The sequence below is a fragment of the Triticum urartu genome, chromosome 1A (genome assembly GCF_056163025.1).
Source record: "Triticum urartu cultivar PI428250 chromosome 1A, HENAU_Tu73, whole genome shotgun sequence".
Lineage (NCBI taxonomy): Eukaryota > Viridiplantae > Streptophyta > Magnoliopsida > Poales > Poaceae > Triticum > Triticum urartu.
In genome coordinates, this window is record NC_141873.1 from 53,521,290 (window position 1) to 53,593,378 (window position 72,089).

Sequence of the window (72,089 nt, forward strand, 5' to 3'; positions counted from 1 at the left end):
ATCATACCAAGGTTAGAGAATGATTTGGTGTAATGTCTTGTCAGTTTCGAGTTGGTGTTCCCACCATCCTTCTTCAACATCATGACGCACGTCCTAGTTCACCTATGCAGAGAGATTAATGTTTTGGGTCCTGTATTTCTACACAATATGTTCCCCTTTGAGAGGTTCATGGGAGTCTTAAAGAAATATGTTCATAACCGTGCTAGGCCAGAAGGAAGCATCTCCAAGGGCCATGAAAATGAGGAGGTCATTGAGTTTTGTATTGACTTTATTCCTGACCTTAAGCCGATTGGTGTTCCTGAATCGCGGCATAAGGGCAGACTGGATTGAAAAGGCACGCTAGGAGGGGAACAAATAATATGTATGAACGGACATTCTCTCACTGAAGCACACTACACAGTTCTACAGAATTCCGCCTTGGTGGCTCCGATGGATGAACACAAGAATTTGCTACGCTCCAAACACCCGGAGCGGTCTGATGACTGGATTACACGTGAACAAACCAGGAGTTTCACCAGCTGGTTGCAGACACGTACCATGCATGACACCTCTATTGAAGATGACATGTACTTGCTGTCCCAGTTACCATCTTCGAACATAATGACTTTCAAAGGGTACGAGATAAATGGTAATGCATTTTACACGATCACCCAAGATAAGAAGAGCACCAACCAAAACAGTGGTGTCCTCTTTGATGCAGAAACCAAGACGGGAAAGGAAACATATTATGGTTATATACAGGACATATGGGAACTTGACTATCGACGTGGTTTGAAGGTCCCTTTGTTTCGGTGCAAATGGGTCAATATGACACGAGGCGGGGTAACGGAAGACCCGCAGTACGGAATGACAACAGTGGATCTCAACAATCTTGCGTATGCAGACGAACCATTCGTCCTAGCCAATTATGTGGCACATGTTTTCTATGTGAAGGACATGTCTACCAAGCCACGAAAAAGAAAAGATAATGAAGCGAATGCATCGTACGATGAGCCAAAGCGGCACATAGTTCTTTCTGGGAAGAGAAACATCGTGGGAGTGGATGACAAGACAGACATGTCAGAAGATTATGAAAAGTTTGATTAAATTGCTCCATTCACAGTGAATATTGACCCGAGCATCCCGTTAAATGATGAAGATTTTCCATGGTTACGGCGCAAAGGGACACAGGCGAAGAAAAAGTTTCACACCCAAAGATCTGGGATGTGATCGGCTTCACTATCATCACTTTCTTCTGTGTTTCACACCTAGGAGGGAATCTCTGTAATAGTTAGGGTAGTTATGTGTTTTGGCATTTGAAACGCGAAGAAATTTTATGTGCAAACAAATTCTTTCATGCCTTTACTGATTTTTAAAGTTAAGTTATTCACAAACTAGTGATTAACACTAATTTCAAATAATTCAAAATTTAAACTATTCAAATTTGAAAACTACGGGCACTAACAGAAAGTTTGTAATTTTTTGTACCTAAAGCAAAAATATTCACAAAGAAACTATAAATACACAAAAAACAAATCAAAAATAAATAAAGCAAAAAAAATAAAAAATAGCCCGCCTACTGGGCTAGAGCGGACTGCATACGACTAGAAGCCCAACCTGTTGTTGGGCCAGGATGTAGGCCCGCAAAGGCCCAATAGGCCCACAGGGCAGCACAGAACATGTAGGCCAAGTAGGCCTGCTTTGGAGAGGAGCTCGAGAGAGCTACCGCACGGGGGGTTATAAAGCAGTGCGGGAGCCCCTCGGCTAGCAAGGTGGGACTAAACTTGCTGCACCGCACCTTGCCAGCGCACCCCCTTTAGTACCGGGTGGTGGCACCAACCGGTACTAAAGGGGGGGCCTTTAGTACCGGTTGGAGCCACCACCCGGTACTAAAGGGGGTGCGCTTCCCGCCGCTTGGCCTGGCCAAAACAGGCCTTTAGTACCGGTTGGTGGCTCCAACCGGTACTAAAGGTCCATCCTATATAACTAAACACTTCAAAAATTTCAGTTTCTCATCTGCTTCTTCTCCTCTGCCCCGTCGCCCGCCGCCCCCGTCTCCATATCCCTCGTCGCCGCCCCCGTCGCCGCCCCGTCCCCATCGTCGCCGCCCCGTCGTCCCCGTGCCCGTCGTCCCCGTCGTCACCGCCGCCCCGTCCCGCGTCGTCCCCGTCCCCGTCATCGCCGCCCCGTCCCGTCGCCGCCCCAGCCCGTACGTCCCCGTCCCCGTCGTCGCCGCCCCGTCCCTGTCCTCGTCGTCGCCATCCCCGTCGACGCCGCGCCCGTCGCCGTCCCCGTCGTCGCCCCCCGTCGCCTCTCGCCTCGCCGGTGAGCACACACACACACACATACATTTTTTTAGTTTTTTAGTTATAGAAATAGTTATAAAAATGTTACAAATTTTTCTTTTTTCAGTTATAGAAATAGTTAGTTATATAGCATTGTTACAAATGTTATAGAAATGTTAGAATTGTTAGAAATTTTTCTGTTTTTTAGTTATAGAAATAGTTATAAAAAAGTTAGAAATTTTTCTTTTTTTAGTTATAGAAATATTAGAAATGTTATACAAATGTTAGTTATATATATAGAAATGTTATAATTTTTTCTGTTTTTTAGTTATAGAAATATTACAAATGTTATAGAAATGTTAGTTATATAGAAATGTTAGAAATTTTAGTTATCAAAATCCAATCATTAAAAAATGTTACTTTTTGCAGGCATATAGCTAGTATTTGTTCTTGACGATGCCCGACCCGCATTCTCGCCGTCGACCCGTCCGCGACGACGTCCGGCTGACCCATGTCCGGGACTGGGCTCCACCGGGCTGGCACTGGGAGGTGCTCCCTGGAGGCGCGCCGCTTGATGAGGAACCCGGCCCCGGGTCCCGTCGTCGACCCTGATCTCGTTTGGTGGCGTTCGCATGGGCCAGTTTCGGTGTGGGGGGAGCCGGCCCCGCCGGAGGTGGTACGTCGCCATGTTAGGGAGGAGGACGAGCACGTCCATCGCTACATGGTTGCATTACAGGGCGGCAGGTTCTCCAATACCTGGCAGTTTCTTCAGGGATCTCACTTCAGCTATGATCCTGTGAGGGTTCCTTCTCTTTGGGTGTCTGCCGCCCGCGCCGCAGGAACCGCGAGTGTCCTAGATTCTTCTATAGTATTCGATATTTATTAGCTACCTAGCCAGTGATGTATTCGATATATAATATTCGAGACGTTGTATTCGAGATTATATATTATTCGAGACGATGTATTTGAGATTATATCTATTATTCGAGACGATGTATTTGAGATTATATCTATTATTCGAGACGATGTATTCGAGATTATATCTATTATTCGAGACGATGTATTCGAGATTATATCTATTATTCGAGACGACGTATTCGAGATTATATTCGATGATGCTTATTATGTACTATGATTGATTCAGTTTTTCCTTATTAATTGATTGCATCCATGGATTGTAATTTGAATATATTTCTTTTGGATTAGCTAAACAAAACCTATGGTGGACAATACCAACAGAGAGGGAGAAGAGGCCCTGTTCAATATCATACGCAATCCTCCCGGGCCAGATGATGATCTGAATGAAGAAGATTATGATGGCTCTGAATATCTAAACAACACCGGGGAGGGTGATATGATATTCGATCGCGATGACCGAATTGATGAAGTCATGAACTATGAACATGACGAAGAAAATGTTGATCTTGAAACAACAAAGACCGGCAAGGTATATATATTTATATAAGCAGGCATCTGGTGATCATCACATGTTTTAAATGACTTGAAGATATATTAACGAATCGATCTTTCTTCTTTCAGCCATCCGGATCGAGCAAATCTTCAGGCAACAGGACAAAACGAGGCCCGAACAAAAAGTTGAAGGAGGGCGTAAAGTACAATATCGAGGCAATCAGACCTAATGGTGAACCATTAGCGCCTAAGAAGATTGCGGACAAGTTCATTCGTCAGTGCGGAGTTCTTGTGAAGGACCAACTCCCGATCTCCCTTCAAGAATGGAGAGAGCCAGCAAAGCCACGTCCAGGAGTTACTTTTGTTGACGACAGACAAAAACATTTGCTTGGGGAACGCTCATGGAACATTTCACCCTACTAGATCATTTCATAGATGCAGATGTGGAGAAAGTCAAGGATGCCGCTCTTAGGAAGATGGCGGTTGCATTCAAGAACCACAAGATTCGTGAATGGGCCAAGTACGTCAAGGGAGGAAGGAAGACTCCAGTATTCGAGGGAACACTAGAGAAGCAAAGTGCTCATTAGGATGATTCGTGAAATTCAAGGATTCAGAATTATCTAAGGAACGGTCCAGAATAGACAAGGCCAATGCCGCAAAAAAGGATAAGTTCCATAAGCTGGGGCCAGGTGGCTATGCGGTAGGAATGCCTAAGTGGGATAAGTCTGAGAAAGAGATGCTGGATGCAGGTGTCACTCCTGAAACATTGAGCTGGCCCCTAGGTGCAGGACTTGGTTCTATGCGCATGGGGGGGAGTTGGACCCGAAGACAGGCAAAGTTTCGAAGAAGGCATGTCTGGATGGAGCCGAAGATAAGCTACTTGTTGCAATAGAAGAGGCTCGATCGGGGTTGTTCGAGCCCAAGAGAGAGAACGACGGGCTTACGCGTGCCCTAGGAAATCCTGAACACCCGGGAAGAACACGAGGCATGGGCGCTATTCCGTGGTATGAGGGGTTTTCGGACTGGAACACCGACTACAGAACCCGTGCGAGAAAGAAGATTGCGGAGGAGAAGAAGAGGAAGATGGAGGAGGAGCAGAGGAAGCTATACTATGAACGCCTTCAAGGCCTAGAATCAGCGCACGCGGACTTGGCTGTCAAATTCCAGCGGCAGCAGGAGCAGATCGACTCACTTAGCCAGCAAAGGGGGTCTCGGTAGCTAGCGGATGATCCACCAATGGATAGCACCATCCCATCCATGCCGAGAAGCAGCGTGGGTTCCGCCCTGGGCGACGCATTGCTGGATAGTTACCCAGTGGATGACATCATGGAGAACACTAACTGCGAGCTACACTTCAAAATGAAGAACATATCCATGAAGGTGGCGGACGCCCTTGCTTTTACAAATCCCCCCGAGTCAACCTTCCATTGCAACCCGATTCTAGCGGGCTATGCTCGTGTCTTGGTTGATGAGGTGGTGGACCAATATTCGGGGCTAGAGCTTGACATTCCTGGAGGTGATGATGAGCAAACACTAGGAGAGGCCAACCATCGTATCATCATATGGAGAAAGGATTGCATCATCTTTCCAAGGCCACCGACACCGCGTCATCCGACTCCTCGTCGCAGTCCGCCACCGAGTCAGCAGACACCCGCTCCTCCAAGTCCACTAACGCGTCAGGCCACTCCTCCTCCAAGTCCGGCACAGCTTCAAACCACTCCTCCTCCTCCAAGTCCGGCATAGCTTCAAACCACTCCTCCTCCTCCATGTCCGGCAAAGCGTCAGGCCACTCCTCCTCCAAGTCCGGCACAGCTTTAGGCCACTCCTCCTCCAAGTCCGGCACAGCTTCAGGCCACTCCTCCTCCTCCAACTCAGCCACGTCAGCCGTCTTCGCCACCTCAGCAATCACGGAAGAGAGCCGCCTCAGCTATGGTGCGTAGCGGTACAAGTCGAGGTAGTAATGGAGGTACAGGCGGAGGCAAGCGATTTCAATATGGTCCAAGCCTCACGCCTCTTCCGCAGAGGCCTTACGACAAGTCCGAGGAGGAAAACGTAGCCATATCGAAGGCCGAGGTGGAAGCCCATTTTGCACCCAAACCACCACCACCGCCATGGGAGAAAGTGCCTGTGGAAAAGATTGACCACTTCATTTTTATGGCTAGACCACCAGCTCCCAAGCCTATTGACACAAACTATGAGCGCCACATCAAGAAGTTAAATCGAGCACGTCTACAGAAAGAGGCGAGCTCGAGCTCGAGCAAATCAGCTGGCAAAAGGAGCGGTAAAACCGTTCCCCAGTTGGGAGAACAGGCGGCGCAATCAATCCCCCCGCTTGTTGTGCAAACAACACATGAGAGTAGGTGCGCCCAATATTATTGTGGGCAAACCGTTAACGTTCCCGGGGTGGGCGATGTGGTAATAACCGAGGAGCATATTGCGCAGGCCGAATCGATCGGGATCACTGTTGGACAACTCCTCGATATCGAGCCCATGTCTCGGACTAGAGAGGAGGAAATAAAACGGAAATATGCGCGGGGCCAACCTTTGGTCGAGCCAGAGGAGGTCAATAAGCTCCCTACGAGAATGTATGAATTGCATTAATGGTACATGGACATTACCAAGATTTCCAATCGAGAGTCCCTCATGGTGAATGTCAACAAGGAGCATTACTACCATAAGAAAGCTGTGACCGTTGAGTATTCAGAACTATTTCAGATATACAATAAAGACGCACTCGACAAATCTATTGTCAGTTGCTATTGTTTGTAAGTGATTTCTTTCTGTAATTTAAGTCTCAAGCTAGCTGTAGTGATCATTTTGGTCAATCATTACATGTAATTATCCTCACTCTATTCTTTTCTATGGTGTTATGCACGATGAAGATTTATGAAATGAAAAAAGGTGGACGCTATGGCATTGGGTTCATTGACCCAAATACCATTAATGAATACACATGGAAAATAGATCCATATCACGAAAAATGTGTAGAGGAAAGCATGCTACAGTTCTTCAAGGAACTCAAATACAATGAAGATATACTACTTCCTTACAACTTCCAGTGAGTCACACTATCTTGTACTACAAATTCTGTTTTTCCCTACTAGCTATAGCTACATGTTTTTGCTTACATATGCCCGCTTAATTAAGACATGCCAACGTGCGTGCATGCAGATTTCACTGGATGTTGTTAATCGTTAAAGTTGATGAAGGAACAGTTGAAGTACTGGACTCACTACTTAAGAAAGCAAGTGACTACACCATCGTGAAGGGGATAGTCAACAGGTAATTTCAATCATTATTAACTATATCTCGGCCTATTTAATTAGTTCGTCATTTCCTGATAACAACTATTTAATAACCCATTTATTCATTTTCTTTGTCAGTGGGCAGGGCTTGGGTAAAGTTCATCAGGGCCACTCCAGGCCCATGGAAACAAAATCTGAAATGGTATCGACCCAAGGTAAGTAATTAAGTAGTACTAGCTAGCTGCCATCTCTTTAATTACCATGCTTGATTAATTATTATCTGATCAAATTCCATTCTCGTAAAGGCCCTGAAGCAGGCGCCGGGGAATGATCTATGTGCATACTATGTTTGCGAGAACATTCGCATGATGGCGTCCGAAAGGAGCAAATCTCAAAGACAGGAGTGGGTACGATATCGATTTTCAGAACACTATTCACAATTTTTACACCATTATCGATATCTAGTCACACAACTAATACACATGCATATTGATCTCCTTCTTAACAGTTCAAAGAGGTGCGGGACAAGCTCCTAGCACAGGACCGCATAGAAGAAATTCAAGAGGAAATAGCGGGATTTTTGCTCGACCAGGTCATAGATCCCAAAGGAGAATACTATTACCCGCTACCGCCCCCATGAACCACTTCCAATTATCGTGCTCCGAAGGCACCAATTAGCTAGGCTAATGCCACTGGCTCCAAAGGCACCAATTAGGAGAAATTGTATATATATATATATACATGTGTGTATATATGTGTGAATTAATTAATGGTGGTTGTGTGAGACATTCGATGATATATATATATATATATTATGATCGGTTCTACTAGAAATTCTATTTATATATATGCATAACGTGTACAATATGTAGTATCGTAAAATACCAGAAAACGAAAAATAATTAAATGGAAAACACAAAATTAAATGAAAAAGAAATCATAAACCCAACCCCCCCCCAACATTTTAATACCGGTTGGTGACACCAACTGGTACTAAAGGGCTCCCTGCCCCCGAAGCTGGCTCGTGCCACGTGGTTGCCCTTTAGCACCGGTTCGTGCTGAACCGGTACTAAGGGGGGGGGGGCTTTAGTGCCTACATTTTAGCGCCGGTTACCAAACCGGCACTAAAGGGCCTTACGAACCGGTGCTATTGCCCGGTTCTGCACTAGTGCAGCTAGATGCTCCCGGTACACACGATAGACTGGGTCGTCTCCGAGAGGGTACAGCCGACGCCACACGTTGCGAAGGATGTGCAGTGACATGTACGGCATCAGCTGCAACTGGCACGAATACGGCACCGGAGCCATCTACACCCATTACCATTAGCAGGTTAGCATAAAAGAAATATATAAACCGAAGGCACGCAACACAACAATCAGCATAAATTACTACTGGCACTCAACTTAAACTCGTATCTAACGTCCAGTTAATGCGTCGCAGTCTAGCGTGGCCTACAGTCAGCGCGGCTCTGATACCAAGCATTGTGGCACCCCGGCTCAGAGCGACCGGTTTACCATGCATTGCCAGCCCAGAGACCATGTCTTCTGGCAACACACAACATCTTGGTACAGAAAAAAAACCGTTTTATAGATGCTAGCGGAACAGAGTTTACATTACAACAGCTGTCGAGGCCAAGCGGCACACTCGGTGCGGTTGAACAATATGTACATTTTTAGTAAACATAAAGGGGCCACGATCCGAACAACTACGTGGCAGCGGAATAACATCGTGGTAACAGGGACACCGATGTGGACACGATCTAGACTCGAATAGCGCTCCTCTCCAATGATACTTTGCTGAAATCTGGCATGACACGCCGGGTCAGTACATTGAATGTACTTACAAGCTCACAATAGGCATAATCATAATGACAAACAATATCATGAAATTTAACCAATTATTAATAATGCAACACTATATGTCAACATGCTGTGATCATGCTCGAACGTCCCTTGGGACAACTTACCAACTATGATCATCTCTGGATCAAAAACACACCACCAAAGTGGTCTTTCTCAAGAACAACTTGTGATCCTTACGGCGATCACAACCATGACCATCATTTGGCCCCAAATGCCTCGATGGCCTTTCTGCCATCCATCAACAATGCAAAGTTCATAGCTTAGTATGCATTTTTTTATTAAACGTTGACTCATGGTGGGACCTACTACGAGGTGCCCGTGACCGTGAACTCGGCTATCGATAGATTACACACTCTGCAGACGTAGCACACTGTACCCACACCACGGAACCCATGGCCTCGCACTACCATTCGGGTGGACCAACGACATTCCGACAAAACACTTCCATTGCCACATCACTCTCCCGGCCACTCCGACCCAAATCCCAAACGGGCTGGTCCTGGGTGGCCCCGTGTCTACCAAAGACACCCCGACCACCGTCGTGGTCAAAACACTCCCACTCGGGGACTCGGTACCATAATCTCATCAACTAGCACACAAGATTATGCCTGCTTACCGGGCCAGGGCAAGCACGGCATAACCTTCCCTAGTTGGAGGCACCGACCAGAGGCCATGTCATTGGACCAAATCAAGGCCTTCCCACAAAGGCAAATGTGGTTGCACTTGAACGAAACTTGATTCAGCGGCACCATGACCCAGTCAACAATATATTCAAGTTGAGTTATATTCAGGTTCAACTTTAAACTAAAAATGACTGGTGTCATAACATGCCATGGAATGCAAAACAACACATGCATCATATAATGATAAAAATGACTGATGTCATCCATATACACACCAAGCATAAACGTCAACAACTCATATTACCCTACTGCTAAAAATGACTCACAACTTAACCAAAATATTTTTCAACAAGTTTTATTATCTTCTTACGCAAGAAAGTAACTCCGATAAATTTCTCATATGCTTGACAAAAATATTCCACTAAGTCGGGTTCAAACATTCTGTAAGACAAGTAATATGATTAAACAAGTATTAACAGAATATTTTCTAACAAATTTTTATCAATTTATGAAGACAAAAACAAAGCTTTAAATAATCACTAACATGCATAACAAAATTATTTCTAACATCACCAAATAAATATTAACTTGCTTAATCCACTAAACTAGTTTCAATCATTCTGTAAATCAAGCATAACAACTAACCAATATTTAACACAATAGAAATAACTCAATAATTATTTAAATGCATGGATTAATCATTTCATTCAAGTAAGAAAATCACAAATATTGAAATGACACCATGAAAATGTTGTTGTGGCTTGCCTTAGTGCAGATGAGGTTCACAAGCCTTCTGGTGATCCTCAAGACAAGACTCACCCTCAGAAAATAAATTTAAACACAAAAAGGAAATATCAAGAACACTTCTGAAAATCACTAGAAATTCTAAACAGCTCATAAAAATCTCATCTTTGGTGAGCTGCTAGATTTCTTATCAAAGAACACAATGCAAAAAGAATCAATTCATTTGGACTTATGGTTGAAGAGTTATAACTGTTTGAAGTGTTCTCTAAATTCAAATGAATTTGAATAAAAAGAAACAGACCGGGGGGTAACGTCGAAGGCGTAAAGCCCAGGGGAGCCACCACTCGTACCGCTTCGCACGCGTACAGAGTGGCTGACTAGCAGGCCCCGCTAGTCAGGTGGGGGAAGGGGGAGAAAGAAACAGAGAAGGCCGCGGCTTCGCCAGAGCAATCACCAGCGACGAGGGCTCCTTGGCCCAAACGAGACGGAGGGATTGAGAGAGGGGACGATGGCGCACCTTCCCATACCCGTAGCGTGGCTAGGGGTGGTCGGATGGCGTCGGAAACAAGCTCGCAAGCGGAGGCAGAACGCGGAGGTTGCTAGAGTTGAGGAAGACGACAAATGGAGGCCACTCCAGGGGCTCCAAGCGGGCAAGACGGCCTCACCGGAGAGAGGCGGAAGCCCTGGAGGGGTTGCCCTGGCCTGGGAGGGGCTAGAGCTCCCGTGGCGTCCAGAGGGGATCGCTTGCAAGCTCGACCTCGGGGGCGGCGGCCCGAGGCCTGCCCGGATGGGCTACGTCTTCCTACGCAGTCGTGGAGTGTGTGGGAGTGCTGGATGGGGCTCGAGGAGACTGGGGGTGGCCTTATTTATAGGCGAGCGACGAGGGGGCTTCGGGCTCCGCCGGTGGACAACTGTCCACGGCGCCTGGCGACGAGCGGCATCAGTGAGAGGGGGAGAAGGTGACGGGGTCACGCGGCCACTGTGGGCGGACGGAGACGAGCACAGGATCATGAGGAAAGCCAAGAGCACAGTGCAGAGCGCACTGTGGCGTTGGCCAGACCGTTCCCGTGCTCGCTGCGGTGAGCTCCGGCGTCGGCGAGCACCAGGGAGGAGTTAAAGACGTCGAGACGATGATGGTGGCGTGATTTGGCACGCTTGGGCAGGCGAGGTAAGCGAGCACGCGCGAACAGGGCGTTCGGCGGCACCTAGAGCGCGTCGACACGCATGCCTGGCATCGTGGACATGCGTGGTCGCCGCGCGAACTCTCTCCTCAGGCCAACCTTCATCCAAAAATCATGTCTGGCATGTTGCTCGTGGTGGTTTTGAAGTTTACCACGGTTTGGTTTGGATCCAGGTGCAGTAGAGAGGATTTTACATGCGAGTAAGTTTCTGACCAGTAACTTTGAACAGTTACTATGGTCAAACGGCTGGCAGATTGAGGCTGTGCTTTGGAGGCTACTTATAAGTTACTAAGGTGAAGATGCACAAGAAAGTTTAGGTCAAATGGAGAAAGTAAAATGGTAGTTGCTATAGAAACCACCATTTTTGTCCAGAATAGAAAAAATTTTCTGTAGCAAAAATATTCCAAAAAGTGATGAAATATTTTTGCTCAGGAAGGTGCCCTAGGGTTCACAGAATATTTGTGAATTATCTCAGATTTTTCTGAGCCATAAAACTTGGGGTTCCTTTGAAGCAAATAGATCTGGCATAGGGTTTTTGAGAGAAAATGAATAATTTTCATTTAAGAAAAATATTCCAAACATTATTTTGGGTTGGACCAGAATTGAAATGATGATTTAGGAGGGAAGTGAAGCACTTGGGTGAAAGCCAAGGATGCCCAAGTGTTTAAGTCCATATGAAAAGATTCAAGAATTCCATGTTTCAGAAAATTTTCACACCGGCCTCCACATAGTCGGCCCAGTTGCGGGCTCTCTGCTCGCGACTCATAGCGTCGGTGCACTGCTGCTCCATGTCCCACTGGCGGTGCAAATCGGCGACACGCTGCTCCTCCGCAAGGCGGTCGTGCTCCAACAACTCCTCATACTCCGCATTGCCATCTAAAGACTGATAGAATACCTCCTCCCTCCGTCGTCCTTTCGGTGAAAAACAGAACACTAGTTTTGGTGGTGACCACCTCCGGCGTCGCCTCTCGCAGACGGGTGGGGGCATGGCGGACGTGGCGAGAGCGAGGATAAGTGGCGAGCGACGTCGGGCCGGTGGGGGCTTATGAGGATAGGGCGAGTTGGGTGATGGTGCCACTGGAGAAGCCCGGGAAATAGTAATTATAGGCGGAAGGTAGGAGAACTAGCGTGTCGCGTGAAATGCGACGGTCATCGCGGTCATCGGAATTCAATGCATAAGCAGGCATGGCTTAGCGCACCAGCTTGCCGTGGAAACTAGAAAAACTAAAATTATGACTGTGCCATCTCGTCCCGTCAGTGGCGCGTCCCGTACGTGTTGGGTCGCACGCTGGCATGACGGTCAAATCAGTGCACTCGAATCATCTAGATGAGGTACTCCCTACTTGTCAAAAAGATTCCACCACTCATCATCTACCTTGGTTGGTGAGATTTTTGAATTAAGCCCTGCAAACCGGAAAGGAGGTAGTACGTGCATGATCCGCTATTTATTCGTATAGGATCGAGTAGGTCATTTTTTGAATGGAGCCCTACAAACCGGAAAGGAGGTAGTACATGTGTGATCCACTATTTATCCGTGTAGGATCGAGTAGGTCGGATAGTGTACGTGTAGGATCGAGTAGGTCAGATGGTGTACGTGTAGGATCGCATTAGCTGATGAACGTTCACGGGGAGATAAGGCATTTGCGAACGTTTTTGCTGGCAGTTTCTTCAGATTCGCATGCCATTTTCTTCACAGTAGCTTGTCAGTTTCTTCAGAGGTAGGCATTTTTATTAAAAAACTGCCACTTTGGATCTTGCATCGCAACTAAAACTGCCAGGAGCGCATTAGTAGGCTAGCTAGTGATCGATCAGTAACTTGTAAACACTGAGCGAACAGAAATAAGGAATTGTTAGTAACTTGTAAACACTCAGACCACAGAAATAAGGATCATGCTATGCACAGTAGTAAGAGCCGATCCGTTCGAAATGTTCACACGAGACTCACAGGCCTGGCATAGTAATATGTTCACATTAGTAGCCCAAATTCAAAACCAACTAGTACGATTCCCATACATAACATCAACGTGTTAATGCATCTCAATGATTCACATATCATATACAAATATGTAGCTCCAAAAGCAAAGATCTAGAAAAAACATCTGTTCTTCCTACTAACATGGATCCTTCTCTTGGACAACATTCAGTACAGACTGAAAGACAAATTTGTTTGTGAAGTCTACAATTCCTCTTGCAAACGTAAGTGGTTTCACCAACAGCTGGAACCATGAGAATGAACCACACATGATGGAGTAACATCCACTGCAATATGATTTGGTCTTCTCTCGATCACACGGCGAGACTATTTTCGGAATACAAACTTTAACTTAGGCAAAATGATGCCCATTGTGTAATCAGACCAAAGCAATGAAGCACCTAGTGTTGGCCAATGAATAGTACATTACTACTTTTCTGCAGTCCATGAAGTGACCATCCAATCTTTCTGTGTCTATTTTCAAATGGCACTGCATGCAGTGACTATACTATTCTCTTGTACAGTTCAACCAAAATTGCGGTCAGCTTGTTTGTTTGCCAAATAGCAATGGGCAGACATCTCTGTCTACACAACTATCAAGCAGCTAGTAAACATATACCCCACCTTGTATTTTCGGTTTAAACACATCTCTTCTACTTAGCATTTGTCATGTTTTGCACTGGACAATTTGATACAGTCATGTTTTGCCCTAGACAATTTCATACTGAATTGATTTGATGGTTCAGAGCAGAAATATATCGCCTATTCTTCATCATACCAAGGATATCCATGTTCGTAGTGATGGAAGAGGTGAAATCGATACAACCAAAATTGAGCATCCAATCATTGAATCATTTCCTGCACCTCCAATGTAGGTCCACCCTGCCAATAAATTCACATGCAAACCACTAGTATTACCATCTAATGACAGTACAAAAAGAGGAGCAAGATAGTAGCAAAACATGTACCTTCATAATGAACAACTCATAGTGCCACCAATTGAATACAAAGGTTTGGAAGAAAACATGCTCCTAATGTTGAACCATTTGGACTTTTTGTGTAGTTCCACTAAAATCTAGCATCCTTGTTTGCATAGATATTGAAAGTGTGATTACTATAAAAGTGGCAGTAGTTGAAGCATAGACTCACAAATATAAGCATTCCAATTTCTGAATGGGAAAAGGTAGCAACAGTGTTTCTAACCACCTGTTTGAAGGAATAAATAAGGCAACATCGGCTGATGTCAGGAAGGCATATATAGTTCTTTTTGGAAGAATGATCGATTCCTGACCTTTCCTCTTCTTTTAAGCATATTTTGTGTAGTTCAACTAAAATAAAATGCCATCATCGCCTTGACAATTCAGTGACACCGTACAAAAGGAAATGACTTAACATTACATCATGATGTCAGGTATGTAGTCAACAGGCATTAGAGACAAACATACACACCTCCTTCGATAACATAATGAACATTAATTTTAACAAAGGTCTGACTAGCTTTACTGGGATAATTTGAGTGAACTCTCCACCCTCTGTTCCTTAATATAAGACGTTTTCGCAGTTCAATTTAAAGTACCCAAACATCTAGTATTTAGAAAAAGCAGGTAGTAGATTTCTTGAGCACATATCTGGGAAAGCTTGCCACACTTTATTTATGTCCATACGCTAATGCAACACCATCCGAATAGTACAAATATACACTAATGCAGTGGCTAGTGCAATAGTAGGGTAGTTATTTTATTACAGGGTACAATACAATGGTTTTACTTAATAGATTTCAACAAACTCTAGCACTGGGAGATTTCTGTAAGAATTAACAATACAAAATGTAAAGATAACAAGTTTCAGCATTGGTATACTGATACATCTCCACGTATCTATAATTTTTGATTGCTCCATGCTATATTATCTTCTATTTTGGACATTATTGGGCTTTATTATTCACTTTTATATTATTTTTGGGACTAACCTATTAACCGGAAGCTCAGCCCAGAATTGTTGTTTTTTGCCTATTTCAGAGTTTCGCAGAAAAAGAATATCAAACGGAGTCCAAACGGAATGAAACCTTCGGGAACGTGATTCTCGGAACGAACATGATCTAGGAGACTTGGACCCTACGTCAAGCAACCAACAGGGAAGCCACGAGGTAAGGGGCGCGCCTACCCCCCAGGCGTGCCTTCCACCCTCATGGCCCCTGTTTGTCCACCGACGTACTCCTTCCTCCTATATATACCTACGTACCCCCCAAACGATCAGAAATGGTGCCAAAACCCTAATTCCACCATCATAACTTTCTGTATCCACGAGATCCCATCTTGGGGCCTGTTCCAGAGCTCCGCCGGAGGGGGCATCGATTAGGGAGTGCGTCTACATCAACACCATAGCCTCTCCGATGATGTGTGAGTAGTTTACCTTAGACCTTCAGGTCCATAGTTATTAGCTAGATGGCTTCTTCTCTCTTTTTGGATCTCAATACAATGTTCTCCCCCTCTCTCGTGGAGATCTATTCGATGTAATCTTCTTTTGCGGTGTCTTTGTTGAGACCGATGAATTGTGGGTTTATGATCAAGTTTATCTATGAACAATATTTGGATTTTCTGAATTCTTTTATGTATGATTGGTTATCTTTACAAGTCTCTTCGAATTATCAGTTTGGTTTGGCCTACCAGATTGATCTTTCTTGCCATGGGAGAAGTGCTTATCTTTGGGTTCAATCTTGTGGTGTCCTTTCCCAGTGATAGTAGGGGCAGCAAGGCACGTATTGTATTGTTGCCGTCGAGGATAACAAGATGAGGTTTTTATCATATTGCATGAATTTATCCCTCTACATCATGTCATCTTGCTTAAAGTGTTACTATGTTCTTATGAACTTAATACTCTAGATGCATGCTGGATAACGGTCGATGTGTGGTGTAATAGTAGTAGATGCAGGCAGGAGTCGGTCTACTTGTCTCGGACATGATGCCTATATACATGATCATACCTAGATATTCTCATACTATGCTCAATTCTGTCAATTGCTCAACAGTAATTTGTTCACCCACCGTAAAATACTTATGCTCTTGAGAGAAGCCACTAGTGAAACCTATGGCCCCGGGTCTATCTTCCATCATATTAATCTTCCAACACTTAGTTATTTTCCTTGCCTTTTATTTTACTTTGCTTCTTTATCATAAAAATACCAAAAATATTATCTTACCATATCTATCAGATCTCACTCTCGTAAGTCACCGTGTAGGGATTGACAACCCCTTATCGCGTAGGTTGCGAGGATTTATTTGTTTTGTGTAGGTGCGAGGGACTCGCGCGTAGCCTCCTACTGGATTGATACCTTGGTTCTCAAAAACTGAGGGAAATACTTAAGCTACTTTGTTGCATCACCCTTTCCTCTTCAAGGGAAAACCAACGTAGTGCTCAAGATGTAGCAAGAAGGATTTCGGGCGCCGTTGCCGGGGAGGTCTATGCAAAATTCGATATACCAAGTACCCATCACAAACCCTTATCTCCCGCATTACATTATTTTCCATTTGCCTCTCGTTTTCCTCTCCCCCACTTCACCCTTGCCGTTTTATTCACCCTCTCTCTCTATCCTTCCTCTCTTTCTCTATTTGCCTCTTTTTTTGCCCATTCCTCGTTTGCTTGTGTGTTGGATTGCTTGTTTGTTATGATGGCTCTTCCCTGATTTGGTGATCTTGACCTTAAATGGTTAGAAGAAACCAAAAGCAACGTTAGGAGTTTTATGGTCTTACAATTTGAGCATAATAATTTCTTTAGAAACGAGCTTAAGGAACAAAAAAGCTTTATGAGTTATATGAATAAAGAGCTCGATTATATGTCTAAAGAATTTGATGGTTTGATATCCCAAATTGCTTGTCTTGAGAAGTTAATAGCTGAAATTTCGGATAAGCAGGCTACCTTAGTTAATAAGATGGCCGCTAAGCCGGAAAACTATGAAAATAAATATGTAGATCTAAAAGTTATTGATGTGACCCCTATTAAATCTTTGTTTTGCAATATGAATCTTGATAATGATGGGACTGAATATGATCCACCTTTACCTAGAAGGCATTCCAAAAATTCGGAGTTTTTAGATCTAGATGCTAAATTTGATAAAAGTGGGATTGAAGATATCAAAACTCTAGATGTTAATGAACCTACTATTTTGGATTTCAAGGAAATTAACTATGAAAATTGCTCTTTTATTGATTGTATTTCCTTTTTGCAATCCGTGCTAAATTCTCCTCATGCTTATAGTCAAAATAAAGCATTTACTAAACATATCGTTGATGCCTTGATGCAATCTTATGAAGAAAAACTTGAATTTGAAGTTTCTATCCCTAGAAAGCTTTATGATGGGTGGGAACCAAATATTAAAATTAAAATTAAAGATCATGAATGTTATGCTTTATGTGATTTGGGTGCTAGTGTTTCCACGATTCCAAAGACTTTGTGTGATTTGTTAGGTTTCCGTGATTTTGATGATTGCTCTTTAAACTTGCACCTCACGGATTCCACTATTAAGAAACCTATGGGAAGAATAAATGATGTTCTTATTGTTGCAAATAGGATTTATGTGCCCGTAGATTTTATTTTTTTTGACATAGATTGCAATCCTTCATGTTCTATTATTCTTGGTAGACCTTTCCTTAGAACGATTGGCGCAATTATTGATATGAAGGAAGGAAATATTAGATTCCAATTTCCGTTAAGGAAAGGCATGTAACACTTTCCTGGAAAGTAAATTAAATTACCTTATGAATCTATTATGAGAGCCACTTATGGATTGCCTACCAAAGATGGCAATACCTAGATCTATCCTTGCTTTTTATGCCTAGCTAGGGGCGTTAAACGATAGCGCTTGTTGGGAGGAAACCCAATTTTATTTGTATTCCTTGATTTTTGCTCCTGTTTAGTACTAAATAAGTTATCTTGCCTCTGTTTTGTTTGTTTTTTTTGTTTTTAATTAGTGTTTGTGCCAAGTAGAACCGTTGGGAAGACTTGGGGAAAGTCTTGTTAATCTTGCTGTAAGAAACAGAAACTTTAGAGCTCACGAGAACTGCTGCCATTTTTATTTGGAAAGTTCTATTTAGTTAATTAGTTTTGAAGATGATTAGTAGATAAATTCCTCACTTCCAGCAATTTATTTTAGAATTTTTGGGGTTCCAGATCTTGCGCTAGCTACAGATTACTACAGACTGTTCTGTTTTTGACAGATTCTGTTTTTCGTGTGTTGTTTGCTTATTTTGATGAATCTATGGCTAGTAAAATAGTTTATAAACCATAGAGAAGTTGGAATACAGTAGGTTTAACACCAATATAAATAAAGAATGAGTTCATTACAGTACCTTGAAGTGGTGTTTTGTTTCTTTTGCTAACGGAGCTCATGAGATTTTCTACTTTAAGTTTTGTGTTGTGAAGTTTTCAAGTTTTGGGTAAGGATTTGATGGATTATGGAACAAGGAGTGGCAAGAGAGTAAGCTTGGGGATGCCAATGGCCCCCCCAAGATGATATAAGGACACAAAAAAGCCAAAGCTTGGGGATGCCCCGGAAGGCATCCCCTCTTTCATCTACTTCCATCGGTAACTCTACTTGGAGCTATATTTTTATTCACCACATGATATGTGTTTTCCTTGGAGCGTCTTGTATGATTTGAGTCTCTGCTTTTTAGTTTACCACAATCATCTTTCCTGTACACACCTTTTGAGAGAGACACACATGATTCAGAAATTATTAGAATACTCTATGTGCTTCACTTATATCTTTTGAGCTATATAGTTTTGCTCTAGTACTTCACTTATATCTTTTAGAGCACGGTGGTGTATTTGTTTTATAGAAACTATTGATCTTTCATGATTCACTTAGATTATTTTGAGAGTATTAAATAGCATGGTAATTTTCTTAAATAATCCTAATATGCTAGGTATTCAAGATTAGTAAAAACTTTCTTATGAGTTTTTTCAATACTAATAGAAGTTTGATGCTTGCTGACTGTTTTGAGATATGGAGGTAGTGATATTAAAGTTGTGCTAGTTGAGTAGTTGTGAATTTGAGAAATTCTTGTGTTGAAGTTTGCAAGTCCTATAGCATGCACATATGGTAACATTATGTAACAAATTTGAAACATGAGGTGTTCTTTGATTGTCCTCCTTATGAGTGGCGGTCCGAGACGAGCGATGGTCTTTTCCTACCAATCTATCCCCCTAAGAGCATGCACGTAGTGCTTGGTTTTTGATGACTTGTAGAGTTTTGCAATAAGTATTTGAGTTCTCTATGACTAACGTTGAGTCCATGGATGATACGCACTCTCACCTTTCCATCATTGCTAGCCTCTTCGGTACCGTGCATTGCCCTTTCTCACATTGAGAGTTGGTGCAAACTTCGCCGGTGCATCCAAACCCCGTGATATGATACACTCTTTCACACATAAACCTCCTTATATCTTCCTCAAAACAGCCAACATACCTACCTATTATGGCATTTCCATAGCCATTCCAAGATATATTGCCATGCAAATTTCCACCATCCCGTTTGTCATGACACGTTCATCATTGTCATATTGTTTAGCATGATCATGTAGTTGACATAGTATTTGTGGCAAAGCCACCTTCATAATTCTTTCATACATGTCACTCTTGGTTCATTGCATATCCCGGTACACCACCGGAGGCACTCATATAGAGTCATACCTTGTTCTAGTATCGAGTTGTAATCATTGAGTTGTAAATAAATAGAAGTGTGATGATCGTCATTTAATAAAGCATTGTCCCAATAAAAAAAGAGAAAGGCCAAATAAAAAAAGGAAGAAGGCCAAATAAGAAATGAAAAGGGACAATGCTACTATCCTTTCTTCCACACTTGTGCTTCCAAGTAGCCCCATGATCTTCATGATAGAGAGTCTCTTGTTTTGTCACTTTCATATACTAGTGGGAATTTTTCATTATAGAAATTGGCTTGTATATTCCAATAATGGGCCTCCTCAAGTGCCCTAGGTATTCATGAGCAAGCAAGTTGGATGCACACTGACTAGTTTCTTTTGTTGAGCTTTCATACATTTATAGCTCTAGTGCATCCGTTGCATGGCAATCCCTACTCCTTGCATTAACATCAATCGATTGGCATATCCATAGCTCATTGATTAGCCTCGTCGATGTGAGACTTTCTCCTTTTTTGTCTTCTCCACATAACCCCCATCATTATACTCCATTCCACTCATAGTGCTATATCCATGGCTCACGCTCATGTATTGGGTGAAGGTTTATAAAGTTTGAGATTACTAAAGTATGAAACAATTGGTTGGCCTTTCATCGGGGTTGTGCATGATGAGAGCATTGTTGTGTGACGAAAATGGAGCATGACTAAACTATATGATTTTGTAGGGATAAACTTTCTTTGGCCATGTTATTTTGAGAAGATATAATTGCTTAGTTAGTATGCTTGAAGTATTATTATTTCTATGTCAATATTAAACTTTTATCTTGAATCTTTCGGATCTGAATATTCATGCCACAATTAATAAGAATTACATTGAAATTATACCTAGTTGCATTCCACATCAAAAATTCTGTTTTTATCATTTACCTACTCGAGGATGAGCAGGAATTAAGCTTGGGGATGCTTGATACGTCTCCAACGTATCTATAATTTTTGATTGCTCCATGCTATATTATATTCTGTTTTGGACATTATTGGGCTTTATTATTCACTTTTATATTATTTTTGGGACTAACCTACTAACCGGAGGCCCAACCCAGAATTGCTGTTTTTTTGCCTATTTCAGAGTTTCGCAGAAAAAATATCAAATAGAGTCCAAACGGAATGAAACCTTCGGGAACATGATTTTAGGAACGAACATGATACGGGAGACTTGGACTCTACGTCAAGCAACCAACAGGGAAGCCACGAGGTAGGGGGGCGCGCCTACCCCCCAAGGTGCGCCCTCCACCCTCGTGGCCCCCCTGTTGCTCCACCGACGTACTCCTTCCTCCCATATATACCTACGTACCCCCAAATGACTAGAAACAGAGCCAAAACCCTAATTCCACCGTCATAACTTTTTGTATCCACGAGATCCCATCTTGTGGCCAGTTCCGGAGCTCCGCCGAAGGGGGCATCGATCACGGAGGGCTTCTACATCAACACCATAGCCTCTCCGATGATGTGTGAGTAGTTTACCTCAGACCTTCGGGTCCATATTTATTAGCTAGATGGCTTCTTCTCTCTTTTTGGATCTCAATACAATGTTCTCCCCCTCTCTTGTGGAGATCTATTCGATGTAATCTTCTTTTGCGGTGTGTTTGTTGAGACCGATGAATTGTGGGTTTATGATCAAGTTTATCTATGAACAATCTTTGGATTTTCTGAATACTTTTATGTATTATTGGTTATCTTTGCAAGTTTCTTAGAATTATTAGTTTGGTTTGGCCTACTAGATTGATCTTTCTTGAAATGGGAGAAGTGCTTAGCTTTGGGTTCAATCTTGCGGTGTCCTTTCCCAGTGACAGTAGGGGCAGCAAGGCACGTATTGTATTGTTGCCATCGAGGATAACAAGATGGTTTTTTTATCATATTGCATGAATTTATCCCTCTACATCATGTTTTCTTGCTTAAAGCATTACTCTGTTCTTATGAACTTAATACTCTAGATGCATGCTGGATAGCGGTCGATGTGTGGAGTAATAGTAGTAGATGCAGGCAGGAGTCGGTCTACTTGTCTCGGACTTGATGCCTATATACATGATCATACCTAGATATTCTCATAACTATGCTCAATTCTGTCAATTGCTCAACACTAATTTGTTCACCCACCGTAAAATAATTATGCACTTGAGAGAATCCACTAGTGAAACCTATGGCCCCCGGGTCTATATTCTATCATATTAATCTTCCGACACTTAGTTATTTTCATTGCCTTTTATTTTACTTTGCATCTTGATCATAAAAATACCAAAAATATTATCTTATCATATCTATCAGATCTCACTCTTGTAAGTGACTGTGTAGGGATTGACAACCCCTTTTCACGGTGGTTGCAAGGATTTATTGGTTTTGTGTAGGTGCGAGGGACTCGCGCGTAGCCTACTACTGGATTGATGCCTTGGTTCTCAAAAACTGAGGGAAATACTTACGCTACTATGCCGCATCACCCTTTGTTCTTCAAGGGAAAACCAACGCAGTGCTTAAGAGGTAGCATGTACTAGATGTGCATGAGCATTAAACCAAATACAAAAGTCTAAAGGTAACTAGAATTATTAACTAATGACAGTATAAAAAAATTGCAAACCATGTACCTTCAAGGTAAATATCATTTCGAACTCGAGGGGACCTAAAAATTGCTATCCCAATCTTGATAATCGGTCAAACATAAAAACTTGATCGAATGAATCAATAGAACAACTAGAGCAGGAGGTGCCAACTCTTGACCTTTCCTCTTGACACTGTACAAAAAAATTTGACTTATCTCATGAAAGTGAGGTATGTAATCTATAAGCATTAACAGTGCAAAAATCTGAAGGTAGTAACAAGATTCATTGTTGGTATACTGGCTGTGCAATGGCATTAGAATGCCTTAGCTGAATAATCTTGAATACATCCACAATCAACAGCTAACCGTGAAATAATCTAGTGACATTAAATGGCATTGCTTAAATTTATGAGTGGCATTAGACTAACTGCGGCATTAGTTAAATGTGGCATAACTTTAGTAGTAGCATTGCTTGACTTGACTGCTGGTGTTATACTAACAGCAAAAAAGTGGCAATAAGAGCATGGGAGGCCCATTCAAATAGTGTGCGCACCAGTACAATGTATCTCCACGGACGCATAGAGTGGTGAGGGAGGTATGGTTCCCCAGAGCAACAAATATCCAGGCAGCATATGTGGATTACGCCCCATTTTTTTCTGTTTAGCCACTTTTTTCCTATGCGAGAACAACAAACCGATCGACCTGGTCATTCTCTATTGCATTGCATGCCTTTCTACCCTTCTTCAACCAAGAGACACGAGACTCGTTCCTTAGCTACTGATTTTCCCCTTTTCAACCTAGATGCGGGTTCGATGCCTACTCTCTTGGATAGTACAGTATCCCTTCCTTTCCTTATTGAACCCAGACATGGATTAGTTTGCAAGAAGTAGGGTTTCCTCTAATAGTGCAAATTAAGGTTTTCGTCTGCGTGACCAGTAGAGCAGAGGATGGAAAATTGGGAAGATGGTGGAGTGGAAAAAGATCCACATGCAGCGACGTGGCAGATGGGGCAATAGAACAAGGGTATGGTCCGAAAAGAGGTAGCATTCCTGAGGGTTGGCGGGAAGTGACTTCGCTCGTGGTTGTCGTCCTCCGCACACACTACATCAGCGAGCTTGGGGACGGAGGCCATCCCACGCGGGCGCTAGGTCTGAGAGGACGGCCTTGTCGTCACTGCTTGACCTCGCTCGACGACAAGTAGTGCGTCAACACTGCATGTCCTTTTCTTCCCCGGCGGATCTGTGACCACCGGTGAGGAGGGAGAGAGAGGCCGTCTTTTCTAGATCTGGAGAGAATGTGATAGTGTGAGAAGCAAGTGGGTATCCCTTAGCAAGAAAGCGCTGAAGCTCCAGTCTATATATCTTTTTTATACTACTAGTACTAGAGGTGGAGTAGTGGTAGAGTAGTTTATATTTTCTTTGTATACAGTACTAGTTAGTCATGCTTCAAAACTGAACGACACGCCATTAAAAAACTAAAGTTGAGAAATAAAGCGGCACTTCGGGCCAACGCGGCTAGATTGCATTTTGCACGAGAAATGACACACCATGTTTGGTTGACATGTGGTCCCGTTCCAACATGTCAGTGAGACGACGGTGAGTCCTTTTTTACAATTTCCGAACAGACGTCTATGTAGGCCGGGGTGCCTCTTCATGTACTGTGGCCACCGTCCACCGCCTCTTCGCCTTCCCCTCCCGATTTGGAACTGCTGTCGCACACTCTTCCTCCCTCCTCCATTTGCCTTTACCCTTCCTTCTGCCATTGTTCGATCGTCTTCTCCATGGAGGGAACAAGCCAAAAATGACCCTGTTATTCTTGCCCCGATCTGTAAGATGACATGGTGGAGGAACTCATTGATCAGTGCGACATCATCACCTCGGCTAGCATGGCAGGTTCGTTCAAGACCATTCTCGACTCAACTAATAACATCATTACAAGGAACCCAAGGGTCCATGAGCGGTTTGATCTCCCTTATCTTCTTCACAATAAGCCTGTTCGCGTGGGTGCGGACGACGGAGGCCTCGCCTTGTGCGAGTTGATGCCGCTTGATAATGATATGTGTGATGTCAAGATGCCATCGCTTAAGGGTAAGGCCCGGGCTGACGCAAATGGAGATTGGGTTGTTTATATTGGGTACAATTGCGAGAGGGAACTTGTGAATGTGTACACTCGTCAGCGGATTCCACTTCCATAAATCTCAGAGTGCCCTAAGGTTGAGCACACAAATGATCTACATGCGTTCAAATACGATCATGGTCGCTGTCGTCTACGGAAGATAGCAATTTGTCGAGTTCCCAGCCTCTCTTGGAATTACAAGAACTATGAGGTTGTTGCTATCTTCGACAAGCTTGTTGCCGTCATTACTGATTCCATGGTTCTTCCATGGATATTGCTCAAAAATTAGTTTCTGTACATAGTTGAGTACTGTCATGCAATTGAATACGAGGATCTTGTGTTTGTTGCCACCACTCGTGGCACTATTTTTGCATGGGATCCTCGTAGTTTCGGTACGTTTGTCTTCCACCGTAATTATAATTTTTTCATCCACATGCATGCGGGTTAGCAAGTTTCCCTTTACTAATTAACCTTCTTCTTGTGTTTCTGAGGTCCTGTGAACATTCCACCACCTATACTTGAAATTTTATATAACCAAGGTGGAAATGACGATGGTGATGATCGCGAGCATGAGGATGAGCAGAACTTATATACTCAGTGGTGCCTGGCAACTAATTCTGATGGATCACCTCTTCTTGTCTGTATACAGTGCAATGAGATTGTTACTATTGAGGGAGCACGTGCTGTCTCCCATGGTCGCCCTCTCCGGACCTATTCCAACACCCGTTGCAGGGTATTCGGGATGGATACTAGTGTGCTAGAGCCAACACCTTCTCCCTAGTACAGTATTGATAGTCTTGGAGAAAACTCGCTCTTCCTTGGACAAAACTATCCAATGATGGTGAAAGGCGAACCAGCTGTTGTTGACACAATGTTACTACCATTTATGAGAAGCAACTGTATCTATACCTCGGACATTGTGGTGGTTCCCTACCCTGGTCCTGATATATCCCGCTTCAGCCTGGATGATCAGTCCTGCGTTGCTCCCAATATTGACAATAGCTGGCCCTTCCCAGAGCACCTATGGTTCAAAGCAAGTGTTTCCAACGTCGAGGATTAGTTGAGTTGAAGTTCATTTTATTGCTTGTTATTTGATGAAAACTTCAGTATTTACTAGAATGTTTTGTTGGAAATAATGTATAATCAAACATGTATCCTCATTGTCGTTTGTATTGATGACTTGTTGTATTTAATGAATCGTACATTTGCAAATGCATGTCATAAACTCAATTTATGAATGGTTTTCAAGTCACTTCTTGGAGTGTGAGTACCATAGTAGTATAGCCAGCATCCGGTTAGTATATGAAGTTGGCACATCACATAGAGGGAACCTAATATTGGAGTATGCTAGCCCTCCACCGGCGCGCCGCTTCAAATGCCGGACAAAGTGAGAGGTCGCGTCACCTTGTGTCCAGATCTGAGATGCAACATGTACCAAATGAATGGCTCCAAGTTCTACCACCAAGATGCTAGGTGCGAGCCGAGGAACACTGTTGGAGAGACCCCCCTCATAATTTTCCTACATTGGCCGTTTGATTCATAGGATGGAATGCTATAGGATTTTTTTCCCTATGTAATCATGTTTCAATTGGGAATCTAGCATCCACTCCAAGTTTTGTTTCACCTCCTTTGTTCCTACCAAATAAGTACTTGCTCTAAATGATGTGCCGCTGCAAGAGCCGCCTATATTAATTAACCATGCTCTAAAAAGGTGGACCAACTTTGGCTATAGTAGTACTGTACTATGTTAGTAAGTAACCTTGCGCTCGGCTCTTCTCCTCTTCCGGAAGTCGAACAATAATGATGGTACTATAGTAGTACTTCTAGCAATCTAACACCAAATGAACTGCTCCACGTCCACCGCTTGTAAGCAAAAGTTTCTCCTCGTGCTGCGAGCCACCATGCACGCGTTGGCGAGGGAGAAGCCGTAGTAAGCAAGCTTCTCGTCGTTCTGTGAGTTGACGGGACACATCAAAGTTATTTATTATTACTCTCTTCAAAAAGGGCCGACCATGTCCATGGCTACTATCACGTGCTCTGTCATTGAGTACGTGCACTATTCACGTGCCATCGAGGAGAAAAAATATTGCGTAGTAGGTGCCATCGAAGTGCACGACTCACTTACGCACTGCATATCTCCATTTTCTTGCATGACACGCCACCTTGATGCTAGATGTCCCGCGTGTCATGGAGGCATATAGATGTCTCGCGTGTTGGCAAAAGGATGAACAAATCTCATGTCTTAAACGAAAGAGTGGAAGAACATAGATTCCCGACGGCCGAGAAGCAGCAACAAACCTCGCGGTGGAGCGTCTGCACTCATAATATTTTATATTATCCAGCGATATAAAATGAACCAAATCTCTCCATGTTCCTATACCATTCTATAGTATGAGAATTACTTTGAACGTAAGCCATTGATTCAGTCTATCCAATGGTCATAGTTGGAAAATCCAAACAAAACCAAGCATTGGATCAACTCTTTTAGCACTTAGATTGTTGCCGCCTGCCCACCTAGCCCACCTATATATCCGCTCACATGTGATGACCACATGAGCTATCCACTCAGATTGTATGTTACAAAAATAAAGGTCGATAACTAATGCGGCACCTCAGGCCAACGCGACCAGATCACGTTTTGCACGAGAAATTACACAACATGCTTCATTGATATGTGGTCCTGTTCCAACATGTCAGTGAGACGACGGCGAGACCTTTTGAACAATTTCCAAATGGACGTGTAGGCCGGGGCGCCTCTTCGTGTACCGTGGCAAACTAGCAACTATCCACCAACTGTTCGCCTTTCCCTCTCGATTTGGAACTGCTGTCGCATGCTCTTCCTCCCTCCTCCATTTTCCTTCATCCCTCCTTTTGCCATTGTTCGATCGTCTTCTCCATGGAGGGAACAGGCCGGAAACGACCCGTTATTCTTGTCCCGATGTGAAAGATGACGTGGTCGAGGAACTCATTGATCAGTGCGACGTCATCACCTCGGCTAGCATGGCAGGTTCGTTCAAGACCATTCTTGAATCAACTAATAACATCATTACAAGGAACCCAAGGGTCCAGGAGCAGTTTGATCTCCCCTATCTTCTTCGCCGTGACCCTGCTGACTGGCGCGGGGACGAGGGAAACCTCGCCTTGTGCAAGTTGGTGCCGCTTGATAATGATACGTATGATGTTAAGATGCCATCGCTTGAGGGTAAAGCTTGGGCAGGCACAAATGGAGATTGGGTTGTTTATATTGGGTACAACTGCGAGTGGGAACTTGTGAATGTGTACACTTGTCATCGGGTTCCATGATACGTCTCCAACGTATCTATAATTTTTTTGATAGAAAACATATCTATAATTTTTGATTGCTCCATGCTATATTATCTACTACTTTGGGCTTTATTTTCCACTTTTATATTATTTTTGGGACTAACCTATTAACCGGAGGCCCAGCCCAGAATTGTTTTTTTGCCTATTTCAGTGTTTCGAAGAAACAAAATATCAAATGGAGTCCAAACGGAATAAAACCTTCGGGAACATGATTTTCTCACCGAACGTGATCCAGGAGACTTGGACCCTGCTCCAAGGAACAAAAGAGGCGGTCACGAGGGCGGGGCGCCCCCCCTAGGGCATGCCCCCTGCCTCGTGGGCCCCTCGGAGCTCCACCGACGTACTCCTTCCTCCTATATATACCTACGTACCCCCAAACGAACAGAGGAGGAGCCAAAAACCTAATTCCACCGCCGCAACTTTCTGTATCCACGAGATCCCATCTTGGGGCCTGTTCTGGAGCTCCGCCGGAAGAGGGCCGTCATCACGGAGGGCTTCTACATCATCATAGCCTCTCCGATGAAGTGTGAGTAGTTTACCTCATACCTTCGGGTCCATAGTTAGTAGCTAGATGGCTTCTTCTCTCTCTTTGAATCTCAATACAAAGTTCACCCCCTCTCTCGTGGAGATCTATTTGATGTAATCTTCTTTTTGCGGTGTGTTTGTTGAGACCGATGAATTGTGGGTTTATGATCAAGTCTATCTATGAATAATATTTGAATCTTCTCTGAATTCTTTTATCTATGATTGGTTATCTTTGCAAGTCTGTTTGAATTATCCGTTTGGTTTGGCCAACTAGATTGGTAGTTCTTGCCATGGGAGAAGTGCTTAGCTTTGGGTTCGATCTTGCATTGTCCTTTCCAAGTGACAGAAGGGGCAGCAAGGCACGTATTGTATCATTGCCATCGAGGATAACAAGATGGGGTTTATTTCATATTGCATGAATTTATCTCTCTACATCATGTCATCTTGCTTAAAGCGTTACTCTGTTTTTAACTTAATACTCTAGATGCATGCTGGATAGCGGTCGATGAGTGGAGTAATAGTAGTAGATGCAGAATCGTTTCGGTCTACTTGTCACGGACGTGATGCCTATGTACATGATCATGCCTAGATATTCTCATAACTATGCTCAATTCTGTCAATTGCTCAATAGTAATTTGTTCACCCACCGTAGAATACTTATGCTCTTGAGAGAAGCCACTAGGGAAACCTATGGCCCCTGGGTCTATTCTCATCATATCAATTTCCATTACTTTAATCTTGCTTTGCTTTTTTACTTTGCCTTTACTTTTCACTTTGCATCTTTATACCAAAAATACCAAAAATATTATATCTATCAGATCTCACTCTCGTAAGTGACCGTGAAGGGATTGACAACCCTAATTGCGTTGGTTGCGAGTAGCTATCGTTTTGTGCAGGTAGAAGGGACTTGAGCATGGCCTCCTACTGGATTGATACCTTGGTTCTCAAAAACTGTGACGCCCCCGATTCAATCATACACTAATCATACACGCAAACGTGTACGATCAAGATCAGGGACTCACGGGAAGATATCACAACACAACTCTACAAATAAAATAAGTCATACAAGCATCATATTACAAGACAGGGGCCTCGAGGGCTCGAATACAAGAGCTCGATCATAGACGAGTCAGCGGAAGCAACAATATCTGAGTATAGACATAAGTTAAACAAGTTTGCCTTAAGAAGGCTAGCACAAACTGGATACAGATCGAAAGAGGCGCAGACCTCCTGCCTGGGATCCTCCTAACTACTCCTGGTCGTCGTCAGCGGGCATCACGTAGTAGTAGGCACCTCCGGTGTAGTAGGGGTCATCGTCGACGGTGGCGTCTGGCTCCTGGGCTCCAACATCTGGTTGCGACAACCAGGAAGAAGGAAAAGGGGGAAAAGGGGGAGAAAGCAACCATGAGTACTCATCCAAAGTACTTGCAAGCAAGGAGCTACACTACATATGGATGGGTATCAAGTGGAGTAAGGGTATCATATGAGGACTGAACTGCAGAATGCCAGAATAAGAGGGGGATAACTAATCCTTTCGAAGACTACGCTTCTGGCAGCCTCCGTCTTGCAGCATGTAGAAGAGAGTAGACTGAATACCTCCAAGTAGCATCGCATAGCATAACCCTAACCGATGATCCTCCCCTCGTCGCCCTGTGAGAGAGCGACCACCGGTTGTATCTGGCACTTGGAAGGGTGTGTTTTATTATGTATCCGGTTCTAGTTGTCATAAGGTCAAGGTACAACTCCAAATCGTCCTGTTACCGAAGATCACGGCTATTCGAATAGATTAACTTCCCTGCAGGGGTGCACCACATTCCCCAAAATGCTCGATCCCATTTGACCGGACACACTTTCCTGGGTCATGCCCGGCCTCGGAAGATCAACACGTCGCAGCCCCACCTAGGCCAACAGAGAGGTCAGCACACCGGTCTAAACCTAAGCGCAAGGGGTCTGGGCCCATCGCCCTTAGCACACCTGCACGTTGCGAACGCGGCCGAAAGCAGACCTAGCCTAGTGGCCTTCCAGTCCAATCGGCGCGCGCCACTCAGTCACTGACGTCACGAAGGCTTCGGCTGATACCACGACGCCGGGATACCCATAACTACTCCCGCGTAGATGGTTAGTGCGTATAGACCAAATGGCCTGACTCAGATCAAATACCCAGATCTCGTTAAGCGTGTTAAGTATCCACGAACGCCGACCAGGGCCAGGCCCACCTCTCTCCTAGGTGGTCGGAACCTGCCCTGCCGCTCCACCTCAAAACTCCACTCGCGGGTGCTCCTCAAGCCGACCCGTCTTTAGTCACCACATGTATCATGTATAAAGTATATAGTATATACCCGTGATCAACTCCCGAGTGATCACGGCCCGATAGTATAGCATGGCAGACGGACAAGGATGTAGGGCCACTGATGATAAACTAGCATCCTATACTAAGCATTAGGATTGCAGGTAAAGGTAACAACAGTAGTAGCAAGGATAGGCTATGCATCAGTATAGGATTAACGGGAAGCAGTAACATGCTACGCTACTCTAATGCAAGTAGTATAGAGAAGAGTAGGCGATATCTGGTGATCAAAGGGGGGCTTGCCTGGTTGCTCTGGCAAGAGAGAGGGATCGTCAACTCCGTAGTCGTACTGGGTAGCAGCGGCGTCGGTCTCGGTGTCTAGCGAGAGAAGAGGGGGGAGAAACAATAAATATTTAAGCAAACAGATGCATAGCGATGCATGACATGACAAGTAGCGGTGCTAGGGGTGCCCTATCGCGGTATGAGGTGATACCGGTGAAGGGGGGGAAACATCCGGGAAAGTATCCCCGGTGTTTCGCGTTTTCGCACAAATGAAACAGAGGGGGAAAGTTGCGTGTTCGCTATGCTAGGGATGCGTGGCGGATAAACGGGCTGCGTATTCAAATTCGTCTCGTCGTTCTGAGCAACTTTCATGTACAAAGTTTTTCCATCTGAGTTGCGGTTTATTTTCTATTAATTTTAAAAGATTTAAATCATTTTTAGGATTTATTTAATTATTTTAATACAACATTATCCAGAACAGTGCTTGCTGACGTCATCATGACGTCAGCATGACGTCAGCAGTCAACAGAGGTGTTGACTGGTCAACTGACGTGTGGGACCCACTGGTCATTGACTGTTTAGCCTAATAAGTGTTTAACTAAACTAACTACTGTTTAATTAAACTAATTAGTTAGTTAGGTTAATCTAATTATGATTAATTAACTTAATTAATTCCTTAATTAGTTAATTAATTAAATTATTATTATCTATTTATTTATTTTATTTATTTTACATATTATTTTTAATTCCTTTTTTTTAACAAAACGTTCTGGTGCGGGGCCCCCTTGTCATAGGCCCCTGGGGGCCTAGCGGGTCGGGCGTGCGGGCGCAGGGGCACTAGCCCCCAGTCCGAATGGGTGCCGATGCGGGAGCGAGCGCCGGCAGCAGGAACCGACGCAGCCGGCCGGCGCGGACGTTGACGGTGCCGTGGACGCGGGCGGTGGACGGCGCGGCGCAACGGAGCACCGGCGCACTAGGCAGAGCGGTGGAGGCGGGACGGTGCGGCGAGTGCAGCAGGAGCAGTGCGGCATCGGGGCGGTGCGCGGATGTGGGCACGGGCTGGGCGTGGCGAAGGTCGGCGCCGGTGCGCGCACGGAACAGGGGAGAGCGGGGAGGGCATGGCCATGGGCAGTGCGGCGCACGCAAGCATTGCGTGCGGCCGGCGGGGCGAGCACGCAGGACGAAGGTAGCAGCAGCGGGGAGACGCGGGCGAGGTGGATCTGAGGGGCTCACCTGGCCCTGCAGATGTGCGAACGCGGGCTCAGGGGAGGCTTGGTGGAGCGAGACGGGGAGGCGACGGCGTCGATGTAGAAGAGGCAGACCGGCGAGGGAGCGCCGGCGACGGGCGGCGGGGCGGCGTCGGGGTCGCGTCCGGCAAACGGCGGCGAGGTGCTGTAGGGCGGAGGCGCGGTCCTCGGGCGCGGGCTCGCCGGCGAGGTGGGGCTCCAGCGCGGCAAGGGATCGGGCGCAGGGTGCTCGGTGTCGCTGGAGAACGAGAGGGAGTGGGGGTCTCGATCGGGAGGAGTGGGGGGGGTTCGTGCGGGAGGAGTGGGGGGGTCGTGCGAGGCGACGGAATGGGCGCCGCCCAGATCCAGGGGGCGAGGGGGAGTGAGGGGGGGATCGGGGACGGGAGTGGTGGACTGTGGGTTAGGGTTTGGGGGGGGGGAATGGATAAGGGGAGGGGGGAGGCCGGTTGGGCCTGCGCCCGAATGGGCCGGCCAACTGGGCCAGTAGGACGAGGGGAGGGGGTTCCCTCTTTCTTCTTTTTTTTTGTTTTGTTAGTTTCTTTCTTTTATTTATTTTCCCTTTTCTGTCTTTATTTATTTTAAAATACTTAGGCAGTTTATAAAATTGTGTTTATTACACCATATTGACCTATGTAAAATATGGCATCTCCCGAACACTTTTGTTTTAAATTTTGAAAAACTTTTGTTGTTTGTTTTTCTTTTGAATTTGAATTTGAATCGGTTTCGAACTAACGCGAGATTAGCAACGGTAACCGCGGTGACGCGGCATCATTAACGGAGGTTTACTGTAGCTTAATTATCCGGGCATCACAAAAACTGAGGGAAATACTTATGCTACTCTGCTGCATCATCCTTTCCTCTTTGGGGAAATCCAACGCAAGCTCAAGACGTAGCAAGAAGAATTTTTGGCGCCGTTGTCGGGGAGTCTACGCAAAAAGTCAACATAACAAGTACCCATCACAATCCCTATCTCTCGCATTACATTATTTGCCATTTGCCTCTCGTTTTGCTCTCCCCCACTTCACCCTTGCCGTTTTATTCGCCCTCTCTCTCTCTATCTATCCTCCCTCTCTATTTGCCTCTTTTCCCTCGTCATGTCAGAACCAAAAAGAGTTGGGAGTTCTCTCCCAAGTTCTAGTGCTTTAGACAATCCTGCTATCTTATCTAAACTCATGAATCGGAATGCTATAGAACAACTTGCCAGAGTTATCAATGAGAACCTTAGTAATTTTGATGAAGATGATTCTGGAATTTTTCGCTATTTACTTGATGAATCCTTGAGAGATGCTTGGGATAGGCTGTTAAGTATCCGGGCTAGCTATGTACCCCAATATCAAATTGAGGTTTACTTAAAAAGCTTTTATGTTGGACTACCCGCTTCATTCAAACAAGTTTTAGATTCTATTTTCGAGGGGAATTTTCTTGAAGGGGACCCCATAGATACCTATGAGAGGATGAAAACTATATTTGGGCACCCCATTAATGAGAAAACTGAAATCACATCTCTCTTGCTTTCTTACCAAAACGAATCTATTAAAGAGATAAAGGATAGCTTAGATACAAACTTCCGTAACATACTTAATCTTTCTTCTACCATTAATGGCCATGTGCTTTATCAAAATAGAAAGATTAATTCTATAGATAGCAAGCTTGCTCTTTCCTTTTCTAATACCAAAGATGGCAATACCTAGATCTATATTCTCTTTTATGCCTAGCTAGGGGCGTTAAACGATAGCGCTTGTTGGGAGGCAACCCAATTTTATTTTTATTCCTTGCTTTTTGCTCCTATTTAGTAATAAATAAATTATTTAGCCTCTGTTTTGGTTGTGTTTTTTGTGTTTAATTAGTGTTTGTGCCAAGTAGAACCGTTGGGAAGACATGGGGAAAGTCTTGTTGAACTTGCTGTAAAAAACAGAAACTTAAGCGCTCACAAGAACTGCTGTCATTTTTATTTGGAGATTGATATTTAGTTAATTAATTTTGCAGATGATTAGTAGATAAATTCCTCACGCCCAGCAATTTATTTTAGAATTTTTGGGATTCCAGATATTGCGCTAGCTACAGATTACTACAGACTGTTCTGTTTTTGACAGATTCTATTTTTCGTGTGTTGTTTGCTTATTTTGATGAATCTATGGTTATTAAAATAGTTTATAATCCATAGAGAAGTTGGAATACATTAGGTTTAACACCAATATAAATAAATAATGAGTTCATTACAGTAACTTGAAGTGGTCTTTTGTTTTCTTTCGCTAACGGAGCTCACAAGTTTTCTACTTTAAGTTTTGTGTTGTGAAGTTTTCAAGTTATGGGTGAATTCTTGTGATGGATTATGGAACAAGGAGTGGCAAGATCCTAAGCTTGGGGATGCCCATGGCACCTCCAAGATAATCCAAGGACACCGAAAAGTCAAAGCTTGGGGATGCCCCGGAAGGCATCCCCTCTTTCGTCCACTTCCATCGGTAATTTACTTGGAGCTATATTTTTATTCACCAACATGATATGTGTTTTGCTTGGAGCGTCTTGTATTATCTGTGTATTTTATTGTTAGTGTGCCACAATCATCCTTGCTGTACACACCTTTTTAGAGAGCCATACATGAATTTGAATTTGATGGAATACTCTATGTGCTTCACTTATATCTTTTGAGCTAAGTAATTTTGCTCTATGTGCTTCACTTGGAATTTTTAGAGCACGGTGGTGGATTTGTTTTAAAGAAACTATTGATATCTCATGCTTCACTTAAATTATTTTGAGAGTCTTAATAGCATGGTAATTTGCTTAATAATAACATCCTTGGTATTCAAGATTTGTGAAACTTTCTTTTGAGTGTGTTGAATACTAAGAAAAGCTGGATGCTTGATAATTGTTTTGAGATGTGGAGGTAGTAATATCAAAGTCATGCTAGTAGAGTAATTGTGAATTTGAGAAGTGCTTGATTTAAAGTTTGCAAGTCCCGTAGCATGCACGTATGGTAAACATTACGCAACAAATTTGAAACATGAGGTGTTATTTGATTGTCCTCCTTATGAGTGGCGGTCAGGGACGAGCGATGGTCTTTTCCTACCAATCTATCCCCCTAGGAGCATGCGCATAATACTTTCGTTTTTGATGGCTTGTAGATTTTTTCAATAAGTATATGAGTTCTTTATGACTAATGTTGAGTCCATGGATTATACGCACTCTCACCCTTCCATCCTTGCTAGCCTCTTTGGTACCGTGCATTGCCCTTTCTCACATCGAGAGTTGGTGCAAACTTCGCCGGTGCATCCAAACCCCGTGATATGATACGCTCCGTCACACATAAACCTCCTTATATCTTCCTCAAAACAGCCACCATACCTACCTATTATGGCATTTCCATAGCCATTCCGAGATATATTGCCATGCAACTTTCCACCATCCAGTTTATCATGACACATTCATCATTGTCATATTGCCTAGCATGATCATGTAGTTGACATAGTATTTGTGGCAAAGCCACCGTTCATAATTTTCATACTTGTCACTCTTGATTCATTGCATATCCCGGTACACCGCCGGAGGCATTCATATAGAGTCATACTTTATTCTAGTATCGATTTGTAATCATTGAGTTGTAAATAAATAGAAGTGTGATGATCATCATTAATAGAGCATTGTCCCAAAAAAAGGGCAAATGAAAAAAAAGAGAAAGGCCAAATAAAAAAAAGAAGGCCCAAAAAAAGAAAATAAATAAAAAGGGGCATTGCTACTATTCCTTTTTTCCACATGTGTGCTTCAAAATAGCACCATGTTCTCACTTTCATATACTAGTGGGAATTTTCATTATATAACTTGGCTTGTATATTCCAACAATGGGCCTCCTCAAGTGCCCTAGGTCTTCATGAGAAAGCAAGTTGGATGCACACCCACTTAATTAGTTTCTTTTGTTGAGCTTTCATACATTTATAGCTCTAGTGCATCCGTTGCATGGCAATCCCTACTCCTTGCATTAACATCAATCGATGAGCATATCCATAGCCCATTGATTATCCTCGTTGATGTGAGACTTTCTCCTTTTTTGTCTTCTCCACATAACCCCCATCATTATTCTATTCCACCTATAGTGCTATATCCATGGCTCACGCTCATGTATTGCGTGAAAGTTTATGAGTTTGAAATTATTAAGGTATGAAACAATTGCTTGGCTTGTCATCGGGGTTGTGCATGATGAGAGCATTCTTGTGTGACGAAAATGGAGCATGACTAAACTATATGATTTTGTAGGGATGAACTTTCTTTCGCCATGTTACTTTAAGAAAACATAATTGCTTTGTTGGTTTGCTTGAAGTATTATTATTTTTATTTCAATATGAACTTTTGTCTTGCATATCCCTAATGTGAATATTCATACCACAATTAAGAAGATTTGCATTGAAATTATGCCAAGTAGCACTCTGCATCAAAAATTCTCTTTTTATCATTTACCTACTCGAGGACGAGCAGGAATTAAGCTTGGGGATGCCTGATATGTCTCCAACGTATCTATAATTTTTGATTGCTCCATGCTATATTATATACTGTTTTGGACTATATTGGGCTTTATTTTCCACTTTTATATTGTTTTAGGGACTAACCTATTAACCGGAGGCCCAGCCTAGAATTGTTGTTTTTTTTGCCTATTTTAGTGTTTTGAAGAAACGGAATATCAAACGGAGTCCAAACGGAATAAAACCTTCGGGAACGTGATTTTCTCACCGAACGTGATCGAGGAGACTTGCAGCCTGCTCCAAGGAACAAAAGAGGCGGTCACGAGGGTGGGGGGCGCGCCCCCTGCCTCGTGGGCCCCTCGGAGCTCCACCGATGTACTCCTTCCTCCTATATATACCTACGTACCCCCAAACAAACAGAGGAGGAGCCAAAAACCTAATTCCACCACCGCAACTTTATGTATCCATGAGATCCCATCTTGGGGCCTGTTCCGGAGCTCCGCCGGAACAGGGCCATCATCACGGAGGGCTTCTACATCATCATAGCCTCTCCGATGAAGTGTGAGTAGTTTACCTCAGACCTTCGGGTCCATATTTAGTAGCTAGATGGCTTCTTCTCTCTCTTTGAATCTCAATAAAAAGTTCTCCCCCTCTCTCGTGGAGATCTATTTGATGTAATCTTCTTTTTATGGTGTGTTTGTTGAGATCGATGAATTGTGGGTTTATGATCAAGTCTATCTATGAATAATATTTGAATCTTCTCTGAATTCTTTTATGTATGATTGGTTATCTTTGCAAGTCTCTTCGAATTATCCGTTTGGTTTGGCCAACTAGATTGGTAGTTCTTGCCATGGGAGAAGTGCTTAGCTTTGGGTTCGATCTTGCGGTGTCCTTTCCCAGTGACAGAAGAGGCAGCAAGGCACGTATTGTATCGTTGCCATCGAGGATAACAAGATGGGGTTTATTTCATATTGCATGAATTTATCTCTCTACATCTTGTCATCTTGCTTAAAGCGTTACTCTGTTTTTAACTTAATACTCTAGATGCATGCTGGATAGCGGTCGATGAGTGGAGTAATAGTAGTAGATGCAGAATCGTTTCGGTCTACTTGTCACGGATGTGATGCCTATATACATGATCATGCCTAGATATTCTCATAACTATGCTTAATTCTATCAATTGCTCAACAGTAATTTGTTTACCCACCGTAGAATACTTATGCTCTTGAGGGAAGCCACTAGTGAAACCTATGGCCCCCGGTCTATTCTCATCATATCAATTTCCATTACTTTAATCTTGCTTTGCTTTTTTACTTTGCCTTTACTTTTCACTTTGCATCTTTATACCAAAAAAACCAAAAATATTATATCTATCAGATCTCACTCTCGTAAGTGACCGTGAAGGGATTGACAAGCCCTAATCGCGTTGGTTGCGAGTAGCTATCGTTTTGTGCAGGTACGAGGGACTTGAGCGTGGCCTCCTACTGGATTGATACCTTGGATCTCAAAATCTGAGGGAAATACTTACGCTACCCTGCTGCATCATCCTTTCCTCTTCGAGGAAATCCAACGCAAGCTCAAGAGGTAGCATTCCACTTCCCAAAATCTCAGACTACCCAGAGGTTGAGCACAACGATATTCTACGCACGTTCAAATATGATCATGGTGATAGTTTGAAGGAAATATGCCCTTGAGGCAATAATAAAGTTGTTATTTATATTTCCATATATCATGATAAATGTTTACTATTCATGCTATTAACCGGAAACTTAGTACATGTGTGAATACATAGACAAACAAAGTGTCACTAGTATGCCTCTACTTGACTAGCTCATTGAATCAAAGATGGTTAAGTTTCCTAACCATAGACATGATTTGTCATTTGATTAGCGGGATCACATCATTAGAGAATGATGTGATCGACTTGACCCATTCCGTTAGCTCAACATTTGATCGTTTAGTATATTGCTATTGCTTTCTTCATGACTTATACATTTTCCTATGACTATGAGATTATGCAACTCCCGAATACCGGAGGAACACTTTGTGTCTACCAAACATCACAATGTAATTGGGTGATTATAAAGGTGCTCTACAGGTGTCTCCGATGGTACTTGTTGAGTTGTCATAGATCGAGATTAGGATTTGTCACTCCGATTGTCGGAGAGGTATCTCTGGGCCCTCTTAGTAATGCACATCACTATAAGCCTTGCAAGCAATGCAACTAATGAGTTAGTTGTAGGATGATGTATTACGGAACGAGTAAAGAGACTTGCCGGTAACGAGATTGAACTAGGTATTTAGATACCGACGATCGAATCTCGGGCAAGTAACATACCGATGACAAAGGGAACAACGTATGTTGTTATGCGGTTTTGACCGATAAAGATCTTCGTAGAATATGTAGGAACCAATATGAGCATCTAGGTTCTGCTATTGGTTATTGACCGGAGATGAGTCTCGGTCATGTCTACATAGTTCTCAAACCCGTAGGGTCCGCATGCTTAACGTTCGGTGACGATCGGTATTATGAGTTTATGTGTTTTGATGTACCAAAGGTAGTTCGGAGTCCCGGATGTGATCGCGGACATGACGAGGAGTCTTGAAATGGTAGAGACATAAAGACTGATATATTTGATGGCTATATTTGGACACTGGAAGGGTTTCGGGTGATCTCGGAGAAACTGGAGTGCCGGAGGGGTTACCGGAACCCCCCGGGGACTAATGGGCCTTGATGGGCCCTACTGGAGAGAGAGAGAGATGGGCCGACGAGGGCAGGCCGCACACCCCCTCCGCTTGAGTCCGAATAGGACAAGGAAAGGGGGTGGGGGCGGTGCCCCCCTTGCCTTTCCCCTCTCCCACTCCTTCCTTCCCCCTCCTATTGGGAATAGGATAGGGGAGTCCTACTCCCACTAGGAGGAGGAGGACTCCTCTTGGCGCACCCTGCTAGGGCCGGCCGGCCTCACCCCTTGCTCCTTTATATACGGGGGCAGGGGGCACCCCATGGACACACAAGTTGATCTTTGATCTTTTAGCCGTGTGCGGTGTCCCCCTGCACCATAATCCACCTCGGTCATATCGTAGCGATGCTTAGGTGAATCCCTGCGTCGGTAGCTTCATCAACACCATCATCACGCCGTCGTGCTGATGGAACTCTCCCTCGAAGCTGTACTGAATCATGAGTTCAAGGGACGTCACCGAGCTGAACATGTGCAGATCACGGAGGTGCCATACGTTCGGTACTAGGATCGCTCGATCGTGAAGACATACGACTACATCAACCACGTTGTCATAACACTTCCGCTTACGGTCTATGAGGGTACATAGACAACACTGTCCTCTCTCGTTGTTATGCATCACCATGATCTTGCGTGTGCGTAGGATTTTTTTTTAAATTACTACGTCCCCAACAGTGGTACCAGAGCCAGGTTTATGCATAGATGTTATATGCACGAGTAGAACACAAAGGAGTTGTGGGCGTGGGTATATACATATTGCTTGCCGTCACTAGTTGATTCTTGATTCAGCGGCATTGTTGGATGAAGCTGCCCAGACCGACATTACACGTACGCTTACGCGACACTGGTTCTACTGACGTGCTTTGCACACAGGTGGCTAGTGGGTGTCTGTTTCTCCAGCTTTAGTTGAATCGGATTCAATGAACATGGTTCTTTTTGAAGATCAAAAAGAAATCACTATATCTCGTTGTGGTTTTTGATGCGTAGGTAAGAACGGTTCTTGCTCAGCCCGTAGTAGCCACGTAAAACTTGCAACAACAAAGTAGGGGATGCCTAACTTGTTTTTGCAGGGCATGTTGTGATGTGATATGGTCAAGACATGATGCTAAATCTTATTGTATGTGATGATCATGTTTTGTAACACAGTTTTCGGCAACTGGCAGGAGCCATATGGTTGTCACTTTATTGTATGAAATGTAATCGCCACGTAATTGCTTTACTTTATCACTAAGCGGTAGCGATAGTCGTAGAAGCAATAGTTTGCGAGATGACAACGATGCTTCGATGGAGACCAAGGTGTCAAGCCAGTGACGATGGTGATTATGATGATGCTTTGGAGATGGAGATCAAAGGCATGAGATGATATGGCCATATCATATCACTTATATTGATTGCATGTGATGTTTATCTTTTATGCATCTTATTTTGTTTAGATCGATGGTAGCATTATAAGATGATCTCTCACTAAATTTCAAGGTATAAGTGTTCTCCCTGAGTATGTGCCGTTGCGAAAGTTTTTCGTTCTGAGACACCACGTGATGATCGGGTGTCATAAGCTCTACGTTCACATACGACGGGTGCAAGCCAGTTTTGCACACGCAGAATACTCGCGTTAAACTTGACGAGCCTAACATATGCAGATATGACGTCGGAACACTGAGACCGAAAGGTCGAGCATGAATCATATAGTAGATATGATCAACATAGTGATGTTCACCATTGAAAATTACTCCATCTCACGTGATGATCGGACATGGTTTAGTTGATATGGATCACATGATCACTTAGATGATTAGAGGGATGTCTGTCTAAGTGGGAGTTCTTAAGTAATTTGATTAATTGAACTTTTATTTATCATGAACTTAGTACCTGATAGTATTTTGCATATCTATGTTGTTGTAGATAGATGGCCCGTGCTGTTGTTCCGTTGAATTTTAATGCGTTCCTTGAGAAAGCAAAGTTGAAAGATGATGGTAGCAATTACACGGACTGGGTCCATAACTTGAGGATTATCCTCATTGCTGCACAGAAGAATTACGTCCTGCAAGCACCGCTAGGTGCGAAACCCGCTGCAGGAGCAACGCCAGATGTTATGAACGTCTGGCAGAGCAAAGCTGATGACTACTCGATAGTTCAGTGTGCCATGCTTTACGGCTTAGAACCGGGAGTTCAATGATGTGTTGAACGTCATGGAGCATATGAGATGTTCCAGGAGTTGAAGTTAATATTTCAAGCAAATGACCGGACTGACAGATATGAAGTCTCCAATAAGTTCTACAGCTGCAAGATGGAAGAGAATAGTTCTGTTAGTGAACATATACTCAAAATGTTTGGGTATAATAATCACTTGATTCAACTGGGAGTTAATCTTCCGGATGATAGTGTCATTGATAAAATTCTTCAATCACTGCCACCAAGCTACAAGAGGTTCGTGATGAACTATAATATGCAATGGATGGATAAGACTATTTCCGAGATCTTCGCGATGCTAAAGGCTGTGGAGGTAGAAATCAAGAAGGAGCATCAAGTGTTGATGGTCAACAAGACCACCAGTTTCAAGAAAAAAGGGCAAAAGGGAAGAAGGGAACTTCAATAAGAACGTCAAGCAAGTTGCTACTCAAGTGAAGAAGCCCAGGTCTGGACCTAAGCCTAAGACTGAGTGCTTCTACTGCAAAGGGATTGGTCACTGGAAGCGGAACTGCCCCAAGTATTTGGCGTATAAGAAGGATGGCAAGGTGAACAAAGGTATATGTCATATACATGTTATTGATGTGTACCTTACTAATGCTCGCAGTAGCACCTGGGTATTTGATACTGGTTCTATTGCTAATATCTGCAACTCAAAACAGGGACTACGGATTAAGCGAAGATTGGCTAAGGACGAGGTGACTATGCGCGTGGGAAATGGTTCCAAAGTCGATGCGATCGCGGTCGGCACACTACCTCTACATCTACCTTCGGAATTAGTTTTAGACCTGAATAATTGTTATTTGGTGCCAGCGTTGAGCATGAACATTATATCTGGATCTTGTTTGATGCGAGACGGTTATTCATTTAAATCTGAGAATGATGGTTCTTCTATTTATATGGGTAATATCTTTTATGGTCATGCACCTTTGAAGAGTGGTCTATTTTTGATGAATCTCGATAGTAGTGATACACATATTCATAATATTGAAGCCAAAAGATGCAGAGTTGATACTGATAGTGCAACTTATTTGTGGCACTGCCGTTTATGTCATATTGGTGTAAAATGCATGAAGAAAGTCCATTCTGATGGACTTTTGGAATCACTTGATTATGAATCACTTGGTACTTGCGAACCATGCCTCATGGGCATGATGACTAAAGCGCCGTTCTCCAAAACAATAGAGCGAGCAACATATTTGTTGTAAATCATACATACTGATGTATGTGGTCCGATGAATATAGAGGCTCGTGGCGGGTATCATTATTTTCTCACCTTCACAGATGATTTAAGCAGATCTGGGTATATCTACTTAATGAAACACAAGTCTGAAACATTTGAAAGGTTCAAAGAATTTCAGAGGGAAGTGGAAAATCATCATAACAAGAAAATAAAGTTTCTACGATCTAATCGTGGAGGAGAATATTTGAGTTACGAGTTTGGTCTTGATTTGAAATAATGCGGAATAGTTTCGCAACTCACGCCACCCGGAACACCATAGTGTAATGGTGTGTCCGAACGTCGTAATCGTACTTTACTAGATATGGTGCGATCTATGATGTCTCTTACACCTTGTTTGGAAGTTGATATTGGGCCTTAGAATTAGACATTGCCATTGGTCTGGCCCGAATGTCGTTGTTTGGATGGCTATGGCATTCGACATTGGGAACGGGCTCGAATATTGGCCCAACCGCGGCAAACCGTGCGCCTTCCCTTCTCCAATTCGGAGCCCCAGCTGTGGATATTGCCTTTAATTCGCTAGCGAGAGAACCTCCCCGCCAAAGATAACGCTTCGTTCCTGCTCGACCAAAGGAAAGAGGCGCGAGCGACGGTATGATTCAGGAACTCGAACGGTGGCGCAGGTGAGATCCCTCCCCATCCTCCTCCCCCTCGTCCTGCCCATCCCCGGCGAGGGTCCGGTCATCCCCATCCTGCTCCCTCCCCGTGCCAATCCTGTACCCGCCCTCTCTCACACCGTCTCAGCAGCGATGCCGACCGAGGTGCTCTGTCTCCATGGCGGCGGTGGCTGTCTTTTGCCTACCATGGCAAGAGCCCCCCTCGCTCCCCTACCTAGTAGTGCTTGAAACCACATCTGGACCGCCCCTGGTCTCCTCCCACTTCCTCATCCAGAACCCTAGAAATCTTCTCTGATGCCAATTTCTCTGCCCCTTGCATGTCACTTGGTGGGTGTATGGATCCTTCTCAGCAGCCCAATTCAAGGTATGTAATGTTCATAGGTGTTTGTGATGTCGATCCAAATCTGGCTATAGATGTTTGTGTTCTGGTAATGGCATTAGGAATTGTAGGTGTTTTAGATCTGTAATGTTGTTGCAATCAACAATTATGTTTGTGGTGCTTATTTTACTATCTTGTATTACGTCTTCATAGTTGCAACTTGCTGTGCAATTTTACTGTTTGATGTTTGCTTGCTTAAATGGTCCAGTTTTATTGATTGATGGCAAATAACTAAATTATTATGTAGTTCCATCACAATAGATCAAGTAGAGATGATTTCATACATAGCTGAAGAGAACAAAAGGAGAAAGAGGAAAAGGATAATCTTGACAGAACTTTACTTCGAATCGGTACTTCTTGGAATGGCATACCTTATTTCACAAAGAGCACCACGTGGATTAGGTAGTTTTAGTGATGATGAGCAGAAGCACACACTTAGGAAGTATTTGTTGAAAGAAATGTATGATGGCTCAGAAGTGGCATGCTATGATCAGCTACGTTTAACAAAAAGAAATTTTCATGATTTGTGCACCATGTTGCGTGAGAGGTGTGGTATAATTGATAGTGTGTATGTGGCTGTGGAAGAAAAGGTTGCCATGTTCTTGCTAGTAGTGGGTCATGTTCTGAAAATGAGGTTGCTTCGAGGCACATACAAGCGGTCTTTGGGGACTATAAGTACTCACTTTTCCAAAGTGTTAAGAGCCATTCTATCTATGCACGGGGAGTACATTAAGCTTCCGGATGCTAATGTTCAATCTCCTGATGATTACAAACGGAAGTGGTTTGGTGCTGCACTAGGAGTATTAGATGGCTATCATGTAGATGTTTCCGTTCCTGTGGCTTTGCAAGGGAGGTACATGAATAGAAAGCAAGATGTCACTACTAACATGCTGGGTGTGGTGGACTAGAACATGAAATTTCTCTATGTCTTACCTGGCTGGGAGGGTTCCGCTTCAGACTCTTGAGTCCTACGCGACTCTATGAGAACTAATCGCCAAGATGCATTTGTTGTACCTCATGGTATGGTTTTTCTCTTGGCATTTTGTTCTCTTAAATTTCGTATGCTACAACCAACCTAACCGACCTGTCTAAAAATAGGAAGATATTACTTGGCTGATGCTGGTTACACGAATGCACCTGGATTTCTAACTCCATTCAGATCCACTCGGTATCACTTGAAAGAGTGGGCAGCAAGCCAGCAATGACCCCAAAACGCTAAAGAGCTATATAACTTGCGCCACTCTCGTGCTGGAAATGTAGTAGAGAGAACTTTTGGGTTGTGGAAGAAGAAGTGGGCTATTCTTCGCACTCAAAGTTTCTTTGACATAAAGGACCAGGTACATGTGTCCATTTGGTTTTCAATAAGAGGCATAACAGAGGGGAAAATATTTACTTAAATAAAACATTCTTGCAGATCCGAATCATTAATGATTGTTGTGTGTTACACAACTTTGCGAGGGATAGGCAACATATGATGGATGACTTATTGCTGCAGGAAGTGGATAATGAAATAGCTTCTCAGCCAATTGAGGCTGATGATGCAAATTCAATTACAAGTGTTCAAGTCAGTAATGCATGGACGAACTTCAGGAACCAACTATCCAATGACATGTTTGCTGAATATGTAGTGCCGCATGCAAATTTACAGAAGTAGTATGGAATAGCAAGATGATGTCTTTTGTTTGGTGCTAGCTAGATGATGGATTAGCAACATGATGTCCTTTATTTTGTGCTAGCTAGATGATTGATTAGCAACATGAAGTCTTTTCTTTTGTGCTAGCTAGATGTTATGTTCTCTTTTGTGCATAGCTATTGGATGGTGACTTTTGGATATTTTGTACATCATCATCATTAGAAAGCAATTAATATATGTTCTCTTTTGTTTGTCAATTTTTATTCAAATTTTTTACTTGTAGCACCATGGTTGAAGAAACAAAGAAGTTTAGTAGATATTGCTTGACATGGAATGATGAGATGGATAAAGTTTTGTTGGATGTCTTCGTTGGACATCACAACAGAGGTGATCAGGCCCAAAATGGATGGAAGCCACATGTCTACACTGCTGCTATAAAGGCAATACATGACAAGTGTGGATTGCATGTCACAAAGGACAAAATATGTGCAAGGATGAAGACTTTGGACAAGCATTATGCTACAATTAGCAAGATTCTTTATTAGAATGGATTTGGTTGGGATTGGGTCAATAACAAGCTACTCATGGATAGTGATGATGTATGGAACAAATATGTTGAGGTAAAAAAATGATGTTTAATTTATTTAGCCTATGTCTTATATATAAATGCAAGTGATTTACTTTTATGCGTGTACAGGCTAATGCGAAGGCAGCTTGTTACAAGAACAAAGAAGTGAAGAATTGGGAGGCAATCTGCACAATATACTCCAAAGATCATGCAACCGGTGAAGGTGCAATGACAGGTGCCGAAAGTGAAGCACAACCAACAGATCCAGATGTAGTAGACATCGAAGCCTCTCCAGAATTGCCACAAAAAAGGGAGCGAACGGGCGATGCTATCTTGTGCATGCTTGGAGACATGAAGGGTTCTTTCCAAGATGCTTTGAAGTCACTTGAGCCATTAGAACTGCCTAAGGTTACTGTCGGTGTCAAAACCGGCGGATCTCGGGTAGGGGGTCCTGAACTGTGCGTCTAAGGTGGATGGTAACAGGAGGCAGGGGACACGATGTTTTACCCAGGTTCGGGCCCTCTTGATGGAGGTAAAACCCTACGTCCTGCTCGATTAATATTGATGATATGGGTAGTACAAGAGTAGATCTACCACAAGATCGGAGAGGCTAAACCCTAGAAGCTAGCCTATGGTATGATTGTTTGTATATATCTATCGACTAGCCTGGCCTCGGTTTATATAATGCACCAGAGGCCTAGGATAACAAGAGTCCTAGCCGAATACGCCGGTGGGGAGGAGTCTTTGTCTTGATCGCCAAGTCTTGTGGAATCTTCCTTGTATGCGGCAGCTGTCCGAACTGGCCCATGAGTATATGGCCATGGGGGTCCTCGGCCCAATCCAACTGATCGGGAGACAATGTGATGAGTACCCCCTAGTCCAAGACACCGTCAGTAGCCCCCTGAACCGGTCTTCAAGTTAGGGACGCTCCTCGATTCTTCCGAACTGTTCTTCATCTTCGGTTGACGGTCTTGAAAACTTGTTCAACAAATCTTCTCATCTTCGATCTTGAGGATCGCCGAAATGCATTTGGTGAGTTTACACGTCGGGTATCCGAGGAGCCCCTTTAAGTTTACGGCCGTTATCAATGCCTTGTTATTTTTATGCCACACCTCGGGTTTGAAGTTATTCCCGGGAGGTAGTGTCCTCTTTCGTCCAAGCTCTAACGCCGGACTGCATTCGTGGTATCTTTCGCATCCAAGCACCAATGCCAGACCGCTTCCGAGCTCCAACGCCGGAATGTATCCGAGCTCCAACGCCGGACTATGTCCAAGCTCCAACGCCGGACTGTATCCGAGCTCCAACACCGGACTATATCCGAGCTCCAACGCCGGACAGTGTCCCAGCTCCAACGTCGGACTATATCCGAGGTGTCATATCACCTTGGTTCAAAAAAGTTGAAGGAGTTTAGCCGAGCTTAATGCCGGAAATGCCCTCTATGGAGCCAGCCACTAGCGCCCGAGCTTTATGCTGGACTGCTTCCGAGGTGGTGCACCACCCCGACTGTGGGTCGATTTTTTGTCAATATTTTTTATTATTGCAATTTATTCTCTGCTGAGATATATAGCCAGTAGCCCTCAAGGTGTGTATCGGTCTAAAACCCAAGATGCACCTGAAGGATGACGTAAGACCGCTGATCCTAGTAGCCGCTGAGACTCAGGTTGATTTGCAAAATCGGCCTGAGGATCAAGTCCAAGCTCGGCAGAATACTTCGGGACACTAAAAGCGGCATGCTCAGTCCTCGAGACTCAGGTTGGGTGCGGCCGACCAACCTGAGGATCAAAATCTCCTCAGAAACTATATTGCACATAAAATTTTCTGCATTGGAAAAGCAATGCAGTAGCCCCCGAGACACTGGTCGGGTGGCAACACCAGATCAGGGGATCGATGTGCCCCTTTAATATTTGTAAATAATAAGCCCGAAGCCCAGTAGCCCCCGAGCCTTAATGAGGGCACGGGTGGCCGAATTAAGGATCAATATCCATAGTAAAATCACAAATTATGTGTAATGACTCTATGTATCCAAGTGCTTTACGTCATTAATGCTCAGATCCGCATTGTACAAAACTTTGTTAACCGACCATCGGCTTCCACCTCCTCGGCCAGTAGCCGAGGAGTGTTTGTCCTACTTTATAAAACCTTTATGAGGGCAAAGATTTACAACAAACAAGGCAATCTGGCCATACGGTTTTATAAACAAAGGTACGCAGAGAGTTATATTACTGTTTAACAGAAGAAATGTCTTCCAAAGAAAATAGTCCCGCTATCGGTTCCTTTGTTTGGGTTGTCATGCTAAGCATGATCATTAAACCTCAGCTCTAATGTAAGAGCAAAATATCGAGGATTTAGTTTGGGAGGCCAGTTAATAGCCCCCGGTAGTGTTTGGCGACAGTTGGGGTCAAGCCGTAAACACTTCGGCCAATGTTATGAACGGCCCGTCATTTAACAAAACGGAACGTAGGAAGCAAGTGCAGGAGCCGGGCAACCCAACTATTGACCGAAGACACAATTCGAAACCGATGCATATATAGCAATATCTGAGAATGTTTTTGCCGAATCCCTCAAGGTGTCCGGCGTTGCACTGCGAGACTAATGCTGGAAAAGCACAAATAGTTTAAAAGTGCCAAAAAGCTTGGAAAACCAAGAAACGTCAGTAAAAACATGACGTCCGAACAATATCAAGTGTTCGGTGCCAATCTGAAAGTTGGTCTTAGAAAAAAGAAGTGCTTCTGTCGTGCTTTAACATGATATATCCTATCTCAAGACTTCGAGCGGGTCAGCCTACGGCTTCAACCTCCTATCCCGAGGGCGGTGTACTTCTCATCAGGCCAGTTTAGCAAACTAAACTATAGCGGCTTTGAGAGAGAAATTAGGCTCCCCGGCTAGTGACCGCACACTCGTGTCAAAAAAAGGAGTGATAAATAATAATAATAAAACTTTTCAACGACTAAGAAGAAGAACACTTATTATAAAATGGCTCAAATAAACTTAAGGGCCCGCAAGTGACTTGAGTAAAAGAATGATTCCATGTACCGAAGTACTTATATCATATCTATGTTCAACCGAACTTCAAACGCGTCTTAACCGACCGTCAACTTCTCCCTCTTCGGTCAAGGACCGAAGAGTGTTATGTACTCCATCTGTCGAGAATATCGATGGTGTTTCCAATAACCAAGCAATCAGGCCATAAGGCTAAAACAGACAAAGCGCGCTCAAGGAACTTATGCTATATTACTGCAAAGTGTAAGAAGCATCTTCGAAGAAAATAGTACCCCCACCGATACCTTTCTTCGGCACTCGTTGTTATTATGAGAATTGTGCAATAGATTTTTTGTACTCATGAGTTCCATTGTGTGCCGACCATGATTGAAAACAAAAAGAGCGCTAGCTTTCGGCTTCACCCAGTCTGAGGTCAGAGCTCGGAGGACCCGGTCGTGACAATCGCAGAGGTGCTCCCTTTACTCCCTAGCCGAACAATCGGGAACGTAGGGGTAAGCACAGGAGCCAGGCAACCCAGCTTGCAAATCGCTCAAGTCAATATGGTGCATATTGTGGCGTAATACATGAACAAGGAATGAAGCCGTACAAGTATAATCATATGCAAGAGGAAAAGCTTCATAAAGGAAGCCCACAAATAAACGGGGTATTTGAATATGTGTGTCACAAACAAAGTTTGGACAAGAAAATTTTTTTACAAGCAACTTTTTCCCAAAAAAGTATAATGCTTGGTCGAACCGAACACAAGTTAAAAATTAAAACTTTGAGCATGAAAGCGACTTAGCTGGTTAATGTGTTCGGCAGTGATGACATGGTCCGAGCTTGATGCGGGACAAGGTTCCATCCCCCAAGCCGGTCCCGAGGTGGCGGAGCGGAGAGCTCGACATGCCGAAGTGGTGACATAGCACGGTCAATGCAGACCGGCAGAGTGATGCAGAAGTCCCCAGATCATTTTCCTCTTCACAAAAAGTAGTGCAAATCGGAGATAATAGTAATAATAATAATTAAAAAAAATCGTTGCATAATAAATAATTTATGCAATGTGAGTAATAAAAGAAATATGGCCTGGCGCCGAAGTCATTGTCGATGCAGGGCGTCGGCGTGATGCGGTAAAGGCGTGGCAAAGCCTGAATTCACAGGTCGGTCCGAGTTCCGGATGCGGCGTTCGCCGGACTATGTACGGAAATTGACCGAACCACCACGCGACCGTCGTTAATGCGGCCATTATTTGATAGACCTGTATACAGATGATGGACAAACCAGAGTAATAATTCCTTGTGAAAAATAAACCCAAACAAGCAAAAAATACTAGGATTAATAGCACCTGGTTTATTTGTTGTAGCAATCGGAAGAAAGGTGACTCCCAAAATTGGGACTCGATCCGCACACCCATTGCCTGAATGGCGATAAAGCGGCGGTATGGCGATGCTGACAAAGGTTGGCTCGCCGAGGCAAAGCCCTTGATCCAGCTAACATGACGGAGCTGGTCGGCTAGAGACGCCGAAGTCTCCAGAGTAGGTTGATGAAGAGATGGCAAAGCCCCCGGGCCAGCCGAGATGTCAAAGCCTCGATGTCAGCCAATGAGTCGAAATGGGTCGGCGTGATGGACACCAGCTTGAAGAAGCAATAGTGCGGCCCTGCCGATGCAGGTTGTGACGTGGTCGATGCCGGCTTGATGAAGTGACCGTGCGGCGATGCCGGTATGCCCGCTCCGTGTAATCCATGGAGCGGCGATGTTGGTGATGATTTATCCTTCGTAATGCCGGACTCTTGTTCGGCTTGCCGAGATGATGATCCGAAGAAGTTGAGCTCGGCTAAAGTGACAACGTGTCTGGCGCGGGTCGGCAGCCGTGGAGTAATATTGCCGGACTGGTTTGACACCAGCATGATGTTGAAGATCATGTTCAAAAGATCTTAAAGTTAGTGGGGTGTGTTCGGGAACAAAACACAATACCCCATACAAAACTTCTTTCAAATGGGATGTCCGAAATCCCGTTCATAAAACAGATGAACTCGGGTCGGATTCGTTTTAGCGCAGAAAATAGATCCGAAAAGTGATGCACTAATTGGAAGGTTCCCAGAGTTTGGACGGTCGGATCGAGCTGAAATTTTGAGAGGTGGTAGATATAGGAATTCCGCAGCCGGTCAATGGTTGGATCTTCCAAAGGACGTCCGAGCTACAAGCTGGACACCACGCCCTAAAATCATCCAAATTCCCATCCAGATTTGACAGGGCTCCGGTATATCGTGGATTGACAGAGATTCCTCCATCCGAACTCGACGAAATTTTCCAGGGTTGTTATAGACCCAATTCCGCACAATTCCACCAAAGCGATCGTCAAAGCGGTACTCGAGGTGGTGGTGGCGGCAGATACGAGTTCGCTGTCCAAAAAAACAGCACGGTCGCTTGAGGGCAATGTTGACGTTGAGCCCCCGATCTCCATAGATAATTCCTCCGTGATCTTGATAGAGATCGGAGTTGATGTTTGATGAAGGCCCTCATCCGAACATGGTGATCCGAACACGGGGCGCAATTCTTGGTCGAACCAAGGTGACCAGTCAAACTGGTGACGAAGATCTGCAGGCGAGCCATCGATTCTTTTGTCGATCACACAGCGGAACTCTCAATGAAAGCACCAATGTCGGTGTCAAAACCGGCGGATCTCGGGTAGGGGGTCCCGAACTGTGCGTCTAAGGTGGATGGTAACAGGAGTTAGGGGACACGATGTTTTACCCAGGTTCGGGCCCTCTTGATGGAGGTAAAACCCTACGTCCTGCTTGATTAATATTGATGATATGGGTAGTACAAGAGTAGATCTACCACGAGACCGGAGAGGCTAAACCCTAGAAGCTAGCCTATGGTATGATTGTATGTATATATCTATCGACTAGCCTGGCCTCGGTTTATATAATGCACCAGAGGCCTAGGATAACAAGAGTCCTAGCCGAATACGCCGGTGGGGAGGAGTCTTTGTCTTGATCGCCAAGTCTTGTGGAATCTTCCTTGTATGCGGTAGCTGTCCGAACTGGCCCATGAGTATACGGCCATGGGGGTCCTCGGCCCAATCCAACTGATCGGGAGACGATGTGATGAGTACCCCCTAGTCCAGGACACCGTCAGTTACTCCTCCTCTTGAAATCATTGCTGCACTTGAAAAGATCCCGGACTTGGCTCGTTCAGACATGTTGCGAGCATATGGTAAACTCATCCTTAGTGAATGCTTATTCCAAGCGCTTATGGAGTTGCCCATGGAGTTTAGGAAGGAATGTCTGTTGATGCTCATTGAGAAGAACAACGTTTGACTAGCTTCAAGTGCTTATGTGTGGTTGCTTTGTTCCATGTAATGGCTATGAACTTGCTGGACTAGTTACTATGTTATTGTAATGATGAAAAACACATGTACTATGTGCTTCATTTCATCACACTTGAATTTCCTATGCTATTGTATGAGACTTGAGTTTCTTATGTTATGTGTTGTTGCTAGCTACGTGCTGCTGATCTTTAAGTGTTGCTGCTGTTGTATTAGTGCTGTTTTGGAAGTGCTGCTGTAGAAGTGCTGCTTCTGTTGTATATGTGTTGCTGCTGCTGCTTGATAAGTGTTGCTGTATATGTGCTGCTGCCATTGAATAAGTGCTGCTGTCAAATAAGTGTTGTATAATTGTTGTTTTTGGGTAAGTGTATCTAGTTTATAATTGCTGAATTTATTCTTCATATATATAGTTTCAAACATTACATGAAAGTTCAATTATCATGATATGATAAATGAGCAATTCCAATGTGGAGAATGACCATCCAAACAAGCTTCAGAATTGAGCCTCTCATCCAAATTCCAATTGGCAATTCTATGCACCACTACTAGGGAAAACCTTATACATAGAATCTTAGCAGCAGCGTGGCATAAAAACAGGCGCTGCTGCTAAGTAGTAGCAGCGCGGCTACGGAAAGCTCGCTACTGGTGCAAACTAGTGCGGAGACCGGCCGAGAGCACACCAATAACCACACATCGACAAGCATGTGCGGAGACCACCACCCTGCCTACGCAATTACCAGCTCCTGTAGTGCAGGGTGAGAGTGGCAGACGACATGATGATGGGGGTGCAATACTGCTGGCTGATGTAATTTGTCCTGTAGAACAGAGAATGGATGATGAGACGGAGGTCGACCCTATGGATTTCCTCAATACAAACGCGTATGACTGTGACATAGAATTGATGAGTCAACCATATGACGAATCGGGCTATCAGCTTGCTAATGAGGATATAGATGATATGCCCGGGCAGGAAGGTCGTAGTAGGGATTGCAAAAAGTCTCTCTTCATGAAATCCTCACAGGACACGCCTGAAGATGCCGCCTCAACACAGGCTCAACTATCCTAGCGCGAGGGTCGTACAGTACTTAGCCCGGGAACACTGGGGCAGGGGTTAAGGAAGGGTCTAGAAGGTGTGCCCAAGAAAAAGGAGAGAAAGAGATCGGGGAAGATAGCTTCCTCCAAATAAGCCAGAGCACATAGCAGCCAAACGATGCATTCTGAAGAGCGTGTACCCGTGAAAGGTGCGGCCATGTTCCATCTCACGGGCGAGCCGATGCTACCGCCGAAACCGTTGGAGGCACTATCAGGAGATCTCAGGAGACTGCACGACCATGTGCTGTCGACTGAGAAAAGCCTACTAGCCTCAAAGGATCCAGGATATCCAACATACGTGGCTCGTGTGCCTGAGGGGAAGTTCTACGTTGAGACACGGCCCACGGAGGTGTTCTTCCTGCGGTTTGACCATATCTTTGAGATGTTTCTGACAAGGCGGCTCGATTTTACAATCGTCCGCCTTTTTGCGCTACATATGAGCTCTGTCATGAACAATGAAGAAGTCTCGCAAATCTGTGTGGCGGATCCGTACTACATGCACGAGTCTTTCTTGAGTCTCGGCGACTTTGAGCGTGAAACTGCTAGGGACTACCTCCAAAACTTCATGGTACAAAATAAGGACCGGGAAATTGTCCTCGTGCCTTATCATCCAAAGTAAGTTTGTTTCGAACAACCCTTTCATACATTTCAATCATTCCATCTCTCTCTATGGGGAATAATTTGAGGTGTCTTTTCCCCGCAGCAACGGGCGCGCCGTCCTTATCGTTCTTTATCCGCAAGTCTCCCACGCCGTGTATTTTGACCCTTCCAGAGACTACGAGAAAAAAGACTACACCCACATAATGAATATTCTAGATGATGCTCTCCAAGGCTTCAGCTTTAGAGGTGGCCACATGCAGATCAGGAAACAAAGGAACAAGAAGATGGGTTTCGCGCCTAAAACTAACTTCTCCTGCATCCAAGTCCCAAAACCAAGCAAGAAGGATGGATTGTACATCCTCCATCTCATGATTCAGTTCAACACGGATCACCAAAAGCTTCGCATGAGAAGCAGAAATGATGATCATATCCACAAGTGGCTAGAATCTCCTGGAGAAGCGGATTATAAACTTAGAGATGACTTCCTTCGCATCCAAAGCGACATTGCGACGATCATCATGAAAGAAGTCGTCGATGAGAAGGGGATGTTCCACCATGGCCCTATATCGCGAGCTGACGTCCAAACTCGCATAGGCATGCAACGTCTAGAACTCACGCCGTTCAAGAAGCTAGGGTCCATGCTTGATGATATGGAAGGATGGAACTTCTAGTGATTTATGATGCTGATGATGATGATATGTGTCGGTTGAACTTGTATACTATTTGTAGCGATGCAACTTTGTGATGTCCATGATCCCTGCCGAACTTGCGTAACGCTAGTTTGTTAGTTTGCGTACGATGACCTGCGTACCTCTAGTTAATTAATTTGCGTACTGTATGTTGCATCTAGTTGCTAACCCTTTCTTTTTCGGTGTTCTCTAGTATATTTTGTTGCATATATATGATTGTACATCCTCTTCATGAACATGCATCTCTAACAGGTACCTAGTTTCTTAATGGTGAGATGGAACTGCTATGTCGTGTACAAAGGGAAGGTTCCGGGGGTGTACAACGAGTGGCATGAGTGTCAGGCGCATGTGAATGGGTTCTCGGATGCCAGCCATAAAGGCTTCAAAAGCAGACAAGAAGGAGAAGCTAGTTACTTGAGGTTCACGCTAGCGCGAGAGAGGACTCGTAACCGCCATCTCATGTACTGCATAGTTCCGCTCTCACTCATAGTGATAGCTCTTCTCGGGTATACCTTTGTTTAGATGGATGACGTTGTAGTTGCAAGTATTCGAGACTTGCATGTATCGCTATTTTCGACATGATGGCAAGATACCACTTTGTGTTGGATGATGATTATGACGAGACTATTTGTATGTATATGCTATGATTACATTTGTGGTCTCGCAGGCATTTGTATGTGTATCATGATGACATTTGTATGTGCTAAAGATTCTTCTATAAAGCCTGTTCAAATACAAAACAAATATGCCGAAAAAAACAAAAAACTACTAAAATTAGCAGTAGGGACTGGAGAAAAGTTAGCAGCAGCGTGGTTGTAGCAGTAGCGCGCACAGGGGAAGCGCGCTATAGCTATTAACAGCAGTGAGGTTCCTTTAAGCGCGCTGCTGCAACACTTGTGTAGCAGTAGCACGGGTGGACCAGCGCTACTGCTATACGTTAGCTGTAGCGCCTTATTAGTAGCGCCAGCCCCCGCGCTACTAAAAGGCCGAAAACCCGTGCTGCTGCTAGGCTTTTCCCTAGTAGTGCACATCCAAACAAGAGAATTCAGGTTCAATGTCAATATCAAAGTCAAGGAGATTTCATATTGGGCCCAATTCAATTCCATGGCCCTGAATATCAACATCCAAACAGAGTGTTACTGATTTATCGCTATCGTTTTAGGGTTATGCTTTAGAGACGGCTGCATTCACGTTAAATAGGGCACCATCTATATCCGTTGAGATGACGCCTTACGAACTGTGGTTTGGCAAGAAACCAAAGTTGTCGTTTCTAAATGTTTGGGGCTGCGATGCTTATGTGAAAAAGTTTCAACCTAATAAGCTCGAACCGAAATCGGAGAAATGTTTCTTCATAGGATACCCAAAGGAGACTGTTGGGTACACCTTCTATCACAGATCCGAAGGCAAGACATTCGTTGCTAAGAATGGATCCTTTCTAGAGAAGGAGTTTCTCTCAAAAGAAGTGAGTGGGAGGAAAGTAGAACTTGATGAGGTAACTGTACCTGCTCCCTTATTGGAAAGTAGTTCATCACAGAAATCTGTTCCTGTGACTCCTACACCAATTAGTGAGGAAGCTAATGATGATGATCATGTAACTTCATATCAAGTTACTACCGAACCTCGTAGGTCAACCCGAGTAAGATCCGCACCAGAGTGGTACGGTAATCCTGTTCTGGAGGTCATGTTACTTGACCATGACGAACCTACGAACTATGAGGAAGCAATGATGAGCCCAAATTCCGCAAAATGGCTTGAGGCCATGAAATAAGAGATGGGATCCATGTATGAGAACAAAGTGTGGACTTTTGTTGACTTGCCTGATGATCGGCAAGCCATCGAGAATACATAGATCTTCAAGAAGAAGACTCACGCTGACGGTAATGTTACTGTCTACAAAGCTCGACTTGTTGTGAAAGGTTTTTTACAAGTTCAATGAGTTGACTACGATGAGACTTTCTCACCTGTAGCGATGCTTACGTCCATCCGAATCATGTTAGCAATTGCCGCATTTTATGATTATGAAATTTGGCAAATGGATGTAAAGACTACATTCCTGAATGGATTTCTGGAAGAGGAGTTGTATATGATGCAACTTGAAGGTTTTATTGATCCAAAGGATGCTAACAAAGTGTGTAAACTCCAGCGATCCATCTATGGACTGGTGCAAGCATCTCGGAGTTGGAATAAACATTTTGATAGTGTGATCAAAGCACATGGTTTTGTACAGACTTTTGGAGAAGCCTGTATTTACAGGAAAGTGAGTGGGAGCTCTGTTGCATTTCTAATATTATATGTGGATGACATATTGTTGATTGGAAATGATATAGAATGTCTGGATAGCATAAAAGGATATTTGAATAAGAGTTTTTCAATGAAAGACCTCGGTGAAGCTGCTTATATATTAGGCATCAAGATCTATAGAGATAGATCAAGACACTTAATTGGACTTTCACAAAGCACAAACCTTGATAAAGTTTTGAAGAAGTTCAAATGGATCAAGCAAACAAAGGGTTCTTTCCTGTGTTACAAGGTGTGAATTTGAGTCAGACTCAATGCCCGGCCACTACAGAAGATAGAGAGAAAATGAACGGTGTTCACTATGCTTTAGCCATAGGCTCTATCATGTATGCAATGCTGTGTAGTGATACGTCTCCAACGTATCTATAATTTTTGATTGTTCCATGCTATTATATTATCTGTTTTGGATGTTAATGGGCTTATTTATACACTTTTATATTATTTTTGGGACTAACCTACTAACCCAAGGCCCAGTGCAAATTGCTGTTATTTTTGCCTATTTCAGTGTTTCTCAGAAAAGGGATATCAAACGGAATCCAAATGCAATGAAACCTTCGGGAGAGTTATTTTTGGAACAAACGTGATCCAGAGGACTTGGAGTGGATGTCAAGAAATCAACGAGGAGGCCACGAGGCAAGGACGTGATGCAGAATATTTATCTTGCACTGTTTATTTTGCAATCTTTACTTTAAATATATATCATAAAAATACCAAAATTATTTATCTTATTATTATTATTATTTCCATCAGATCTCACTCTCGTAAGTGTCCATGAAGGGATTGGCAACCCCTTTATCACATTGGTTGCGAGGTTCTTATTTGTTTGTGTAGGTACGAGGGACTTGCATGTAGTCTCCTACTGGATTGATACCTTGGTTCTCAAAAACTAAGGGAAATACTTATGCTACTTTGCTGCATCACCCTTTCCTCTTCAAGGGAAAACCAACACAGTGCTCAAGAGGTATCAAGAAGGATTTATGGCGCCGTTGTCGGGGAGATCTACGCACAAGTCAAGACATACCAAGTACCCACCACAAACTCTTATCCCTCGCATTACATTATTTTCCATTTGCCTCTCGTTTTCCTCTCCCTCACTTCACCCTTGCCGTTTTCGTTCGCCTCTTTTCCTCTCGCCTTCTTTTCGTTCGCCTCTTTTTATTCGCCATCTAAACAGCTTTGTTGATTTGTGTGATATGCAAAAGAAGAAAGATGTGGATAATGATATTTTTAAATTGAAGCTATTCCCATTTTCGCTTAGAGATCGTGCTAAAACTTGGTTTTAGTCTTTGCCTAAAAATAGTATCGATTCATGGAATAAGTGCAAAGATGCTTTTATCTCTAAGTATTTTCCTCCCGCTAAGATCATCTCTCTTAGAAATGATATTATGAATTTTAAGAAACTTGATCACGAACATGTTGCACAAGCTTGGGAGAGGATGAAATAATGATACGTAATTTCCCTACACATGGTTTGAATCTTTGGATGATTATACAAAAATTTTATGCCGGATTGAATTTTTCTTCTTGAAATCTTTTAGATTCGGCCGCGGGTGGCACTTTTATGGAAATCACTTTAGGAGAAGCTACTAAACTCCTAGATAATATGATGATTAATTATTCTCAATGGCAGACTGAAATATCTATTAGTAAAAAGGTGCATGCAATGGAAGAAATTAATGTTTTGAGTGGAAAGATGGATGAACTTATGAAATTGTTTGCTAATAAGAGTGTTTCTTATGATCCTAATGATATGCCTTTGTCTACTTTGATTGAGAATAATAATGAATCTATGGATGTGAATTTTGTTGTTAGGAACAATTTTGGTAATAACGCGTATAGAGGTAATTTTAATCCTAGGCCCTTTCCTAGTAATTCCTCTAGTAATTATGGTAATTCCTACAATAATTCTTATGGAAATTATAATAATATGCCCTCTGATTTTTAATCTAATATTAAAGAATTTATTAGTTCGCAAAAGAGTTTCAATGCTTTGATTGAAGAAAAACTGTCTAAGATTGATGAGTTGGCTAGGAACGTGGATAGAATTTCTCTTGATGTTGATTCTTTGAAACTTAGATATATTCCACCTAAGCATGATATCAATGAGTCCCTCAAAGCCATAAGAATTTCCATTGATGATTGCAAGGAAAGAACCGCTAGGATGCGTGCTAAAAAAGATTGCTTTGTGAAAGCGTATGCTTCTAGTTTTCATGATAATAAGGACAAAGATCTAAAAGTGATTGATGTGTCCCCTATTAAATCTTTGTTTTTCAATATGAATCTTCATAATTATGGGACTGGAGATGAGTCAACTTTAGTTAAAAGGCGTTCCAATGATTCAAAGCTTTTAGATCTTAATGCAAAAATTAATAAAAGTGGGATTGGAGAGGTCAAAACTTTACATAGCAATGAACCCACTATTTTGGATTTCAAGGATTTTTAATTATGAAAATTCTTCTTTAATAGATTGTATTTCCTTGTTGCAATCCGTGCTAAATTCTCAGCATGCTTTAAAACAAAATAAAGCTTTTACTAAACATATCATTGATGCTTTAATGCAATCTTATGAAGAAAAGCTTGAATTGGAAGTTTCTATCCCTAGAAAAATTTATGATGAGTGGGAACCCACTATTAAAATAAAAAATAAAGATCATGAATACTATGCTTTATGTGATTTGGGTGCTAGTATTTCCATGATTCCAAAAACTTTGTGTGATGTGTTAGGTTTCCGTGAATTTGATGATTGTTCTTTAAATTTGCACCTCATGGATTCCACTATTAAGAAAGCTATGGGAAGAATTAATCATGTTCTTATTGTTGCAAATAGGAATTATGTGCCCGTAGATTTCATTGTTCTTGACATTGATTGCAATCCTACATCTCCTATTATTCTTGGTAGACCTTTCCTTAGAACTATTGGTGCAATTATTGATATGAAAGAAGGAAATATTAGATTCCAATTTCTGTTAAGGAAAGGCATGGAGCACTTTCCAAGAAATAAAATTTAATTAAATTATGAATCTATTATGAGAGCCACTTATGGATTGCATACCAAAGATGATAATACCTAGATCAATTCTTGCTTTTGTGGCTAGCTAGGGGAGTTAAACGATAGCGCTTGTTGGGAGTCAACCCAATTTTATTTTTGTTCCTTGCTTTTTGGTTATGTTTAGTAATAAATAATACATCTAGGCTATGTTTAGATGTGGTTCTATGCTTTTAATTAGTGTTTTTGCCAAGTAGAACCTTTGGGAAGACTTGGGGAAAGTCTTTGCGATCTTGCTGTAAAAATCAGAAACTTTAGCGCTCACGAAATTTGCTGCCATTGTTTACTGGAGAGTGCGATTAGGTTGATTATTTTTGCAGATGATTAATAGATAAATTCCTCACGACCAGAAATTTATTTAAGAATTTTTGGGGTTACAGAAATATTCGAAACCTACAGATTACTACAGACTGTTCTTTTTTGGAAAGATTCTGTTTTTCACGTGTTGTTTGCTTATTTTGATGAATCTATTGCTAGTATCAGAGGTTATAAACCATAGAGAAGTTGGAATATAGTAGGTTTAAAACCAAAATAAATAAAGAATGAGTTCATTACAGTACCTTAAGTGGTGGTTTATTTTCTTACACTAACGGAGCTCATGAGATTTTCTGTTTAAGTTTTGTGTTGTGAATCTTTCATGTTTTGGGTAAAGATTTGATGGATTATGGAATAAGGAGTGGCAAGAGCCTAATATTGGGGATGCCCAAGGCACCCAAGGTAAAATTTAATTAAAAGCAAAAGCCTAAGCTTGGGATGCCCCGGAATGCAACCCCTTTTTCGTCTTCTTCTATTGGTAACTTTACTTGAAGCTATATTTTTATTCACCACATGATATGTGTTTTGCTTAGAGCGTCTTGTATGATTTGAGTATTTGATTTTTAGTTTACCACAATCATCCTTTCTGTACACACCTTTTGAGAGAGACACACTTGAGTTGGAATTTATTAGAATACTCTATGTGCTTCACTTATATCTTTTGAGCTAGATAATTTTGCTCTAGTGCTTCACTTATATCTTTTAGAGCACGGTGGTGCTTTTATTTTATAGAAATTATTGATCTCTCATGCTTCACTTATATTATTTTGAGAGTCCTTTAGAACAGCATGGTAATTTGCTTTGGTTGTAAAATTAGTCCTAATATGATAGGCATTCAAGATGGGTATAATAAAAATTATCATAAAAAGTGCATTGAATACTATGATAAGTTTGATACTTGATGATTGTTTTGAGATATGGAGATGGTGATATTAGAGTCATGCTAGTTGAGTAGTTATGAATTTGAGAAATGCTTGTGTTGAAGTTTTCGATTCCCGTAGCATGCATGTATGCTGAACCGTTATGTGATGAAGTCAGAGCATGATTTATTTATTGATTGTCTTCCTAATTAGTGGCGGTCGGGGACGAGCGATGGTCTTTTCCTACCAATCTATCCCCTAGGAGCATGCGCGTAGTACTTTGTTTTGATAACTAATAAATTTTTGCAATAAGTATGTGAGTTCTTTATGACTAATGTTGAGTCCATGGATTATACGCACTCTTACCCTTCCACCTTTGCTAGCCACTCTAGTACCTCACAACTTTTGCCGGTACCTTAAACCCACCATATACCTTCCTCAAAATAGCCACCATACCTGCCTATTATGACATTTCCATAGCCATTCCTAGATATATTGCCATGCAACTTTCCACCGTTCCGTTATTATGACACGCTTCATCATTGTCATATTGCTTTGCATTATCATGTAGTTGGCATCGTATTTGTGGCAAAGCCACCATTCATAATTCTTTCATACATGTCACTCATGATTCATCGCATATCTCGGTACACCGCCGGAGGCATTCACATAGAGTCATATTTTGTTCTAAGTATTGAGTTGTAATCTTTGAGTTGTAAGTAAATAAAAGTGTGATGATCATCATTATTAGAGCATTGTCCCAAGTGAGGAAAGGATGATGGAGACTATGATTCCCCCACAAGTTGGGATGAGACTCCACACGAAAAAAAGAAAAAGAAAAGAGGTCATAAAAAGAAGAAGAAGAAGGCCCAAATAAAAAAATAAAAAATAAAATATATGAGAGAACAAGAGAGAAGGGACAATGTTACTATCCTTTTTCCACACTTGTGCTTCAAAGTAGCACCATGATCTTCATGATAGAGAGTCTCCTATGTTGTCACCTTCATATACTAGTGGGAATTTTACATTATAGAACTTGGCTTGTATATTCCAATGATGGGCTTCCTCAAAATGCCCTAGGTCTTCATGAGCAAGCGAGTTGGATGCACACCCACTTAGTTTCTCTAGTGCATCTGTTGCATGGCAATCCCTACTCACTCACATTGATATCTATTGATGGGCATCTCCATAGCTCGTTGATACACCTAGTAGATGTGAGACTATCTTCTCCTTTTTGTCTTCTCCACAACCACCATTCTATTCCACCTATAGTGCTATGTCCATGGCTCACGCTCATGTATTGCGTGAAGATTCAAAAAGTTTGAGAACACCAAAAGTATGAAACAATTGCTTGGCTTGTCATCGGGGTCGTGCATGATTAAATACTTTGTATGATGAAGATAAAGCATAGCCATACTATATGATTTTGTAGGGATAACTTTCTTTGGCCATGTTATTTTGAGAAGACAAAATTGCTTTGTTAGTATGCTTGAAGTATTACTATTTTTATGTCATTATTAAACTTTTGTCTTGAATCTTTGGGATCTGAACATTCATGCTACAATAAAGAGAATTACATTGAGAAATATGCTAGGTAGAATTGAAAATCAAAAATTCTGTTTTTATCATTTACCTACTCGAGGACGAGCAAGAATTAAGCTTGGGGATGCTTGATACGTCTCCAACATATCTATAATTTTTGATTGTTCCATGCTATTATATTATATGTTTTTGATGTTAATGGGCTTATTTATACACTTTTATATTATTTTTGGGACTAACCTACTAACCCAAGGCCCAGTGCAAATTGCTGTTTTTGCCTATGTCAGTGTTTCGCAGAAAAGGAATATCAAACGGAGTCCAAACGGAATGAAACCTTCGGGAGAGTTATTTTTGGAACAAACGTGATCCAGAGGACTTGGAGTGGATGACAAGAAATCAACGAGGAGGCCACGAGGCAGGGAGGCGCGCCTGCCCCCTGGGTGCGCCACCCACCCTCATGGGCCCCTCGTGGCTCCGCCTACCTACTTCCTCCTATATATGTCCACATGCCCCGAAAACATCCAGGAGCACCACAAAACCGTATTTCCACCGCCGCAACCTTCTGTACCCAAGAGATCCCATCTTGGGGCCTTTTCCGGAGCTCCACCGGAGGGGGAATCGATCACAGAGGGCTTCTACATCAACACCATGTGTGAGTGGTTTACTTCAGACTATCAGGTCCATAGTTATTAGCTAGATGGCTTCTTCACTCTCTTTGGATCTCAATACAAAGTTCTCCTCGATCTTATTGGAGATCTATCCGATGTAACTCTTTTTGCGGTGTGTTTGTCGAGATCTGATGAATTGTGGGTTTATGATTAAGATTATCTATGAACAATATTTAAATCTTCTCTAAAATCTTTTATATATGATTTTTTATCTTTGCAAGTCTCTTCGAATTAGCAGTTTGGTTTGGCCTACTAGATTGCTCTTTCTTGCAATGGGAGAAGTGCTTAGCTTTGGGTTCAATCTTGCGGTGTCCTTTTCCAGTGACAGCAGGGGCAGCAAGGCACATATTGTATTGTTGGCATCGAGGATAAAAAGATGGGGTTTATATCATATTGCCTTATTTTATCCCTCTACATCATGTCATCTTGCCTAATGCGTTATTCTATTCTTATGAACTTAATACTCTAGATGCATGCTAGATAGCGGTCAATGTGTAGAGTAATAGTAGTAGATGAAGAATCGTTTCAGTCTACTTGTCATGGACGTGATGCCTATATACATGATCATGCCTAGATATTCTCATAATTATGCATTTTTCTATCAATTGCTCGACAGTAATTTGTTCACCCACCGTAATACTTATGCTATCTTGAGAGAAGACACTAGTGAAACCTATGGCCCTGGGTCTATTCTCTATTATATTAATCTCCCATCAACTAGCTATTTCTGGCACCGTTTATTTTGCAATATTTACTTTCAATATATATCATAAAAGTACCAAAAATATTTATCTTCTTATTATTCACTACAAAAAAATACACTTCCGTGATGATACGTGTTTGTCACAGTAGGTCGCTTTTTTTGTCATGCATGTACATCCATGACAAATTTATGACAGAATCAAGATAGTCATACCTGTGCTGTCGTAGAAGTGTTCCATGACATTACCAAAATTATCATCACGGAAGTGTCCACTTCCATGACGATAAATCGCGCGTCACAGAAGTGCTTTCGTCAAGGGTGACCGACAGGTGGCATCCACCGTAATGGAACGCCGTTAAGCTATCGGGTCGGGTTTTGGATCCGATAACCCGTTAACAGCCCCGACCGATGGGGATTTTCCACGTGTAAAATCATCATTGGCTAGAGGAAACACGTGTCGTCTCATCGTTGGGACAGATGTCATCCACTCATTGGACAGGAGGCCCCTATGATAGGTCGACACGTGGCACGGCCCAACAGTGGCCCATTCCGGTGAAAAAGGCCGGCCTAGTAAAAATTAGCAGGCCGGCCCATATAAGGCCTACTTGTGTCAGGTCCATTTAAGCCCATGGCCCATACAAGATGTGCCAATTCGGCCCGTTAAAGATTTGACACCATTGCAGCCCATCGTCAATTTGAGCCCGTTAATAGCCCGCTATATATTTGGGCTCAATATCGGCCGGATGAGATTTCAGCCTGTTAACGGCCCATTTAATGGATGGACCAATTTTCAAGATGTACATCTTTCGGCCTTTTAGCGACCCATTTAAATGTTAGGTTAATTTCCAGCCCGGTGTGTCTTTCAGCCTTTTGTCGACCCATAAATCTGATGGGCCATTTGTAGTCAGACCTGAGTTTCGGCCTTTTAGCGGCCCATTTAAGTGTTGGGCCAATTTCTGGCCCAGCTTGTTGACGGCTCATAAATCAGTTGGGCCAATTCTAGTGGGACCTGAGTTTTGGCCTTTTAGCAACCCATTTAATTGTTGGGCCAATTCCCGGCCCCGTGTGCCTTTCGGCCTGTTAACGGACCATAAATGAGTTGGGCCATTTGTAGTTGGACCTTAGTTTTGGCCTCTTAACGGCCCATGCCCTTCATGGTCCAATACCAGCCCGGTTTCTCTTTCAGCCTGCTAAAGGCCCACAACACATTTGGGCTGTTTACAATATGACCTGACTTTCGGCCTCTTAGCGACCCATGCTCTTCATGGTCCAATACAAGCCCGCTGTCTCTTTCGGCCTGCTAAAGGCCTACAGTATTGGTCCACCTATTAATGCCCTGTTAACGGCCCGTGAAATAAATTGGGGCCACCTGTTGCCCGCTTTGATGTCGGCCTGTTAACGACCCGGCAGGTAAGAGGGCCGACCATTAACTTTCAGCCTATTAACGGCCCATTAACTTAATGGCCCCACTAAAGTTTATTCATGTCTTTAGGCCAAATTAGATAATTTGAGCCCATTACGATGAGCAAAGGTACGGCATACAGGGAATAACGTTGCACATCCAGAATATATTATAGGAAATTACATCCACTGGGCAATCAAAGATTGATGCCATTGCAAATAAATGAGCAGAACCTAACCATCTACAACATCACAATCTGCAACCTCAGCACAGATGACGCCCATAAGCATGTGGGCAAATTCTTGCTGCTTTGCCACACTGTCTCTGAAAACATTGATCAGTTGTTGTGTCGCATGACTCTGCACCTCTGATTCATCCACCATTTCCATCATTGCTTCAGCCATTAATTGGTTCACAAACATACATTTATTCCGTCGCATTCGAGACAGAGGATACTGAACAGATTCAGATGGCAATTTTGGCAGGCTTGTATTATTGATAGTGGAGAGTGTCTTGAGCACAGCATCATAACATAAATTAGGACGGGAACCAAACAGATTAATCATGAGTTATTGCCATATTACCTGGCCTAGATTTACTGGAAAGAAACAATGGGGTTTCCTTGCTGTTTTTAGAGATTGTCTTCTTATCTTCAGCAGCCTGCACAAAATTAACACACTAGCATTGCTATCATTGGCCAAGTCAGATAATAGGAAAGCAACATTGACACAACGAATGTTTGGGCAACTAGCCTACAACAAATTAACACAATATGGCACAGCTATCATCAGCCAGGTAAGGTAACGCGAAAGCAACATTGACACAATGAATGAATGGGCAACCAGAGAAGCACTACAATTCAGTAATGTGCGTGATATGAGATAGCACATTCATGCAGCTCAGTACGCAAAACTACCAGTTTTCCTTACAAAAATCAACATTGGCGCCGTTAACATTTTGCTACAACTAATTTTAGATCAGATAAAGGTTAAATTCAGGCCGATTAACAAAATACATGCTGATGTAAAAATATAGTGATATACAACAGGTACTTACATCAGCACTGGGGCACAGAGAATTCCCGCAAGATATTTTCCTCGAATATGATCCCAATGTAGGAAGTCTTGTATCGTTTAACCTTATTTTCTAAAAGAGAGACGGGTAAGAAACATGTAGAAAATATGATCAGAATGCTATAAAATTTCATGATGCGAGGATACGCACACGCTTCTTAGAATGGAGTTGACATTCTTTTGCTGGACTAGAGCAGACTAGTTCTTTGGCCACTGGAATCTGCTTATTATCAGTGGGAGTTGGGTTTCTCTGTCCTGGAGCAATATCTATGAAAGATGGAGTTGGTTTATTATCTCCTGGCATTTGGATCTTTTGCAAAGACCTAGTTTGTAACCCTTCAGATTCTAACATAGTCGTCTTCCCCTTGCATGCCTTATATAGAAGAATGGTGCTTCAATTATAAAACATGCTATAGAAGAGATGGAATAGGTACTGAAAAGAAAGGCAAGATAGATTGACATGTATTCCCTCCATCCGGAAATAAATGGATGGGTCTAGGCGTATTTCAGTTCTAGATACATCCAGTTTTATCCATTTCTGCGACATGTAATCCGGGCGGAGGGTGTCGGTGGGAACGACACCTATGGGATCACAAGAATCCCTACTACGGTTGCGGGGCGCGGGGTCGTGAGAAGAGCGGATCAAACAGATAGCACACGATTCGTTTATCCAGGTTCGGGCCGCGGGGATGCGTAAAACCCTACTCCTGCTTTGGTGGATTGTATATCTGTGTTCTGGAGCTAGCTATGGGGCGTGAGGAGCTCCAAAAAGCTGAATCCTCCTCCTGGTCGCCTCGGGCCTCCTTTTATAGGAAAGGGGTTGCCACAGTGGCACACAGGAGGTGGAAAAATGGTATAGTGATGTGAGGTTATCCCTCGCATTACATGACAAGGCGCATTTAATGCGTCTTGCCCAGGTGTCCTTGCTTTATCGGGGACGAGGGAGAGACCTGTCTCGTTCGTCGCCGCTCCCTCTCGTGTCGACACGCGCCCTGGCTAGCGGCGCCCGCGGTGCCATGTAGGCAGGCAGGCAGCTGAGCTGGCGCAGTGGGGGGTCTCCATGAAAATCTGCATGCCGCCACGCAGGTGCCTGCCTAGCTGGTTGGGTCGGCAGCTGCATGCGAACGGCGGTGGAGGTTTGACTGGCGTGGGCCTGAAGGTGGCCCAATGGGTGCTTTTGGCAAGGGCCTTGCGGGGGCCCCGGCAAGGGTCTTGCCGTGGCGCCTGCTGTCAACCCCGGCAAGGCTCTTGCCGGGGGCCTTGTGGTCCTCCTTGGCTGGGATCCCGCCAAGGATCATCATCTTCTGAAGGGTGTATCTGATCTCGAATGTCTTCACAAAGATCTGCATGCCACCATGAGGATGTCTCTCGAATCCTTGCCCCATGGGGGCAGTGGACTCAAGGGTGACTCACTCCTTAGGTGTGGGGCGAGCTGCCACGGCAAGGGTCTTGCCGGGTTTGCTAAAACCGCCTCCCGACAAGGATCTTGCCGGGGGGGTCCGCTTCGTCCCCTTTACTCTTTGTGGTCTTGGTCTTGGCGTCGTTCTGCTTCTCCTGAGCTTCGGCCTTACCTTGGCTTAGCTCCCTTGCCTTGCTCAGTGTGGTGGTGCCCGTGGCTCAGACTGCCCGTGCACAGTTATAGGGGTACAAAAAGTGCACCCCTCTTTTTGTACACCGACAGGAGCCCCCGGGCCTGGGCCACACGTAAGCGCAATCGCGTCGTTGGGCTAGGCCCAAAAACAGTGCGCGGGCAGGCGGGGCGGTTTTTACTGCGGTAAGTCTCTTCGCGCGCTGCGCATCCCATGCTTCCCGCGTGTGGCGGCGCGTGGGGAGGCGTGTGTGACGTGGGCGACATGCGTGGGGCTGAGCTTTGCATGCATGCGTCACGTCGTAGTAAAGGGGGCGGTTTGCGCCTTGCCCATAAATGGAGGGAGGCGTGGAGGCGCGACCCATTTACTGAACGGGGCCGAAGCGTGGTCTTCAAGGCGTCCACTCCCCAAGATCACGGGGTGGGGAGAGGTTGCTTCACCCGTTGCCTCGGTCCTGCACGCCTGCTACGTGGCTCTCATGCGCTTGGGGTGGTGAACGGTGGGGGCGGGAAACCGGGCCGCTGTGGGCTGGGGCGGCGGGTCGGTCCCAGTTCCCTGCGCCTTCCGCGTCTTGATTGGCTGAGCGGGGCGGCCGAGCCCCCACCCCATTCCTTTATAAAGAGCACGAGGGGGGGGATGGCGTCCCGCATTCCTTCATCTCCTCCTTCCTTCAGCTTCTGCTCCCCCTTCCATCTGTCATGGAGAGAGGGAATCCTGGTCCTTCAACGGTGGCGGCGAGGGTCGCCGCTCGACAACGCGTCCCTCCTTCTCCTGCACCCGCAGTGGCAGAGCCAGCCGCAAGGGGAAGGGGGAGGGGGCGAGGCCGTGGGCGAGGCTGAGGCGCTTGGGGAAGAGGAGGACGGGGCGGCGCGCCGGCCTCGGCTCCACCAGCAGTTCTTCCCCCCGTGGAGGGCCACGTTGGGGATGACCCTTGCGAGTTCTTCGTCAGGCTACGCTGGCCGCCTCGCCGTCGCCTTCGTCTCCCGACTCCATTCGCGCGGGAGATGGAGCTGGATCCGCCGGAGTCGTTGTGGCTGCACATGAGGGGCTGCGCAATCAGTGGCACGCGGGCCCGCATCGATTTCCCCGCCCCTCACGTGATGTATCTCCGTCGGGGATGGAAGACGTTTGCCCATATCCACCGCTTGACGGAGGGGCTCACTCTCCATTTTAAGCTGATGGAGGGTGGCCTTCTCTCCGTCAAGGTCTTCGGGTGCTTCGGGACCCGTGCAAGGTGCTGCATGGAGAGCTCTTCTCATAGCGAAGACTCCTCCTCGGGCGGGAGTGATGAGGAGGATAGCGGCAGCGACGACGAGGGTAGTAGGAGGCAGGATGACGGGTCCGATTAGGTGTCGGGCGCCGCTCTGTGCGGCACCGGCGACCCCATCATCCGCATCGCTGGCTCCCTGAACTTCTCGGGGTCGTCTCCTTGGGCGGCTGGCATTGGGAGGCTGCGGAAGAAGAAGAGGGTGGGCGGCAAGGCCGTCAAGTCGGAGTACGCGGGCACCGATGCCTTCGACGCGTGCTGACGTCCTGCCGCCTCGTCTTCGAGCTCTGCTTCCGGCGCCGCCATCACCATCCATCCTTCGGACGGCCACCGAGATGTTCTCTTGGTGTCTTCTGCCACCCGTAGCTCGCCTAGGCGCCCCTTTTTCCCTTTTCGCCTCCTTGACCTGCCTCCTGAGGAAAGGGACAAGAAAGGGATTACAGGCACCTTATCTCTTTTTAGTTTGTAAGCCTTCAGGCCTTAGCTGAATTTAAAACTTGTAATCCCATCATTCATGTTTTTCATTCCCTATGGATTGTACCTGAGTGGAATGTTTTTAATGAAAAAGGGATGCTTGCCGGGTCATTTGTTTGTGGGTAGAACCCACGACAAGGAGTAAATCCTTGATATCCTTAAGATAAACATTTCCTTGCCCGGCAACAGGCCTTGCCATCTCCCCACTTCGCTCGACCTTTCTCACACCTTCGGCGGAGCCAGGGATGAGGTGGGTTCAGGCTCCTTGTTTCATCCTCTTGCTTCCGCGACTACTACCGAACCTGGCCCCAGGAACGAGCCCTAAGGCCTAGAGTTAGGGGAGCACGTTAGTTTTAGGAAAAAACAAGGTTTCACATACCTCAGTCCATAAGGGAATGCATGATAAGGGATGAAGAACTTATCTGAAGCTGTAGCCCCTGGCAACTCTGGTTTGCCGTGGGTGAATCTTTGCTCTTGCAGCCCCCGGCAATACTAGCTTGCCAGGGTCTAGATGCTGGTCTGGCCCTCTTCTCTTTTTCGTCCTCAAGTGATCCAGCAAGGATACCTGTGAATCCTGCGAACCAAAGAAGACGAAAGAATGGCAAAGAGACGCACACTCGACCTCAAAGCTATGGGTTAGTCGCCGCTAAGCACTATCAACCCTAACCAAGGACGAGACTCGACCTAGCATGCATGCTATAACTTAGGGCGCCAGTGCTTCACTTATTTGTGCTTAGGGTCTGCGCCTGGCTTTGTACAAAGGGTTACATGCATCATCGGCAATGCTTGTAAAAAAGGTGGCTTGCCGGGGGGCCCGGCAAGCCGCGCCTCACGGGTAAAACTTGCGAAGTGCTCAATGTTCCAGGAGTTACTCACCGGAACGGCATCTTCGGTCTCCAGGCGGACTGTGCCGGGCCTGGTGACTCGTATTACCCGATAAGGGCCTTCCCACTTTGGCGTCAACTTGTTGGAATTCTTGGCCGATTGAACACGCCGAAGAACAAGGTCGCCTTCCTCAAGGCTTCGGGCATGAACCTTGCAGCTATGGTAACGGCGCAAGGCTTGCTAGTAGCGTGCTGCTCTCACAGCCGCCCGAAGACGATCTTCCTCAAGGAGCATTGCGTCATCTTGCCGCAGTTGCTCTTGCTCAAGCTCATCATAAGCGAGCACTCGAGGTGACCCGTATATGAGTTCAGTGGGGAGAACTGCTTCTGCCCCGTATATCAGGGAAAAGGGTGTCTGGCCGGTGGCTCGATTTAGCGTCGTCCTGATCGACCAAAGAACCGTCGGCAGCTCATCAACCCAGCGCCTTCCACTCTTGTACATCATGTCAAAGGTCATGGTCCTTAAGCCTCGCAGTACTTCAACGTTTGCCCTCTCAGCTTGACCATTGCTTCGTGGGTGAGCAACGGAAGCGAAGCAGACTTTGCTGCCGAGGTCTTGGATATATTGCATGAAGGTGCAGCTTGTGAACTGTGTGCCGTTGTCGGTGATGACCCTGTTGGTTACACCAAAACGGCACACTAGTCCCTTGAAGAACTTGACGGCTGACTGAGCTGTGACCTTCCTTACTGCCTCCACCTCCGGCCACTTTGTGAACTTGTCGATTGCAACATACAAGTACTCAAAGCCCCCGACAGCGCGGGGGAAAGGGCCCAGTATGTCGAGCCCCCAGACCGAGAAGGGCCAAGAGAGAGGAATGGTTTGAAGGGCTTGAGCTAGATGATGAAGCTTCTTTGAATGGAACTGACACGCTTCACACCTGGTGACTAGTGTCGTCGCATCCTGGAGGGCGGTGGGCCAGAAGAAGCCTTGCCGAAATGCCTTGCCGGCAAGGGCCCTTGACCCGATGTGGGATCCACATATGCCTCCGTGTATCTCTGCCAACAGCTCCAGTCCTTCCTCCTGAGGGATACACTTCAATTTCACACCATTCGGCCTCTTTCTGTACACGACGTCATCGACGAACTGGTACACGATAGAGCGACGGGCTACTTTTTCCGCTTCTTCCTGCTCTTCAGGAAGAT

The 72,089-nt window shown here is 44.1% G+C and overlaps 1 protein-coding gene across 1 annotated transcript; it reads left to right on the top strand.

The window, feature by feature from the left end:
• The first annotated feature begins 44,198 nt into the window (after positions 1–44,198).
• Positions 44,199–52,436, top strand: LOC147989942 (uncharacterized). The gene is made up of 4 exons (XM_087536628.1): positions 44,199–44,501; positions 46,114–46,188; positions 46,266–46,554; positions 52,255–52,436. The coding sequence occupies exons 1-4, from the start codon at positions 44,208–44,210 to the stop codon at positions 52,434–52,436; spliced, it is 840 nt and encodes a 279-aa protein (XP_087392754.1). The 5' UTR covers positions 44,199–44,207.
• Positions 52,437–72,089: the final 19,653 nt, after the last annotated feature.

Excerpts from the sequence above, each read along its gene's own strand:
- LOC147989942 (XM_087536628.1), top strand. The coding sequence starts at position 44,208 with ATGATTTCATACATAGCTGAAGAGAACAAAAGGAGAAAGAGGAAAAGG. Across the intron at positions 44,502-46,113 it reads GGTGTGGTATAATTGATAGT|AATGGATTTGGTTGGGATTG; the intron begins GTGTATGTGGCT and ends ATTCTTTATTAG. Across the intron at positions 46,189-46,265 it reads TATGGAACAAATATGTTGAG|GCTAATGCGAAGGCAGCTTG; the intron begins GTAAAAAAATGA and ends ATGCGTGTACAG.